The 65449-nt window shown below is 45.1% G+C and overlaps 2 protein-coding genes and 1 long non-coding RNA gene across 12 annotated transcripts; 1 reads left to right on the forward strand and 2 right to left on the reverse strand.

Annotated features, from left to right (window-relative positions):
- The first annotated feature begins 12559 nt into the window (after nucleotides 1-12559).
- On the forward strand, nucleotides 12560-30135 carry LOC127301266 (lysine-specific demethylase JMJ26). Of its 8 annotated transcripts, none has more exons than XR_011745346.1 (13): nucleotides 12560-13071; nucleotides 13162-13327; nucleotides 13627-13954; nucleotides 14048-14111; nucleotides 14212-14908; nucleotides 15570-15899; nucleotides 16210-16521; nucleotides 16601-16673; nucleotides 16777-16862; nucleotides 16998-17117; nucleotides 17594-17866; nucleotides 19402-19641; nucleotides 29799-30135. XR_011745346.1 is itself a non-coding variant. In XM_051331480.2 (11 exons), the coding sequence occupies exons 1-11, from the start codon at nucleotides 12560-12562 to the stop codon at nucleotides 29916-29918; spliced, it is 2808 nt and encodes a 935-aa protein (XP_051187440.2). In that variant the 3' UTR covers nucleotides 29919-30135. The 8 variants fall into 8 exon arrangements, 3 of the variants coding, with proteins under 3 accessions (XP_051187440.2, XP_051187438.2, XP_051187441.2); XR_011745345.1 differs by lacking the exons at nucleotides 17594-17866; nucleotides 19402-19641 and adding exons at nucleotides 27369-28965; nucleotides 29095-29432; XR_007851966.2 differs by lacking the exon at nucleotides 29799-30135 and adding an exon at nucleotides 19764-19987.
- LOC127301267 (uncharacterized) lies at nucleotides 29393-32631 on the reverse strand. The gene is made up of 2 exons (XR_007851969.2): nucleotides 31824-32631; nucleotides 29393-29735 (listed from the first exon to the last, which is right to left on the reverse strand). It is a non-coding gene; the product is annotated as an uncharacterized lncRNA (long non-coding RNA).
- A 5025-nt stretch (nucleotides 32632-37656) lies between these two features.
- On the reverse strand, nucleotides 37657-41499 carry LOC127301268 (uncharacterized). Of its 3 annotated transcripts, XR_007851970.2 has the most exons (13): nucleotides 40782-41498; nucleotides 40574-40718; nucleotides 40405-40495; nucleotides 40087-40145; nucleotides 39931-40008; nucleotides 39755-39838; nucleotides 39420-39598; nucleotides 38964-39086; nucleotides 38788-38860; nucleotides 38559-38644; nucleotides 38400-38484; nucleotides 38059-38250; nucleotides 37657-37899 (listed from the first exon to the last, which is right to left on the reverse strand). XR_007851970.2 is itself a non-coding variant. In XM_051331483.2 (12 exons), exons 1-12 carry the CDS (start codon nucleotides 41294-41296, stop codon nucleotides 38233-38235), a joined length of 1530 nt encoding a protein of 509 aa, XP_051187443.1. In that variant the 5' UTR covers nucleotides 41297-41499; the 3' UTR covers nucleotides 37918-38232. The 3 variants fall into 3 exon arrangements, 2 of the variants coding, with proteins under 2 accessions (XP_051187443.1, XP_051187442.1); XM_051331483.2 differs by lacking the exon at nucleotides 37657-37899 and having other exon boundaries at nucleotides 37918-38244; nucleotides 40782-41499; XM_051331482.1 differs by lacking the exon at nucleotides 37657-37899 and having other exon boundaries at nucleotides 37918-38250.
- Nucleotides 41500-65449: the final 23950 nt, after the last annotated feature.

Below are 65449 nucleotides of genomic sequence, written 5' to 3' on the forward strand. Positions count from 1 at the left end.
CTTGGGGATGCCCCGGTGGTTCACCCCTGCATATATCAAGAAGACTCAAGCGTCTAAGCTTGGGGATGCCCAAGGCATCCCCTTCTTCATCGACAACATTATCAGGTTCCTCCCCTGAAACTATATTTTTATTCCATCACATCTTATGTACTTTATTTGGAGCGTCTGTATGTTTCTTGTTTTTGTTTTTGTTTGAATAAATACTTGTGTGGGAGAGAGACACGCTCCGCTGGTTCGTATGAACACATGTGTTCTTAGCTTTTAATGTTCATGGCGAAGGTTGAAACTGCTTCGTTAATTGTTATATGGTTGAAAACGGAAAATGCTACATGTAGTAATTGGTATGATGTCTTGAATAACTTGATACTTGGCAATTGTTGTGCTCTTGCTTAAGCTCTTGCATCATATACTTTGCACCTATTAGTGAAGAAATACATAGAGCTTGTTAAAATTTGGATTGCATGAGTGGTTTCTCTAGAGTCTAGATATTTTCTAGTGAGGTGTTTGAACAACAAGGAAGACGATGTATAGTCTTATAATGCTTGTAATATGTCTTTTATGTAAGTTTTGATGTACTAGTTTATGCTTGTGTTTGCTTCAAACAACCTTGCTGGCCTAAGCCTTGTATCGAGAGGGATTACTTCTCATGCATCCGAAGCCCTTGAGCCAACCACTATGCCATTCGAGTCCACCATACCTACCTACTACATGGTATTTCTCCGCCATTCCAAAGTAAATTGCTTGAAGTGCTACCTTTAAATTTCTATCCTCTACCTTTGCAATATATAGCTCATGGGAAAAATAGCTTAAAAACTATTGTGGTATTGAATATGTACTTATGCACTTTATCTCTTATTAAGTTGCTTGTTGTGCGATAACCATATTCCTGGGGACGCCATCAACTCCTTTTTGTTGAATATCATGTGAGTTGCTATGCATGTTCGTCTTGTCTGAAGTAAGGGAGATCTACCACCTTATGGTTAGAGCGTGCATATTGTTAGAGAAGAACATTGGGCCGCTAACTAAAGCCATGATCCATGGTGGAAGTTTCAGTTTTGGACATATATCCTCAATCTCATATGAGAAAATTAATTGTTGCTACATGCTTATGCATAAAAGAGGAGTCCATTATCTGTTGTCTATGTTGTCCCGGTATGGATGTCTAAGTTGAGAATAATCAATAGCGAGAAATCCAATGCGAGCTTTCTCCTTAGACCTTTGTACAGGCGGCATAGAGGTACCCCTTTGTGACACTTGGTTAAAACATGTGCATTGCGATAATTCCAGTAGTCCAAGCTAATTAGGACAAGGTGCGAGCACTATTAGTATACTATGCATGAGGCTTGCAACTTGTAAGATATAATTTACATGATACATATGCTTTATTACTACCGTTGACAAAATTGTTTCTTGTTTTCAAAATAAAAGCTCTAGCACAAATATAGCAATCAATGCTTCCCTCTGCGAAGGGCCTTTCTTCTACTTTTATGTTGAGTCAGTTTACCCATTTCTCTCTATCTTAGAAGCAAACACTTGTATTAACTGTGCATTGATTCTTACATACTTGCTTATTGCACTTGTTATATCGCTTTGCATTGACAACTATCCATAAGATATACATGTTACAAGTTGAAAGCAACCGCTGAAACTTAATCTTCCATTGTGTTGCTTCAATGTCTTTACTAAGAATTTATTGCTTTATGAGTAACTCTTATGCAAGACTCATTGATGCTTGTCTTGAAAGTACTATTCATGAAAAGTCTTTGCTATATGATTAATTGTTTACTCATTGCATTAACATTGCTTCGAATCGCTGCATTCATCTCATATGATTTACAATAGTATGATCAAGATTATGTTGGTAGCATGTCACTTCAGAAATTATCTTTTTATCGTTTACCTACTCGAGGACGAGTAGGAACTAAGCTTGGGGATGCTGATACGTCTCCAACGTATCTATAATTTCTGATGTTCCATGCTTGTTTTATGACAATACCTACATGTTTTGCTTGCACTTTATATCATATTATGGCATTTATTGGACTAACCTATTAACAAGATGCCACAGTGCCAGTTTCTGTTTATTATGTCTGTTTATTGCAGAAAAGGCCCAAAAACCAAAGTGCTCGAAAAAATCTAGAAAAATTACAGAAATTCTATTTCGCTGGAAGACTCACGGAGCCAGAAGTGCAAGCCAGGGGGAGGTCCAGGGCCTCCTCACCATAGGCCGGCGCGGCCTGGAGGGTGGTCACCCCACCCTATGGTGTCGTCGCCTCGGGACTCTTCCGACTCTGACTCTTCGCCTATTTAAGCCGTCGTGACCTAAAACTTCGACACCAATTGACGAAACTCCAGAAAGACTCCAGGGGCGCCGCCACATCGCGAAACTCCAATTTGGGGGACAGAAGTCTCTGTTCCGGCACCCTGCCGGGATGGGGAATTGCCCCCGGAGCCATCTCCACCGCCGTCTCCACCGCCATCTTCACCGCCATCGCTGCCTCCATGATGAGGAGGGAGTAATTCACCCCCGGGGCTGAGGGCTCCGCTGTAGCTATGTGGTTCATCTCTCTCTCTCTTTGTGATCTAGTTGAATATCATCTATGTGCTACTCTAGTGATGTTATTAAAGTAGTCTATTCCTCCTCCATGATGTAATGTTGGCAGTGTGTGCATCATGAAGTACTTGGTTTATGCTATGATTGTGATCTCTTGTAGATTATGAAGTTAACTATTACTATGATGGTATTGATGTGATCTATTCCTCCTTTCATAGTGTGATGGTAGTAGTGTGCATGCTATGTTAGTACTTGGTTTAGTCGTGTTGATCCATCTTGCACTCTAAGGTTATTTAAATATGAACATTGAATATTGTGGAGCTTGTTAACTCCGGCATTGAGGGTTCGTGTAACCCTACACAATGGTGTTCATCATCCAACAAGAGGGTGTAGAGTAGTCCTATTATGTGATCATTGTTGAGAGTGTCCACTAGTGAAAGCAGGATCCTTGGGCCTTGCTTCCAAGCATCGAATCACCGTTTGTTTACTGTTTTGTTGAATGTTTACTCGCTGCCATATTTTACTCAGATTGCTATTATCACTCATACTCATCCATATTACTTGTACCTCACTATCTCTTCGCCGAACTAGTGCACCTATTGTATTAGGTGTGTTGGGGACACAAGAGACTTCTTGCTTTGTGGTTGCAGGGTTGCTTGAGAGGGATATCTTTGACCTCTTCCTCCCTGAGATCGATAAACCTTGGGTGATCCACTTAAGGGAAACTTGCTGCTGTTCTACAAACCTCTGCTCTTGGAGGCCCAACACTGTCTACAAGAATAGAAGCTCCCGTAGACATCAATAGCGGTCTATGTACTTTGTCGTAATGCCCAATTGAATCTCACAATACTCATCATAACATGTATGTGCATGGTCATGCCCTCTTTATTTGTCAATTGCCCAACTGTAATTTGTTCACCCAACATGATATTTATCTTATGGGAGAGACACCACTAGTGAACTGTGGACCCCGGTCCATTCTTTTACATCGAATACAATCTACTGCAATACTTGTTCTACTGTTTTCTGCAAACATCATCATCCACACTATACATCTAATCCTTTTTTACAGCAAGCCGGTGAGATTGACAACCTCACTGTCACGTTGGGGCAAAGTAATTTGGTTGTGTTGTGCAGGTTCCACGTTGGCGCCGGAATCCCTGGTGTTGCGCCGCACTACCCTTCGCCGCCATCAACCTTCAACGTGCTTCTTGGCTCCTACTGGTTCGATAAACCTTGGTTTCTTACTGAGGGAAACTCATTGATGTACGCATCACACCTTCCTCTTGGGGTTCCCAACGGACGCGTGTTGAACGGAAAGACATACGTCAACCACGCGCAACAGCGTCTCTGGAAGATTTTCCGTATCGTGGCTCTCGGTACTGGGATATTCGCGACAAAGGCTTTAAGTAGGCGAAAGGGTAGGTCAGGGGGCGACGCGAGGGCCCCACACACCAGGCCGGCACGGCCAGGGCCTGGGCCGCGCCGCCCTAGTGTGGCGTCGCCTCGTCGCCCCACTTCGTTTCCCTTTCGGACTTCTGGAAGCTTCGTGGAAAAATAAGATCCTGGGCGTTGATTTCGTCCAATTCCGAGAATATTTCCTTACTAGGATTTCTGAAACCAAAAACAGCAGAAAACAGCAACTGGCTCTTCGGCATCTCGTTAATAGGTTAGTGCCGGAAAATGCATAAATATGACATAAAGTATGTATAAAACATGCGAGTATCATCATAAAAGTAGCATGGAACATAAGAAATTATCGATACGTTGGAGACGTATCAATCGTTTTGATGCATTTTTCGGAACTAACCTATTAACAAGATGCCGAAGTGCCAGTTCCTGTTTTCTGCTGTTTTTGGTTTCAGAAATCCTACAAAGGAAATATTCTCAGAATTGGACGAAATCAACGCCCAGAACCTTACTTTTCCCGGAAGCTTCCAGAGCACCGAAGGAGGGCCAGAGGGGAGCCAGGGGGCCCACACGCTAGGGCGGCGCGGCCAAGGGGGTGGGCGCGCCCCCCTATGGTGTGGCCCCACCAGGGCCCCTCCGAGGCTGCCTTTCCGCCTACTTAAGGACTCCGTCGCGAAAACCCTAGACGAATAAGCCACGATACGAGAAAAGTTCCAGAGCCGCCGCCATCGCGAAGCCAAGATTCGGGGGACAGAAGTCTCTGTTCCGGCACGCCGCCGGGATGGGGAAGTGCCCCCGGAAGGCATCTCCATCGACACCACCGCCATCTTCATCGACGCTGCTGTCTCCTATGATGAGGAGGGAGTAGTTCTCCCCCGAGGCTGAGGGCTCTACCGTAGCTATGTGGTTCATCTCTCTCTTTGTGATCTAGTTGAATATCATCTATGTGCTACTCTAGTGATGTTATTAAAGTAGTCTATTCCTCCTCCATGATGTAACATTGACAGTGTGTGCATCATGTAGTACTTGGTATAAGCTATGATTGTGATCTCTTGTAGATTATGAAGTTAAGTATTATTATGATAGTATTGATGTGATCTATTTCCCCTTTCATAGCCTGATGTTGACAGTGTGCATGCTATGTTAGTACTCGGTCTAAATTGCAATGGTCTATCTTGCACTCTAAAGGTTACTTAAATATGAACTCCGGATGTTGTGGAGCTTGTTAACTCCGGCTTGAGGGTGCTCTTGTAGCCCTACACAATGAATGGTGTTTGTTATCCAACAAGAGAGTGTAGAGCAGTTTCAGTTATGTGATCAATGTTGAGAGTGTCCACTAGTGAAAGTATGATCCCTAGGCCTTGTTTCCGAATATCGAAACTCCGTTTGTTTACTGTTCTATTGCATGTTTACTTGCTGCCATATTTTATTCAGATTACTATTACCACTCATATCCATCCATATTACTTGTATTTCACTATCTCTTCGCCGAACTAGTGCGCCTATACATCTGACAAGTGTATTAGGTGTGTTGGGGACACAAGAGACTTCTTGTATCGTGATTACAGGGTTGCTTGAGAGGGATATCTTTGACCTCTACCTCCCTGAGTTCAATAAACCTTGGGTGATTCACTTAAGGGAAACTTGCTGCTGTTCTACAAACCTCTGCTCTTGGAGGCCCAACACTGTATACAGGAATAGAAGCGTGCATAGACATCAATCGTCGTGGCCGCTTCCGGAACCAATTCCGATGCTGCGCTACTCTGATCATTATGCTCAGGTTCATAAACCTTATCAAATTCTATTGTCCTCCCACTCAAATACTTCGCTAGAAACAATCTATTGGAAATAAATAAGAAACATCGACAAACACTTTTATCTTTGTATCCATAGTGGAAAGAATTCCCAATCAATACTTTTGGGATAACCAACAAAGACATTCATCCGATTTTGGTTGTAAACTCTTAGACCAAAATTTAAAGAAAGGACTATTAGGGTTTACACCCATGCCATAACTCGTATGGTGTCATTTCAACGGATTATGATGATGCTCTATTCAGTGTAAAAGCGGTAGTTACTAAAGCATAATCCATAAAAATATAATGGCATCAATATTTTATCTCATCATTGATCCAACAAGGTTTGGATACATCTCTCGGATACTCCATCATTACTATGATACTCCAAGAAATGTGAGTTGTAGACCAATTTCATAACTCTCTTAGATGCTCGCTAAAAACTCGTAATTCAAATATTTCCACCATGATCTCATCATAGATATTTGATTTTTCTATTACGATGATTTCCACTTCATGCTGAATTTTATTTCAATCTATTCAAATGTTTCAAACTTCTTCCTTATCGAATATATCCACATTTATATACTCAATTCATTGTTGGAAGTTTTTATGAAGTAGAAGAATCTCCCGCACACAACTATGCCCAGTGAACCACATACATCATTATGTATGTTTCCACTAAGTTAGTTGCCCGTTCAACTCTTGGCCTATGAACGGTATTTCAGTCATTCCTTTTAGAAAAGATTTTGCAAGCGCTAAACGATTCAAAAATCAAATGACTCCAAAAATCCATTTGCATGGAGTTCCTTCATGCGTTCCTTTCTAACATGACCTAAATGGCGGTTCCACAATTAAGTGGAATTCAAATCATTTGCCTTATGGCATTTTAGCGTCAGTGTTATGTATGTGTGTTTCACCATTAATATTTATAATTACTTATCCATTGTACATGGAGTAATGTCATAATTTGAACAACTCATTGTTTTCATTTGACCAGAGCAAAATAACAATTATTAAGTTATGTATTATAAATTCTAAGGGCTAGGTAGAATGCCAACGACAAACATAATAACACTTTATTATGTTCCAGACGTGCATTATTACCATATTCCTTATCAGTCACTTAGGCCATCATATTCTTGTATTGTGTTGTATTGTATGACATCTCATACCAACCAATCTGGTACAAATACCCAAGAATTTCATTATGTGATCAAACTAGGAATACATTCATAACATGTATATCATTTATATACACCTGAGCTAGACTTTTCTAGTCTTTTCTTTCTTTCTGCCAATAATCTTTTGTAGATTCTCTTTTAGCTTTCCTCATTATTCAGAAAAACACTTCAACATCAATAACTTCTAGGTTTGTTGGTCAAATACCAATAATCTTGAGGTTCTTACTTTGAAGTTGATCATCATATGACAAGTGTTCCAGATTTCACTATTAGTAACTTTGTAATATGGTGAACAATTTCACTCATAATTTTATCCATCGAATCATGACGACTTTCTGAGACCATGTCTGTACATGCTAGGCTCATAAAGTTTAACCACAGTATTCGCATGTGCAAATATGGCTTGCACCCGTTGTATGCACACGTAGAATCTATAACACCCGATCATCACGTGATGCTTCGAAACGACGAGTCTTTAGCAACGGTGCATACTAAGGATGATCACTTCATGGATATGCGAATATCTTTAGTGCCCAACTTAGTTGGAGGATTGGGACGCCTGACGTCTTCAACCTTCATACATTCCCATAAAACTTATGAGTTTATGTAGTCTCACTAGATTATATTCTATCATCTTGAAATAAGGTCTTAGATATCACATATATCTCATACCTTGCTTATTTCTGAAAACAAAATTTCTAGCTCCTTACTTTCAAACCGATTTGAACTTCACGGAGACAAGATGATTTTAGGTACTAATTGAAATCATTGCTCTTTGAATCAATAATGTGAGGTTTACTAAAAGTTTGCAATAGGACTTAATCATTTATTGATTCTTTAACAATACGGCACCAGTCCGTAAAGTTTCTTGTCAGATTTAACAGTATTTCTATCTCAATTACAAGACTAGCGCATGGTAGAAAACGGATGCCAATACTACAAAATAAATTCAAAATACCACTCAGACTATGTTCATGATAATTAGTTCATGTTTTAATCTAATTACTAATGAACTCCCACTTAATACAACATCCCTCATAGTTGTTAAGTGGTACACGATCCAAATCCACTGCACCAAAATCGATAATCACGTGAGATGATGTAGCTTCAATGGTGAACATCAACATGTTGATCATATCATCCATATGACTCGTGTTCAACCTTTCGGTTTCCGTTGTCCCGAGGCCATGTCTGTACATGCTAGGCTCGTCAAGCAAACCCAAGTATTCCGCGTGTGCAACATGGCTTACACCCGTTGTATGTGAACATACAGTCTATCACATCCGATCATCACGAGATGCTTCGAAACGACGAACTGTAGCAACGGTGCATACGAGGGAAGAACACTTTATTATCTTGATATTAATGTGAGGGATCATCTTATAATGCTACCGTCGCGATCTAAGCAAAATAAGATGCATAAAGGATTAACATCACATGCAATTCATAATGTGATATGATATGGCCCTTTAGTCTTTGCGCCTTTGATCTTCATCTCCAAAGCACGGACATGATCTCCATCATCAACAGGCATGATCTCCATCATCGTCGGCGTAGCGTCAAGGTCCATGGCGCCGTCTTCATGGTTGTTCACCGTGTGTAGCAACTATTACAACTACTTTGAAACAATACTACAACATGAAATATAAAGACAACCATAAGGCTCCTGCCGGTTGCCACAATACAATAATGATCATCTCATACATATTCATCATCACATTATGGCCATATCACATCACCAAACCCTGCAAAAACAAGTTAGACGCCTCTAATATGGTTTGCATATTTTACGTGGTTTAGGGTTTTCGAGTAAGATCCAATCTACCTACGAACATGAACCACAACGGTGATACTAGTGTTGTCAATAGAAAGAGTAAATTGAATCTTCACTATGGTGAGAGAGACAGACACCCGCAAAGCCACTTATGCAGTACTAGTTGCATGTCGAGCGTGGAGCAAGTCTCATGAACGCAGTCATGTAAAGTTAGCCCGGGCCGCTTCATCCCACCATGCCGCAAGATGCAAAGTACACGAACTAAAGACAACAAAGCATCAACGCCCACAAAACAATTGTGTTCTACTCGTGCAACCAATCTATGCATAGACACGGCTCTGATACCACTGAAGGGATTCGTAGCATAGAAAACAAAAAATTTCCTACCGCAAGAACGAAAGCACAAGCCAAGATCTAATCTAGAAGACGGTAGCAACGAGGGGATCACGAGACTAACCCTTGAAGATTTCCAAAGCCTACGAGATTAGATCTCGTTTGTTGCAGAAGATGATCACTTGCCGCTTTCAAAAGCACGTAGAAGATCTTGACGGTGCCACAATCGGGCAGCACCTCCGTACTCGGTCACACGTACGGTGTTGATGAAGACGACGTCCTCCTCCCCGTTCCAGCGGGCAGCGGAAGTAGTAGATCCTCCTCGGAATCCCGGCAGCACGACGGCGTGGTGGCGGTGGTGGTGGAGAACTCCGGCAGGGCTTCGCCTATGCGCTGCGGGAGTAGTATGTGTAGGAGGGGCGCTAGGGTTTGGGGAGAGGGAGGCTTGGGCGCCGACCACTAAGGGGGCGGCCAAGGTTGGAGGCTTGAGTGGCCGACCCCCTCCCCTTGCTCCTCATTATATAGGTGGAACCCCCAAGAGTTGTAGTCCAAGTCTTCGAGTAAGACCCTAACACACAAACTTGGCATAAGGTGGGAAACCTACCCAACGTGGGACTCCTACTCAAGGTGGGAGTCCCACCCCTTCCTTGAGGGGGGTGGCCGGCCATCATGGGTGGAGTCCACCTGGGACTCCTCCCCCTTAGGGCTGGCCGGCCATGCTAGTGGAGTCCCTCCGGGACTCCACCTTCCATAGTGATTTCTTCCGGACTTTTCTAGAACCTTCTAGAACATTCCATAAATGCACCGGATCATTTTCAAACTTATAAAATGACTTCCTATATATGAATCTTATTCTCCGGACCATTTCGGAACTCCTCATGATGTCCTGGATCCCATCCGAGACTCCGAACAAAACTTCGAACTCCATTCCATATTCCATATCTACTTAAACGACATCAAACCTTAAGTGTGTCACCCTACGGTTCGCGAACTATGCAGACATGGTTGAGACTTCTCTCCGACCAATAACCAGTAGCGGGATCTGAAGATCCATAATGGCTCCCACATATTCAACGATGACTTTAGTGATCGACTGAACCATTTACATGCTATACCGATTCCCTTTGTCACGCGATATTTTACTTGTCCGAGGTTTGATCATCGGTATCTCTATACCTCGTTCAACCTCGTCTCCTGACAAGTACTCTTTACTCGTACCGTGGTATGTGGTCTCTTATGAACCATTCATATGCTTGCATGCTAATCAGACGATATTCCACCGAGAGGCCCAGAGTATATCTATCCGTCATCGGGATGGACAAATCTCACTGTTGATCCATATGACTCAACTCATACTTTCTGAATACCTAATCCCATCTTTATAACCACCCATTTACGCAATGGTGTTTGATGTAATCAAAGTACCCTTCTGGCATAAGTGATTTACATGATCTCATGGTCGAAAGGACTAGGTAACTATGTATCGAAAGCTTATAGCAAATAGAACTTAATGATGTGATCATATGCTAAGCTTAATTGGGTGTGTCCATTACATCATTCATATAATGACATAACCTTGTTATTAATAACATCCAATGTTCATGATCACGAAACCATGATCATCTATTAATCAACAAGCTAGTTATACAAGAAGCTTACTAGGGACTCCTTGTTGTTTACATAACACACATGTATCAATGTTTCGGTTAATACAATTTTAGCATGGTATGCAAACATTATCATAAACACAAAGATATATTATAATAACCATTTTATTATTGCCTCTTGGGCATATCTCCAACAGTAGAAGGAAGGAAATGAGAGGAGGAGGGGAGGAGAGGAGAGGAGAGGAGAGGAGAGGAGACGAGGAGGAGAATAGAATGTGTGGATGAGGAGGGAGTAGGGAGTAGGAGGGGGTAAGTGGCCGGCCTCTAAATTTCAAATTTCGTGGGCGGGAAACTTTGGTGCGTCAATGCTATTTTTTTTCTTTTTTGAAATTTCTGCCAGAAATCTTAAACCTCAAAAAACTTATGTTTATGTTTTAAATTTGACGAATTCAATTTTTTTCTATACGATCGTAGGCCTATGGAGGCCATTTTCTTCCACAATCTCTCATCTTCCATTTCCCACCACCAGCAGCGTAGGCATCAACACAGGAATGCCCGACGACATAGGCTTGAGGGGAGGGTGCCTAAGACGGCCTCCAGGCCATGGTCGTGTGCGTGGCCGAGGCCGTAGCCGAGGCCGATGAGGAAGGAGCAGCGGGAGAGGCCAGAGTCAGCCACCAGTGTTGTCGTCGCCATCGCCACCATCGTCACCCGAGCGCGTCGCCATCGACCTCTCCGGCTTCTAGTTTGGCGTGACCATCCACCAAGGCATGAGCTGGGACAGGCTGCGCCTGCCCCAGAGGTTCGCCTCGATTGTTGAAGGGAAAGATCCCCACCATGTACTCATGCACGTGTCCGGCGGTGCGACCGCCTGTGGCCAGCAGAGGTGAATTTCGAAGGCGAAGGGCAAATGTTCCTCCATAACGGCCGGAGGCGCTTCACCCGCTCGCACGACATTGAGGATGAGCACTTTGTCGTCTTCAAGTACAATGGCCACGACGACTTCGGCGTCAAGGTTTTCGATAGGATCATATGCCGCCGCCACTACCGCTCCGACGAGGACGACTAGGAGACGCCAAGATGAAGACGATGTAGTCTTTTACTATGTTTTTTTTACTTAAGTTCTATTAATTTGCTTCAAGCAAATCTGCCAATATGTATGCAACATTTGACAAATGTGAGATGAAATGCAAAATGATTTGGCCAACACCAGACCGAATGGTTCGCGGTACGCGCCGCTACACGCGGTGTCCGGGCTGACCGGACCGCGAGACGCATTCTGTTCGCGAGCAGACCCAAACCGGCAGAAATGGACCGTTTGAGTCGCTGATTTGGGTTGACCTGCTGGAGATGGTCAGTTTTGGAGAGCTTCATGATAGAGATATTTTGTGATGAAACTTTGGCCAAAAGTTCAGATTTGTCGTTTTTCACCAGGTGCCCGATTTGACTTGACACGCACGAAGCTTCCATTACTTAAGTTTTACTGCAGGATGCAGGCACAGGACAGGGGTAGTAAATGAAATTCAGCGACCCCAGCGGCAGCGACCAACCGGAGACGGTGACCGAATCAAACGAAGCAGGACGCGCCTCGTGATCGCATCGTGCCCGTGCGCGCCTCCCACGTGCCTCCTCTGCTAGTATTTCCCTCTCCCCTCTTCCTCGCCCTTCGGTCCACCTGATCTGCGGCCGCCCTGCCGCCAGATTGAGATATGGAAACAGGTCGCTAGTCTAGACAATCAATCCGAGAGATTGCGTTTTTGGAAACCAGTATATCGTGAATCGAGAGCCCCCGAATCTGGATTCGCCCTGACCGCGCTCCCGATTCGCGGCTCCCCTCCCTCGCGCCGCGCCGCGCTGCGCTCTGCCCGTCGGCGGCGTCGGCGGCGGGCGCTATGGGGGCGATGGGCGTCCACCGGATCGACCCGGCCCTGCGCTGGCCGTACGGCTTCGAGGCGGAGGACGACGAGGAGGAGGGGCGGGACGCGGGGGCCCTGCACAGGCCCGGGGCGGACGAGGACTGGGGCGTCCACCAGGAGAAGAGGAGCGGCAGGAAGAGGAAGAGGCCGCCGCACCCCGCGCCGCCCTGCAAGCGCCCCCGCGCCGCCACGCCCTCGCCCTCGCCCGATTCCGCGTCGTCCCCGCCACGCCCGCTCGCCTCGTGGGACCCCGTGCCCAAGAGGCCGCGCAGCAGCGCGGCTAAACAGGCCGACGCGCCGCGACCCGGCGCCGTCGTCGTGCTGCCGGCGGAAACGGAAGCGGTGGCCGCGGAGAAGGAGGGGGCGGCGAGCAGCGGCGGCGCCGCCCCGAAGAAGGCGGGGCGGTCGTGCCACCTATGCCATAAGGCCAAGAGGACGGTGGTCAAGTGCGGGCGGTGCCGCCAGAAGATCTACTGCACCTTCTGCCTCAACAAGCTGTACTGCTGCCCCCTTCTCTCTCTCTCGCCCCGCCTATCATGCCCGCTCATTAGCATACCAAGTCATCACCAAGGATTGTCAATTTCCAGGTACCGAGAGCTATCGGAGGCCGAGGTTCGAGCCGAGTGCCCGTGCTGCCGCGGAATCTGCAGCTGTATACGCTGCATTGCCAAGGTCAAGCAAAAACATAAGGCCATAAGGCCCGGCTTTATATGTGAAGCCCCAACTGCCAAGGTCAAGCAGAGTGAGCCCAAGGTGATGATCCTTCTCTGGCTTGTTTTCTGCCTGTGCAAACACAGTGAGCAGCAGCACTTCAGCATGATGCCGAGACTTTAGATTACTGAGCTTCATCCAGAGGATGTCTTGTTTTCAAAGAATTGTTCTCTCTTTCTGAAAATACGGCCACTTCTAGTCTAGTATAAATTGGAAGAAATCTAGCCATCGGTTGTCTTGAGAGTTTGACATGCTGGCAGATTTGTGAAAGCACACCCATTGTAGTTCTTTTGGCACATAGGGAAGTCTAAAATATTTCCATGTATTTTTCCCCTTTGCAGAGCCCACCTTTGAGTAAATGTAAGATTGGTAGATCGGCTGCAAAGAAAAAGAAGGCCGATCCTGCTGGTGTAGAGTCCACCAGTGTTTGTAACGGGGTGGCTCCGACCGAAGCAAATGATCACTCCTCTCTAATAAGCTCTAATGGGATTAATAGCCCATCTGTCAAATCGGATAATGTAGATACATTGGGTGTGGCAGCTCAAGAGGAGGGTGGTGCTGAAAGTAAAGTAAAATATGCTAGATATCTATTGCACTACCTGATGCCTTGTTTGAAGGAGCTGAACAAGGATCAGATGGCTGAGATAGAGACAGAGGCTAAGATTCTAGGTAAACTTGAGTCTTCAGAGCATGTGGGCAACAAAGACAGTTGTTGTGACTTGCAACTAATTCTAAGTACTTACCCTGTTTTCTCGCAAGCAGGGCTGAAATTGTCTCAGATGAATGTAGAACAAGCTGACTGCCGGAATGATGAGAGGGTGTTCTGGTACTGAGTTGCTCCGTTCATTCAGAATTGTTGTATTTTTTCTGTTCTTTTTGTTGTTAATTCAAACTTTACAGTTATGATTCTTTTCTATTCGAACCAGTGACAATTGCAGAACTTCAATCTTTGATCTGCATAGAAGCTGTCCAAACTGCTCATACGAACTATGCATTTCATGCTGTAAGGAGCTTCGCGAAGAGGATCTACAGGGCGGCACTTGTCGGGAAGAGCTGGTGTCTTATCCTAATAGAGGATTCGACTATATGCATGGTGGTGATCCATTGCCCGAGTTAATAAACTGCGAAGGAACAGACTTGTCCAGTTGCCAGCCTAAGAGTAAAAAGTGGGCTGCTTCTCGTGGGATTATTCGTTGCCCTCCAACTGAACTGGGTGGTTGCGGTGAGCATGTTCTTAAGTTGAGGCAGATCTTTCCAAAAGATTGGTTAAATAAGCTCAATTTAAATGCTTCGTGGTTGAATAAGAAGTTAGAACCTTCTAATGTTGTAAGCAGAGAATGTCCCAAGTGTACTAAAAATGAAAATTCAAGATATGCTGCCACCAGAGAGAATTCAACAGATAACTGCATATACTGTCCAAAATCTGACAATGGCGAAGCGGATGATCTAAAGCACTTCCAGAGCCACTGGGTGAAAGGAGAGCCTGTTATTGTACAAGGGGTACTACAGAAAATGCCAGATTTGAGCTGGGAGCCACCACATATGTGGTCTGCAGTACATGGTTCTAGTACCAGCTCTGATATGAGAAATGTGAAGGCTATTGACTGTTTGTCTTGCTGTGAGGTTAGTGAAATACTTTCCATATCTAGACTTGAATGCTTTAGAGTGTTTTTTTTTTCTTGTGAACCAATAGAAGCAATTATGGTGCAGTTAATTACATATGTAAAAACACTTCGTGGTTTTTGAAACAAAATCTTTTTCTCCCAAGGGTATCTGGTAGCTCATCGTGTTGCCTACTTAACAAGTCTCTACACATTATAAGCATTCTATGTTTTCCAACTCGGTTTTAATACAATTAGAATCATGAACCTAGAATAAAAGGTCCTGGTGTCAGCTAACATGGAGGACTCCTTAACATAAAATAATGCCTGGATGTCCAATAGCATAGAGAACTCCTATGGTAAAAATAGGTATTCTTCATTAACTGAATAAGGTCCTGGTGTCTGTCTGTCAATTCATTCACCATGACACCGAAAAACTTGTTTAGTATCATGCGTTCATTTGCTGGAAAGTGTATACTGTCTTTGCCAATTGCAAGAATAACTCTTATTTTAGTTGTCTGAAATATGTAATTTAATGGTACGTCTGATGTTTCTGATGTTCCAAGAGAACATAAATTCAGACAATTAATTTATTTCATGCGGACTTGATCGGCAGAGTTATTATGTATCTTGTTTCTCATTACCTAGAAAGAAAATTCACACCTTGTGTTTACATTATCCAGGTTGAGATATGCACACAGGATTTCTTCAATGGATATTATGAAGGTCGGATGTATGAAAACCACTGGCCCGAAATGCTTAAATTGAAGGACTGGCCTACTTCAAATCATTTTGAGGAGCTTTTGCCTTCACATGGAGCGAAATACATCGATTCTCTACCCTTTCAACCATACACAAACTTGAAATCTGGTTCTCTAAGTGTTTCCGCATTACTTCCTGATGACATTCTAAAGATTGATATGGGCCCAAAGTCATACATAGCTTATGGCTGTACCCAGGAACTGGGCAGAGGAGATTCTGTTACGAAGCTTCATTGTGATATATCTGATGCAGTAAGTAAACAATCGACTTCTTTAGCAATTGTGAAGCACTCACATCAATATGATTACCTTATCTTTTGGTGCTTGGTTTGTCAAGACATTTTTTCAATTAGTTTGTCAAGAGTCCTTATCTGTTTTCTTCTGTTGAAGTCTTCACCTTGGAAGCAATATTCCTATATCTCCTGTATGTTTTCCTTGTAATGTGGAGCATTGGATTTCATCGGACCAACAGTAAAGCCCTGATGGGTGCTAGTTCTACAAAGTATTTCCATCTTGCCGGAACTTTATTCTCTATAAGTAATATTATTTTGGTTATTGTTAGGTTAACGTTTTGATGCATACTGCAAAAGTTGTCCCTTCTGAAGAACAACAAGATGCAATACAAAACTTGAAGGCAAGACATGAAGCACAGGATGAAAAGGATTGCTGTGGGAATTTTGCAATTAATAGAAATGATAAATGTCATAAAAGCTGTGTGGGTGAAAATCATGCATCCTCTCTTAACTACATCGATGATGAAGAGGGAGGTGCATTATGGGATATTTTCAGGAGGGAGGATGCTGAAAAACTGAAAATGTACCTCTGTAAACATTCAAAGGAATTTCGCCATATATATTGTTCTCCAGTTGAGAAGGTTGGTAATGGTGTAATATGCACAACCTTGTACTTGCTGCCATCATGGTTAACCCCTGTCATCTTATGTTCAAATGCAGATATTTAACCCTGTACATGATGAAACATTCTATCTAACCGAGGAGCATAAAAGGAAACTTAAAGAGGAGCATGGTGAGTTCTGTTTATCTGCTTTTGTAATATTTTGCCAGTTCTGTACAACAATGGTTGCAGTGACTGATTTGTATTTATTTGAACTTTTGTTATGCCCTTTAAGGAATCGAGCCTTGGACATTTGTACAAAAACTTGGAGAGGCGGTTTTTATACCTGCTGGTTGCCCTCATCAAGTACGGAATCTCAAGGTAAATTGTCTCATTTTACTATTGCAGTGTCACAATTCCTTACCTGTACTAGATAGGGGAGAGCTGGGAGAATAGTATTCAAGTCTGACTTCGACATGTTATGTAACTGACTACTTTTCATCGTCATCGTTGCAGTCTTGCACGAAGATTGCTATAGATTTTGTATCACCGGAGAATGTCAAGGAGTGTCTCAAGTTAACTCAGGAATTTCGCAAGCTTCCTAAGAACCACAGAGCAAAAGAAGATAAACTAGAGGTAAGTGAGACCTTTTGATTTATAAACATATGAAAGAGCTTTTCGATGAACCATGTTTTAATCATCCTGCATGAGATATGCATTTCCTGTGACATTGACCGTTGTAGTACTAGCTTGGTAAAGAAGATATTACAATGCATATGAGCTCCAGCATGCTCTATTCTCTTCCTTTTCCAAGACTAGCTACAACATGGTAGGTACCCAACTTTGGATCGTTACAGAAGGTGTGTTACTTCCTTTCAAGTAAGCATATAATTACAAAAACTCAGCCACGTTACATCTTAAAGCAACCTCCTTTTGCACAATGTTCTTTCCATCCTCACTGGCCACCATCTCCTTGATATCCATCCTCGCATCAACTTTTCCTCATGTGTTTGTTGTCTTGACATGCCGTCGCTCATGTGACCCCACGCTACTGATTAATACATTTGATGTGCCACTTCCGACACTGGTACTGGCTCTACGTGTCGTCACAGCCATGCGCACATTGTCCAGACCCTTGAGGTGCCAGCTCCCCGGACCCGTGCTAGTCCCTCTGCTGCAACTACTGTGAACAATTCAGTTGCATCTTAGCGAAGCGATTGTCGTTGTTCAGACATCGTGCCACCTTGGTCATTCCCACTGCTGACATGACTTTGCGCACTAAGCACGGCAGCCGAATTTGTGTTTGCATCTTGGAGAGGGGTAGGGCCGAGGGCGGGAGGAAGAACTGCAGTAGCCATAGGATGATCAGATCGGACTGTCTCCAGGTATGCATTTCAGAATGAGATTGTGTTGTAACTTTTCTCTTTCTTAATACATACACTTTTTGTTCCCTCACAATTCACTGACGGGACATGTAGTTAGGTTGTAATGAGAGCGAGCAAATGGATTTTGTAGTTTTTTTTCCCTTGGAACCCCTTCCCCCCTTCATTGGAACTGACTCTGAATCTTGAGTCCTCATTAACCACATCACCTTTTGAAAAATAGCCATTGGATCAAGTGGGAACACAATTAGAAAGATAGCATTGGAACTGACTCTGAATATTAAGTCCTCATTAACCACACCACCTTTTGAAAAATAGCCATTGGATCAAGTGGGAACACAATAAAAAACATAGGATTGCACACCTTGGTAGTAAGCAAATAGACACGATAAACTGGTTTTATATTCTTAGCTTTTTTGTAAATTGCCAACGCACCCACTTGTCAGATCTATCCTCTCTCATTTCTCTCTGCCAAGTAGAGCCCACCCCATGGGTACCAATCTGTTTTTTCTACCCCTTTTTTTTCTTTAGTTATTCAATGTGGACTCAATCCCCTTGCTCTGGTGAGAGCCCGCGCTGCCCTTTCCGGAGCTTGCCCGCTGCCCCTCCCGCCCTGGCATTGAGGTGCTGGGTGTGTGTGTCAATTTTTTTCTACTCCTTTTCTTTTCTTTTCTTTTCTTTTTCTTTAGTTATTCAGCGTGGACTCAATCCCCTTGCTCCGGTGAGAGCCTGCGCTGCCCTGTCCGGAGCTTGCCCACTGCTGCCGCTCCTGCCCTGGCATTGAGGTGCCTCACCGCCAAGCTGGTTGTGTGTGTGCCAAAGCTCACACCGGCGCCCCCACACCTGCAAGGGCGAGCTAGCCGCGGCTGCTCCGCACCTGCCATGGTCAGCGAGCCCATCCAGGCGAGGGCGGACACCAAGGAGGGGATTGGGAGGAAGAAGATAGGGTTTTGGCGTGTGGGTTCCATGGCGTTTTACAGAGAAGTCCAGAATATTGAACCAGTCTACTGTACGTCTCCTCCAACCATCACACCCTTGCCACGTCAGCCTCACAGGGGACCATCCCTGTCAGAAATCAGAAATAACGTTAAACAGCCCAAATTGTTGGATCAGTGATATCTCTGACAATTAGAGGGACGGGTTGTGGTTTTCGGAGAAAGTTTAGAATAGTGGCGCCTTTTTAAAGTCCTAGCTCGAATTGCAGTGTTTTTAGGGCATCTCTAAGGGGACAACGTATTTCGGACATGCAAAATTGTCGTATGTATCTGTTTGTGCGTCCGCATGAATTTGGATGTTTTAACAATAAAATAAACATGTTTAAAGTAGTCTTAGTTATAAATCTAAATTCTTAAAAGTGTACATGAAAATAAGATGATATTGATCTCTATGCTGGCTAGCCAATGCCACTGATTGAAAATAAGATGATATTGATCTCTATGCATTATCTTCATGGCTAGCCAATGCCACTGATGCTCAATCAAATTCGTCTATAGACGTTTGGACATGTTCTCGTCAGTGATTTCAACATTCATATGCAGATAATGCTGCCAGGGTGATGCCTGACGAGTTAGCGTAACCAACTCACCTTGGAAATCTTATTGGTGCTCATTGTGATCATCAGTACGCTCATTCTCAACGATCATGTTGTGCATGATCACGCAACAGGTCATCACCTCATACATGATCTTCAACGACCATGTTCTTGCCGGGTGACGGACAAGAACTTCCTTAACCCGCCAAACTTGAAGCACACCAAATCCCCGCGCCACATCTTTCCTGTAAGTTTGTTGCATCTTAGCAAACCTCCTTATCTTTTCCGAGTTTGGTTATGGCCCAGTTAAGGTAGATGCCATCAACAAGATAATATGGCTTGTTATACTCATTTTCATTGATCTCGTAGCTCACCTGGGGAGCTTTGCCTTGCATAAGCCTGTTGAAAATCGGTGATCGATGCAACACATTGATGTTATTGTTGGAACCGATCATGCCAAAGAATGAATGCCATATCACTACTTCAAGGCTTCAAGAATGATAGTGCATCCCTCTGCATGGCCGCTATATTGACTCTGCCATCCAAATGGATAGTTCTTCCATTCCCGGTGCATGCAATTATATTACCAATCATTTCTGGGAACCCTCTAGACTCGTTGATAGACAACAACTGCTTTGTATCCTCAAGTGTTGGTTGGCTCCTAGTTGGCTCGCGTCCTCAAGTGTTGGTTGGCTCCTAGTTGGCTCCCTACAGTAATATTCTCTGAACACGGTAATCACAGCTCGGTAAAACCGGTACATGGACTCAAGGTAGGTTCTCTCACCAATTCGAAGATACTCATCGAATATATCAACAGCCATTCCATAGGATAGCATGTGAATAGCTGCGGAACACTTTTGGTAGGAGGTGAAGCCTAGCGCACCTGTTGCATGGGGCCAAGAACATGTCCCTTGACATCCTGTACGGGTGTCGTAGCATTTCTTCCGGGAACACCAGATCGGTGCGGTCGAAGTAGTTCTTGTGGAGCCGGAGGTGCCCTTCCACTCTGTTGCGCGACAGATTTTTTGGGCAGCCCTTTCACAGGGCCCCGGTGCACCGACATCTGGCTGGCATTGTCCTCGTGAATGGAGGCTGCAATAGTAGCCATGGTCTATGTCGTGTGATCGGACTCTTCATCGGAGGAGTTCATGACCTTAGCGTGGAACTTATCCAGTATCTTTCACATGTCCATCTGCGTAGGTAGCAACCGTTGATCAATGGTCGCCACAATAGCGTTTAAAAGATGAGTAAGAAAACTACAGGTACAATTGACCGAATAAGTCGTGGGCGGCGAGGCCAAGCAGCGCAACCGGCAGATGTTTGGCCCCCAAACACGCGACAAATGCGCCCAGAACATACCTAACTCAGATCTTGTTCTCAGGCGCGGCGAGGCCCGAGCAGACGACGTGTCCTGCAGTGGGTTTGGGTTGGAGTGGTAGCACTGCACTAGAGCAACAAAGAAGGGGAAGAGGAAGTAAATCCGCGTGGTCGATTTCGTTGTCTGACGTGCGGGATCAGGTAAGAAAAGAAGGACGTTTGGCATGACCGCGAGCGTTCGTAGGGATGCAAACATGCCGTATATTTGGGCCGCGTTTGCATCTCCGTGGATGGTCCAATCATTATGCAACGCCTCGCTGAAACATGGTGTAGGTGCATTTTTTGATGGTGCGGTCGCAAACTGTTGTTCAACGTCGGTTGGCGTCGCCCGTTGGAGATGCCCTTATGCAATTTTCTCGATGGATGTGGACGTATGATTGGATGTGTGCTTCATGTTCTGTGTAAGAGCATCTCCACTCGTTTGGCCTCCCCACGCCGAAATCCGGGGTAAATTTCGTCCGGATCGGATGTAAAATTGGTGTGGGGAGGACCAGTTTCCCAGCCGCGATCTCAGGCGAAGACGCCGATCTAATTTCGAAAAACAAAAGCTTGACGAAATACGACTAAAAGCGTTTGAATTTAGACTGAATTTAATGATATTTACTATATAGAGGGTGAAGTTCATACATAGAGGCCGAATTCTAATATATTTCGAATTCGGCCGGGGAATACAACTTTAAATATTAAATCATGGCGCTCTACATGCCGAAATGGCGGTAGAACACCGTGTAGTCGCCGTCGCCGGCATCATCGTCGGAGCCGTCGTCGTCGAAGCGCGGCGGCGCCGCCGCCGCCTGGCAGCTGGTGCCCTGGCCGGGGTCTCCCCACCGGCCACCGTTGTGCGGCGGGGACGGCGATGACTTGTACCACTCGTCGTTGGACTCCTCGAGGTCGATGACGGGGATGGGGGCACCAGATGGAGGAGTTGCAGGCCGGCGGTAGCGAGCGGCCTGCTCGAGGAGCCGAGCCTGCCGCTCCGCCTCCTCCTTCTCCCACTGCTCCCTCGACTGTGCGCAGCCCGGTCGAGGGCATGGCGTTGTCGGCGGGGACGAGGTCCTGGAGGGACCTCGCCATGACGGCCTCGAGGATTGCGGCGTCCTCGGCGTCGTTGACCTCCTCCACCTTCACCTTCGCCTGCTTGCGCTTCCGCTCGTCGGAGGTGTCTGGTTGGCGCTTGGGGCGAACCAGGCGGAGGTGGCCGCGTGGCGTCGACGTCTCGCGGTTGACGATCCCGCCGCTGCGCGCGCTGGTGCTCGGCGGGGAAAGCCGCTCCGTTTTCACCGGCGCCCATGATGGTGCCGACCTGGAGATCGGCGCGGACCTCGACGTCGAGTCGGACGACGACGAGCTAGCAGCCATGCGCCGTGGCTGCCAACTGCTTCCCCGGCGGCGGCTGGCCGATACCCTCGACAGCGGGGGCATCGTCAGAACGGGATAGTTGCCGCCCTCGATGTGTCCTCGGCCTCGAGCGACCGACCCGGCGCGCTCCACCAACGCCGGCGCCCAGCGGCGTTGTTGTGCGGAGGCGGAGGCGGTGGGCTGTCGTAGGAGGCGAGCTCCCTCTCCCACCGCCGCAGGAAGAAGGAAATCCACGCCGTGTAGTTGTCGTGGTGGAACTGTGGCTGGGCGCGGTCCTGGTCCGACAAGGTCAGCCGGACCTCCTCGATGGCGACGTCGAGGGCGTGTCCCTGGGGCGGCGGCGGGATTGGCACGCCGCCCACACTTAGCCGCCACCCGCCGCCGGGAGGCCTCGTGTCCGGTGGGCAGGGTTACCCCGCCTGGTGGAGGAGGTGCCCCTCCCACGTGGGGAGCGACCGGCGGGGAAAGCCGTTGTTGGCCGCGCCGTCTGCCTCGTTGAACGCCATGGATCTCGTCGAGGGGGAGAGTGGTGCTACGCGTCACGGCGAGCGTGGTATTTAGGCGGGGCCGGAGCCGCGATTTAATGCCGCGTGGAATGCGACGCATCCGCGGCGAGCTGATCCGCGGCAGCCTTTACTACGCGCGGAAGACGATGCATGTGCCGTTGACTGGCCGGGTCCATCTTTGCGGCGAAGCCGAGGCGAAAGCGCGGGAGAAATTTCTCAACGTTTCGCGCGCTTTTGCTTCGTCCGGAGTCCCCGAGCGCGCCTCGGGGGATCGGAGATGGCGTGGGCTCGCCGGATGGATGAAGACCCAAATCCGGATGAAAACGAGGAATCAGGGGCGCGACTGAGCCGAATTTCGCCGTTTGGATGGAAAAAAACGTCGCTCGGGGGCCTCGTCGGGGAGACGAGTGGGAATGCTCTAATAAACGGACAGCCTGCAAGATGCGCTTCATAGTCTCCAGCTCCACGGATTGGTCACGGGCACGCATGTTGGAGGGTGTTGCAAACCTTCTTGGCAAACCGGTCATAGGATGAATTTGACCAGCGGCAACGCCAGCTTTAAATATGCTCGGACACCAAACTCTGAAGAAGGCTCCATAAGAGCGAAAACAATAGTCATAAGAGCGCAAACAATAGTATAGGCAATTGCGGGAAATACATCCATGTTCATGGGTGCAAGCACCACATACATCTAAAGAAAAAAAGTAAATCAAAAAAGAGTAAAAAACTCCAGCACGATGATGAAGAACTCGTGGAGCTTCCCTCTCGAAGGCTCCTTCTTGAGTACGAAGCCAGCGGGTGGTGTGAACTCGGGGCTGGCGAAGCAGCCGATAGACCGGCAGGAGCGAGCCCCGAGCTTTTCGGCGCTCCCCCTGGGATCCCGTCCCGCGACCGCGGGTTCGCCCCAACACTTGCGGGATAACGCCGTTTTGGTCTTGTTCTGGCTGCCCTTGGGGCGGCCGCGCCCCCTCTTCATCGATAGCGGGGAGGCGGCCACGCCTAGGCCGGGAGAACCTGCAGGGGCATCGTAAGCTAGCTCCTTCCCAGCCCCTCGCTTCGGCACCATAGGCAACTAGTTCTGATGAGTAACCGGAGTAGAGCAAAGAACTTGGACGGAAATGAAGAGGACGGTGATGGAATTGCTCTGCCACTCTGCGACTTTATGGTGTCGTGGTTCAGTCCCCGAAGCAACGGATGGGACTTAACGGTTCCACGATCAAGGAGGATCCGACGGTTCACCCCGGAGGTGGCAGTTTGGGATTCATGGCTGGGATAAAAGCAACGTGGGCGCCCAGACGCGGGCAAGCGCGTTTGACGCGTGCCACCGCGTGGACCCGCAGCTTGATGGGTTAGAATGATGTCGTCAACATGCACACCTGCTGCTGGGCCCTTACGGTGGCCCACTAACATAAGACAAGCAATCCCTCTCCAGAGGCAGGAGGTCTCTGCGAGAAGGGGGACACCTCGCCAAGGATCCCTCCGAGAGGTCTAGAACTTTACCGTTTTGAGGCTACCAGAAGGCCTCGCAGAGCTTCCATCCACAAGAGGAATCACAAATGATGCAGTCAAGATGCCACCGCAGGTCAGTAGGAGTGAAACTAAGGGCATGAGCAATGGTGGCTTGCACAACAAGTTGTTCCATGTAAAAAAGTTGTCAGAAGTAATATGGTTAATTTTATCTCTTCAATGGAAGCTACAACTTTAGTTAGAAAAAAGAGAGAAGAGACCTCACAAATATGACATTATGTATCTCTTTCTCTCTCCAAAAAACATACTTTTAAGGCTTAAGATCCTACTTCCTAAAGAGGAGGCTGCCTCCTCATCTGAATCTACTTTGGACCATCCGAACCTAGCTAAGGTGTGAGGCAGAGCATTAGGCATGCCCTAAGGGAAGATGATGCTAGCCATGACGCACCTAGAAGATGAGAAAAGGTCTACGTTTACCGGCATAAAGCGAGCTGACTGTTGCCTCCTTTTCCTAAAGGAATGGGGTGGACAGCTCCAGACAACAAGGGTGTCAGCATCTCCACCATGTGGGCCTAGCCTATTTGGAATGGATGTGGGTTTGCTTAGGGATAGCTGTCCGCTTTCTTGGAGAGTCAGGGAGTGGTGTTTTGGAACATGGGAGCATATGCTCCTTATATTTTTAAATGCATCTTACATATATTAAAAAATTCGCATGTACATCTTCACGTGCTACGCGCTCACAAAGTTGTTCCATAAAAAATGAACTTATCATGTGACGTGTGTAAAAAGACAAAATTCAGTGCTGAAAACGATGCTTTTCACAGGATAAGTTTTCTTTTTTTTACATAGGCCACAAAAAATATTATTTTTTCGTGAAACTTGTCGCATACACATATATTATGGAGATGTACATGTAGAATTTTTTGTCAAAATTTTTCCACACTTTGAAGTATGTTTTGTTGGTAGAGGGAGCGTACACACCTGGGAGCCATCCCATTCTAGTTCCATCCCGCTAGATTCTTTTTAGATGCTCTCTAAATGCCATCTTCTTCAACCTAGAGTGCGTCTAGATCTGAAGGAGAAGAACACCATCATCTTGTACACCATATTTCTCTCGAAGTAAAGATCAAACTCAGACGAAATTTAAGAACAAGCTCATCAAGATTTTACATAAATGACAACTTGGATTTATGTTCATTTTTGTCCGGCGCGGTCTAATACGGTGTCCAGCGGCCCGAGCCCGTCCCCGCTACACAGGGATGCACCGGACATGCCTGACACAACGAAATGCGAGGCGAGGCGTGGCAGGATCGACAAATGCGAGGCGAGGCGTGGCAGGATCGACGCGTCAGCGGCACACGAACGGATGCTCAACCGCTGCCTACCTAGGGACGGTGCAGTTGCCGGGAAGGAAAGCCATCGCATTGATAACCGCGTCGATCCACGTGCGAACCGCTGGAATAGGGCGCGAACTCTGCGGAAGAGCAATCGCCGGTCTCTTCGAATCTGCGCTGCCGTTCATCCGTGCTCAATAAGATCCCTACCTGTGCACTTTCTTCGATCTACAACCGGCCGCCATACATCAAAAGCTCTCCTCTCTCACAATGAGCGACCTCTCTTAGCTGCCATCAGACACCGATTGCGAGGATAAGCCGCCGAGATGGCGCCACTGGTGGGACAAAGCTGCGACTCCTAGCAGCGATGATTCCTCGTCGCTGGACATCGGCGAGGAATGGGAGGCCGAGGAGGAGGAGGAAGAGGACGAGGAAGAGGCTGAGGAGGCGGCGGTCCTGGCGAAGGCGGAGGCGAAAGCGAAGGCGAAGGCGAAGGCGCAGCTAGCGAGCACCGTAGACGACGAGGACACAAGTTTCTCCGACGTGTCGGACACCGCCTCTTCGGAGGAGGTGGCGAGCAGGAAGCGCCACCGTAAGGGCGACGAGGCGGGACCATCAAAAAAGAAGTAGTTTTATTGTTTATATGTAATTTGATTATATTTTTCGAAGTTTTTATTTATAATTTATTTATGTTGCACCGCTTTAAATATTAGCAGCAATATTAGTACAACGTTATTATCTACACATTTCTTCTATCTGCGTTTGGGTGACGTAGCTGAGAGCGATGTCCCCTAAACACGACATTTGAGCAAAATACGTCCCTTGAATAATAAATCTAGCGCCGTTTGGAGACATTTTGGAAATGCGGCTGGAGTTGCGGAGTACCCACCATTCAGATTACGACAGCCTTTTCCAATTAAATGGACAGACCAAGACAAGCCACTTTGAAAATATCAAAGTGGTATCATGCACGCTACTTTCGTGAAAATTTGATGTGGCACACTGGTTGATAATTAATGAAGTGATAGGTGAGAGTGGTATTATAATATTATACCGTATCATAGCATGTAAAAATAGAAAATCTAATAGAAAATACATCGTGTACATATATTTGCAGTGAGATTATACAAATATTAAATATGATCAAACTATGATACTCCGTCCTGGCCTGGACGGCGAGGAAGAACTTGGCCAATGTGGCATGTAGGGTGCGCGGCATGGCGATGGAGGTGTAGAGGCCGTCGGAGAAGGAAAAGGGGGAGAGGACGGCGGAGAAGCTGTGTGAAGGTTTGTGAGGCCGGCGCCGTCTTTTTATAGCCGGCGGCCTTTGCGGGAAACTTGGTGCGCGAGCGACCGGCCATGGCCTTTTCGTCGTGGGAACCCTGGTGCACGCCGGAACTTTCCCGCGCATTCTCCCGCCCGCTATTGCTGTCCCGTCGAGGCCTGCCATGACGCAGCGCCACACGTTGAAGACGAACCACGTGACGGCTTTTTGGGTCGCCGCATTGAACGCAGCGTGCGGCCCAAACGGACACGCGGACGCGAAACGCTATCTGGGTGTCCACCCAAACAACCCAAAACGAATGGTCTAGCGCATCCGTTTGGGTCGCCGGATTGGAGATGCCCTAAATGCAAAATGGACTGGTCAAGTTCAAAACCATATTCTACATCTACCTTGGATGCTAACAAGCCTATTTACGCACCGTGGGAGAAAAACATGCATGAAGTTTGATTGCCAGCACATAGCATGAGACTTTGAGTGAGTGGTGTTTTAGCAACGCAAACAGTTTATCTTAATTTACTCTAATCTACATAACTATAGTTCGATTTAAGATAAGGTGTACATATACAAAAGATACGCCAAGAAATATTTTATAGACAGAGGTGGTATAATATTTAAACGCTTATAACCTCCTAACGTCATCACTTAGGCGGGACGTAACGTCATCACTCAGGCGGGACGATTGCGACCTCTTTTGCAGCCAGCAAACAACTCGTTGGCGAGCATCGAAGAAGTCTTTGAAGCCCATGTGCCTCCCTTGGAGAATCTCTAGTGGAGCCCGAAAAAACGTAAACTGAAAAGCGCGAGTTCAGTTCACCGAAGACGCAAGTTCTATCGAATTTCGCAATGCCGCAGAATAGAATCCGTAAAATGAAACTGAAAACTGGAATTCGAATCGGCGCGGGTAAGTTTAAGGCGATGATCATAGTTCATACATGAAATAGATGCGTCAATTGCGCATCGATACATACATACTGCGGGGAATTGACATTATACTAGTACACCGGCAACCTAACCTAGCTAAAATGAGCAAAATGCGGCCTACTAGCTATGGCGCGCGCGGCGGTGCCGGTGCTGACGGAGATCGTCGGCGGCGTGATGTCTTCACGCCTCGTCCCTGTCAAGCTCGACTATTTCGAGCTTGACCTTGCGGACGCGGGCCTCCCGGCGGGCCGCCTCGTACTCCCGTACCTGGCGGACGCCGTCGGCTTCTTCACGACGGAAGCGGGCCCTCGCCTCCGCCTCGCTGATGGCGAACGTCTGCGCCATCACCGCCTCCTCCTCGTCGCTACCGTGGACGTAGTCCCCGGCCGAGAAGGTTGGAGAGCGCGCGGGGATGAGTTCGTCCTCCTCGACGCTCAGCGCCACGGGCAGCCGCGGAGCGTGGCTGGACTGCCCGGAAGAGGAGCTCTCCGCCTGGTTGCCGTAGCGGGCGAGCTTCCCTGGGGGCGTGAGCCCCAGTTGGTCCACCGGCGAGCGCTACGCTTGCGCGCGTCCTCGCTGCGGTTCCACTTCCGCCGCTCCGCCTCGCTGCGGAAGAAGGGCGGACGCGGCGGCGAATCGCCGCCGCCCAAACCTGCGGCTCGGCTGGCAGCACCTCCACGGGAGGCCATCGCGCGGCGGTGGGTGGGTGATTGGTGGCTGTTCCGGCGTGGATTGCTTGTCGGAGCGGGGGTCTGGCGGCGGCGGAGTAGGGTTTGCGAACCGAACTCCCCTCCGCGATCCCTTTTAATAGGGGCCGTCCGGGGAGTTATTCGTGTCCCCGAACTTCCAATTCGGGCCGGTCCATTTTTTCGGGCGCTGATCTGCGCCAGTTTCGCCCCGAACCCGTAAATCCGCCGGAAAAGTTCGGTTCCGGCGGGATTTACGGGCTCTGTTAGAGTTGCTCTTAGCCGTGAGATGCCAAATGGCCAGAAGATTCCACGTCGGTGTGCAAACCGGCTGCCCGCCATAGCCGATAGGAGCCAATGTATCTATGAACTCAGCCCTGTTTGGTGCTCGATCTGCCGGACAAATCGGCAAACTAAGAACATCTCCAATGATGTCTCTGAAAAAGTCCGCTAAAGGCTTTTGTGGCATGTTGAACTGGTAACTGCTCAAACCACGCTGTCTAATAGAGTGTCCGGCTAACCGAGCCCGTCCCTGCTACAATGGGCGACCACGACAGTGGGCTCCCTGTGGGCACGCCGGATTTAGTGGGAAGGTGGCTTGAGAGTGCGGGTCATCATGTCAGTGACAACACCACGGTTGGTTCATATTTCTCACAACTTTTATCTCTATTTTATTCTTTTGCCACGATTTTCATTTTAACCCGCTTATCGCTACTCTTTCCAACACAAACCTCGTCGCCACTACTGCGCACTTGGCCCTCGCAGCCATTGCGCTGAAAGATCCCAAGGCGATGATGAAGGTGGCCGGCAAGGTGGCCGACAAGAAGGACGCGAAGGCGCCCTTCCACAAGCCAGACAAGGCGCCGCTGCCGCTGAAGACGGAGCTGGAATCATGGTTGCAAGAAGCTTTAGAGGTAGACGTGGTGCGTCGCAAGTACTAGACATCGGTGCAGAAAGGTTGGCGTGTGGCTGCCGGCATGAAGGCATCGGTGGTCGCCAATGGAGGAGCGCCATGTACAATGCCGGGGAGCGCACCCCTGTCCACACCGAGCTTTTTCAACGACAACGACACCACGACCGCGACGGCATCAGCGTCGGCTTCGGTAAGTACACCTGCGATGTCATCGGCATCGCTGGCGACAACAAATTTGACGCCGACAGAGCAGGCCGGTGTTGTGGTTTTGGACGAGCGGAGCAGCCAACGATGACTGAAGAGTCATCATATCTAGTGGATTTCTAAAAATGCATATCATATCCTCAAAAATAAATGTGGATATAGATTCGAGTGAAAAATATCTGTACCTAAGTTCTTGTGAATTTGTTGTTGCCTTTCAAACAAAGGGTTGAAGGGAGTGGTTGTTCTATTTTGGGCAGTCGACACACTGCCCTTGTTCTTAGTCGCCTACCTGCAAACAATTTGCATCGACCTGTGATCTGTTACTAACGTTATTACCTCTTGTTGGGTGCAGGTGAAGAAGATGATAATATATGCCGTTGACCATGCCGTGAAGATTCTGAAAGAGCATTGCTCTCGTACCCGGTTAATTGACATTGTCTACAGCCGTTCCCGCGGGAGAAGAAGGAAATAAGTTGATGAGTGTTTGGTAGAGTGTATAGTGCAGTAGTGTTGCCAAAGTACAATATACCGAGGAAAGCGTAGGTTATGCAAATGATCGATGCGCTATGTAGAAACAGTTGCGATCGACAAAGAAATAAACATTTTTTTATTGTGCATTATATATCTGTTGCGGTATTATATCGCCGTAAAATATGACTACCAATATGATGCAACGTATTATCCTTTTATGGGTTGGCTCTTAACATGTTATCCTATGTGGTAGTAGATTTTAAGAGAAACCGCCAGAATGCAACCTGCAAGAGGTTCCATTTGATCGATAAAGGTAAACTAGGTAGTATCATGCAAAAAGCTAATGTATCAGCATAATTAACAATCAAACAGGTCATAGTGATATTATAGGTGGATATGGTATCATACCAGCGTAGAATTAGAAAAAATAATGTCAAATAGATCTTGACATAATTTTGTATTGAAATTCGACATATCAACAAATATAATGAGACCATGATGATACTATAATATGATATCATGCACTATGGAGTACACTACTCCTTCTGTTCCTTTCTATAGTACCTATAGATTTTTGGCATTTGTTTGAGAATATAAGGCTGTAGCTTGTTTTTTTTCAATTACACCCTTCCCCGTTCAGCTCTCACACAATATGCGTGAGAAAAATTCATACAAAATTGGAAACAATTAATTGAGATTCCTAATGCATGGCCCAACGATTTCTTAAAATTAGGCAGCAATGTTTTACTTTCCTTAATTGAACTTGGTTGCACATATATGAAGAATCAACAAAAGAGATTTGTGGGATTTGTTATGATAAGTTAGGAAGATATGGATTTCCCAAATTTTACGTTTATCTCAAATCATTCAGCTAGGAGTCTCGTGTAAAAAATATTATTGCGCTAATTTCCGTGGCAAAAAAAAAAACTATAGGCACTATAAAATGAAACAGAGGGAGTAATATCATATACATGATACATTAATACTTATTAGATGCTACTCACTATGACCGGTCTAACATAGATAATAATATGTTACAGATATGACATGTAACCAAACAAAGAAAGAGTCTTGTGGTACTAACTAGGACGTATAGTGTGCTAAGAGCCAACGCATCATGAAATGCCTAATATGCTGGCTAAGATACAACGCCATTTTTTCAACATTAATTATAGTGCCACCTCAAAAGCGCAAACGAGATAAACTACCACCTCCATCCTTATTTGCCTGGTACTCTTGTATTTCATGAATTAACTTCAATCATGAGTTTACGCCACTACATCTAATATATGTGTCTAAAACCAGAACTTTTCGCATTAAACATCTACTACCTTCATTCCAAAGCTTAATACTTATATTTTTTTGAAAAGTCAAACCAAATAAAGTTTGACCAAACATTTAGAAGAATATATCAATCAACAAATATAATATGTTTTAGATACCACACGAATATATAAACATGTTAATGATTTTTAGTTAAAACTTAGTCAAACTAGACATAATTTGACTTTCTAAAAATAATATAAGCCTTAAGCTTTGGGATGAAGGTAGTATAATGTATTCTGTTGGTCAAACTCATGGCCATACTTGAACCTAAAATGTATGGACCCTACACAAAATAGGATAGATGGAGTATCATGGCTTAATTTCTTAAAGCATTTGATGGATATGAGCTTTTTTGTGTTTATGCAAAAGGTATCACTAAGTTTATATACTCCCTTCATCCCGTGAAACATGTCACAACCTTTTCTAAATTTGGGTGTATCTGTTCACTGTATAGATACATCCAATTTTGGATTACATAGGTCGGAGAAAGTATTTATCGCTTTTTCTAGCATTTATTTTTGAATGGCAATAATTGCATGATTGTGAAAAAAGTTATTCAAACAAGACTAGATTTACTAACCTTGCAACCTACATGTAGATTTGTGCCCTCTCTTCGCAATGAATTGTTGTTCATCACCAATCGTAGCTGAGTTGAAACTTCTAAACCCAAATTAGGGTTCGAGATGACCATTGACGGACCCAGAAACTTCTTGAAGCATCGCCAACCAAGTTTAAAATGCTAAAGTACAGTAGCACAGTCTTGCGTTGCCGACACACCCGGATGAGGGAGGCGGTGGATCTAACACTAGATATGACCAAACGATTCTCAAAAGTGAAATCTGAAATTTGGTAGTGCGGCGAGATAATGATGCAGAAAAGAGACTCGAGCAAGAAGGATGTCATTGAAAGAGCAATGAGGCCATGCTTCATAGACAAATTTAAACCACATGGTAGCAGATCTACAAATGTGTAAATAAAGACGAGAATAAATTACTCTCTCCGATTTAAATTACTTGTCATGGATTTAGACAGAATGTTGCCTAAAATCTGTCCAGGTTCATTGAACATGACAAATAATATGGATTGAAGAGAGTATTTGAGAAACCAACACAGTTTACAGATCCAATCCAAAAAGAAGCAAGAGAGAGAAATTTGCAGAATTAGCCGATGAGGAAAAGCAGGACAAATACTAAAAACAGACCAAGTTGTCGTCAATTAAACTACAAAATCAACCTAAAGAAGAAAGAAGCAACGCACGAAAGAGGAGGCAACGCCGTAGCAGATTAAGCCGAAGTCCAGATCCAGATCCCTAAATCGAAGAGGAACGGACGAGAGCTGAGTTATATACAGGCCAGACTCCCGGGATCCCGTCCTGTTAGGAAAGACAAGTAACGAATCTTACCTTCGGTTGGAAATACCCGGACTACCCCTAGTCAGTTAGATCACGCGACGTTTGAGTTCTCCTGTGCAATCACGGCACGTACCTGTAACGTGGATAATTGGTGTCACTGGCCCGGCCCAGAAAAAGAAGGCTGTTGGCACTGTTGGGCTGGCCTTGTACGAAAATTAGGTCAGCGGGCCAGGCACTGACAGATCCACTGGGTCAGCAAAGTCGACTCACCTCTCTGACTTGGACTAGCTCTAATTTCTTCTTCTGAACATACACTAGCTCTAATTTCTTTTTCTGAACATACAGTAGTTCTAATTGAGTATCGCTAACTTCGGCGAGTAGTAGGGGGAAAGAAAGTTTTAATTAATTGTTATGGTTACATCAGTAGTTTCCGCGAGTTGCAACTGATCGAACAAGTCTATACGTTCACGCAGTGTACCATCAGCTGGTTTAGAATAAGAATCAGCCACCGGCTAGCTAGTTCATTACACGTACTGGAATCACTTAGAGCGACCTGTCGTTGTACATCGGATGTGAAAAAAGCTGAAAATGGACTTGTGGTTCCCCTGTAAATTTATTTTTCATATATTACTATCATGCTCCATACGCTCCCAAAATATAAGGTACACCTTTTGTATGATTTTTGATGCGCAACTTTATTCATTAATATATACTTTCTTGTTTGAAATAAGTGTCGACTTTTTATTTAGATTCGCATGTATCACACTAAAATGTGTCTAGATATATGTGAATCTAAACAGATATGCGACACTTACTTCCGTATACGAGTACCACTTATATGGATTCACACTCTTTAAATAACATCGTTGCATTTGTCTTGCATTTTCTTCATTTTATAATATATATTTTAGAGAATGTTCTAAGTGTAACCACCACCACCTGTCGGGCCAGCGAGGCCGCTAACTTCACTTAAAACAGGTTGGTCCATGTCGAAGGCCAGGTCCGGGTCCACCCATTCCCATCATGATCTCTTGAAATATTTTTTTTCTCCTATTGAATAAGATCCACGTAGGCCATGGAAATTTAATTTGGCTCCCGGATGCATATGCTACCTCCATCCAAAAGATATATTACTAATTGTCAAAAAAATCAAATAAATTTTTTCGCATGTACATCTCGACAATGTGCATTTGTACAATTTCGCAAAAAAGATATTTTTTATGGTCGATGTAAGAAAGACAAAATATGTCTCAGAAAAAAAAACTTATTTTTCCAAAATTTGTCGTTTTTACACAAGGTCGATTTTCCATGGAAAGACTTTGTGCATGCTCATGTTTCGACAAAACTGTTTTTCAGACTTTTTGGTTACACGGTAACACATAAGTTCTAGGCCTATTATTTTAACAGGTTACGTCTGGCAACTTTAACATTCTTTTCAGAAATACAATACACACGTACGCTCAACATAATACTCGCACGCAGCATCTACGAGAGACAGAACCGCCAGATCTTGAGGTAGTCATCATATACATCTCGTTGTTACGGAGCAGCAAAGCGTTTTGAGGCGGCTCTAAAACCCATCTAGGTTCCATCCCTCTCGCCGGCGACGCTGCTGGTCCGCTCCACCTCCGGTGCCCTTTGGGTTTTGGAGGTGTGGCGGACCGCGGCCTCTCGCCGGCGGGAAGGTTTCAGTTTTCAGTTTTTCGTTTAGTTTGTTTTTGGTGTCTTCTTCGGGATGGTGAGGCGGCGGCTACTTCCTGAAGTGAAGTCAGAATAAGGTCCTCCCTGTCCTATCCTCGCTCCGGTGGTGCATCTAGCGCCGGCGGAGGACGTGTGGAGTTGTGTGTCCGGCGAATCCCCCGTGATCCGATCGTCTTTCGTGTTCGATTGTGTGGTTTCTGGTCAGTCTCTTCCAATCTACGGTTGTCATCGTTGGCGATGGTTACTGCTCTGGTGCGCTGGTCCTTTGGAGCCTTAGCACGACGACTTCCCGCTATCTACTACAACAAGCTCTACTACGACAAGCTTTGCCTGGCTCCGGTGATGGAGGGGCGAGGACGGCGGCGCGCCTTCGGGTTGTGCTAGTGTCTGTAGTCGTCGCTAGGTGGTCCAACGACCTATTTGTAATGTTTATTACTTTTAGACATTTTTGTACTAGTGTTGATGATTATTAATGGATAGGAGGAATTTTCGCAAAAAAAATATACACTTCGTTGCTGCTTTAAATTGTATGTTCAATTCATGTTGAATTTGATATGTCATGACATTGGAATCATAATTTTTTCTTATTCTTGCATTTATAGAATCATATGAACCAAATAGGAGGAATGGGACTCTGCAAAGGTTGCAAAAAAAAAAAAATGCATTGTATAATAGATTTATGAGTTTTCAAAAGAACTCAAAGTATTCATAGATGCACAGCACGTTCTATATTAATTTCTATACTTGTATTTTGTCTTTCTTTTTTTGCCACACATTTATTTTGGCTAAAACTTTGGCAAGTGTTTATGTTGTATCGTAGTACATCCAAGATGAAAAAAAATAGTTTTGCAACTTTTTTTTTAATAGGGGATGCACAAATACTTGTGGAAAATCCGCTCCACCGAAACAAACCCTGCAAAAGTAAAAAAAAAGAATAACCGTGGAACCTGTACAAAAAAAAAACGAAACGATGGAAAATTTTGTGCTAACACAAGAAAAGAATGTGTAAGGGTACATTGCCCCTATGTGTGGTTTTGGTAATTAATGACAACCCCTATGGACTAATGTTTTCATTGAGTTTATATGAAGGAATATTCCATAGGTACTACTTGTTCTCCATGTGTTGGATTCAAGTATGGATGCCATGAAGATAAAGATCATCGGTTTGAAGATACATATGTGATATGATCAAGAAGAAGAAATGAAGATGGAGTTCTTATGTGGAACTCAATATTAGCCATGCTCTATCTTATGAGAGTATGAGAAGGTACAAGGTTAAGTCGGGCAAGTTCAAGATGAGCATCTCAAGTGGATCACATGCTTGAAGCTTGCCGTCCATTTGGTGATAATGGACATGTGAAGATGTGCATCAATAGAGCTTTCCCATCATGGTGTATGGGGGAGCATTTGTGAGTCTTCACGAAGCGACGATGATCAAGTGAGGCATTCCGGCTTGAGTGGAGCTTGAAGAGCTATCATCAAGATCAAGCGGGATGCGCAAGGCAAAGGTATGGCCTTGCTAGGTTTTCCTTTTACCGGTCTCAAGGTGGTTGTTGGGAGACCGGATTATAGGATAAATAGCCGCACTATCAAGAGGGGCTTTCGGTTAGGTAACTTGATCGCATCGTCTTAGAGAGCTCAATCCTTTGCATACTTTGCATATCCCTATTGCTTCTTGGTGTTTCTCTGTGTGAGGTTCTTGAGCTTGTTGCTAGCTTTACAACAAGCCCAAGTTCATCGAAAACGGAATCCGCATGCATCTTCTATTGCGTTTTCGAGTTTGGACGTCTTTACCGTTTCTTGACGGTGGGAGACTCCCTCTCTAAAATCATCTAAAATGTTCTGTGAGGAGTCTCCATATTTCCAGTTTTTGTTGGGGTTCTATTCGTCATTATATTTCCAACAAAATTGGTTTCATGTCAATCGGGGTCCGGACACAAAAGTTATCACAGTTTTTGTATAACATGATTTCCTGCTGGCCCGGTTTCTAGCCCGGCGTGACCGGCCGTCTGACCGGATGGCCCGGTTCAAACCGGCCCCTGGACCTGTGCCATCCGGGCTCTATCCAGTAAGCTTTTAATCTTGGTCTGGTTTCTAGCCCGGCGTGACCGGCCGTCTGACCGGATGGCCCGGTTCAAACCGGCCCCTGGACCGGTGCCATCCGGGCACTATCCAGTAAGCTTTTCAGCTTGGTCCGGTCACTAGCCCGGTCGACCGGTCTGTGGACCGGATGGCTCTGGCTCAGGTCCGGTCTGACCGGGTCCTAAACCGGACGGCCCGGTCCCAGGCCCGGTTGACCGGCCTCCTCGACGGCTGACTCAGCCCAACTTTTTCCCAACGGTTATATTTGCTCTTGGGCTATAAATAGCCCTTCTTCCACCTTGGGCTGAGTACTTCTTCCCTTTCTCTCACCTCCATTGTTGCATTTGAAGAAGTTGCTCTCTCTCTTGTCCCCCCCCCCCATGATTCTTGCTCATATTTGAGGATTTGAGAGAGGAGATCTAGATCTACACTTCCACCAAACCATTTCTTCTCTAAGTGAGGGAATCTCTTGGGATCTAGATCTTGGAGTCTTTGGTTGACTTTCCCCCTTGTTCTTCCTCTCCAATCTCATCCTAGCATTCGTTGCTTTGGTGGGATTTGAGTGTGAAGGACTTGAACACCTCCGGTGTTCTTGCTTTGCATCATTGCATAGTGTTGAGCTCTCCACCACGATTTGTTCGAGTGAGAGATCGTGAACTTGTTACTCTTGGAGGGTGACCTCCTAGTTGGCTTGGTGGGTGTCCCGGTGATCTCTTCGTGGAAGATTGTGAAGGGGCCCGGGCTTCTCCTTCGTGGAGCTTGTGAAGTGGTTGTGGAGCTTGCCATCTCCGGAGCGGAGGAAAAGCTAACCATAAGGAAAGGGCCATAATCCTTCGTGGGTGTGGTTCGGAGAATAGGGTGAGCCTTCGTAGCGCGGGGAATCCTTCGTGGACCTCCACTCCTCCAAACGTGACGTACCTTGTTGCAAAGCAAGGGAACACGGGAATACATCCTCGTCTCCGCGTGCCTCGGTTATTTCTATACCCGAGCTCTCTTTCCTTGTGATAGCCATCGTGCTTGAAGTACATATATCTTGCTATCACTTGTGCTACATATATCTTGTGCATATCTTGCTTAGCTCTAGTTGCTATTGTTACACCTAGTTGAGCTTAGCATATTTAGGGTTTGTGCTTGTAAACTAAACGATAGTTTAATTCCGCATTCTTACAAGACAAATCCGTAAGAGTTTGTAATTGCCTATTCACCCCCCCCCCCCCCTCTAGGCGACATCTCGATCTTTCAGAATGAGGTGAGCCGCACTCTCTCCGATTTTCCCCACTAATAGAAGATGTGATCTTATAATGTAGTGTGCATACATACATAATGGTGTGCATGTTTCCAGTTTATATGACATGCGTTCGTGTTTTGCTCAAGGGTTTCTTCAGCCAGGATTGTAATTTTCTTTTCTGGCCGAAGGTCCCTTTTGCAAAAGCTAGGGTTCTCATATCCTTTCAGTTTTGTCATGTCGATGTTGACGTGGCTTGTAACTTGATATTTATTCTATAAATGAGACACGTATTACCTGCAAAAAAATAAGATATGTATCAAAAAGTTTATAAATTAGTAATGCCAATATATCGTATGTTCTTGCATGTTCATGTGCAAGGTATATATGCTGTATTTTCTGTTACAATTGCCAAACAAAAGGGATGAAGAGCTAGTCAGAGTCATCTGTTCGTACCCCTTTGTGGCTTTCAGAAAGTATTCAGAACAGCCACTGCCAAATTAAACATGTCCCAGGAACGTCCACAATAAACCGGAAAATAGGTGTCGTATTATATCATTGCAAAGTATCTTCGTCGACTGCATCACACATATAGGCCACGTGTCAATGGGAAGCAACTGCATCTCTGTCTCATGTATTTGGCTGTTCCTGTGTTACAGAATATTTCAGTGAGGGCACTGAGGATACATAGGTAGAATAAAAACAGATGAAGGTTATAACATTGAAGTACAGAAGAAGAAAACGTCATATCATAACATGAGATGTGAAATCTCATACCAACCAAGAGTATAACATACCTCAACATATTTGGAGAGGCTAGGTGAAGCATGGATATGCCCTGTACCCGAATAAGACAGTGCATACTCTTCTATATTCTCTAACCTGAACATATCGATAGTATCCATGAAAGCCATCGAAAAGTTATGTGGATTGAATTCTTTCAATAAAAAACATACCTGTACAGATAATTGACCATGATACCTCCACTTTGTTCAATGCCCTTCTCTGATTGGTCAGCCATCCAGTTTATTCTCTCAATCATCTGCCATGGAAGTGGTGTTAAGTTGTTAGGTAAGGCTGCTGAATTGTTCAAAATACCTTCAATGCAATTCAGCCAAAATTTCATACAGTGAAATAGCAACAGTGAAACATTAGAAAGACGTGGGATGATATTGGCTAGCTTACTGCTCCATTTTGTAAGTGAAAGTTTGCAACAGCATCTAGAGCTTTTCCTCGCTTTTTCTCTCTGGCAAGATACCTATACATTAAATGAGAAGACTATCAATTCACATATAATGAATAATGCTAAATTTATGTTGGTAGAATTCCAAATTTCAATGTGTCCTTGTCCTTTTACACACCTTGCACACAAACGCATAAGAGGAGATTTTAGCGCAGCAGATAATTTGTCAGACTTTACCCACAGGCTTGATGTCAGTATATCTTGCAAAAGTTCAATTCCTTGTTTACTATTAACTTGTTCACTGCAACAAGAGTACAACTGTATGAGCACAGATGACAACAAATCGACGAGTAACCGTTCACCCTGTTTCTTTGTTGAATCCAATGAGTAGTCAAAATATTAACATAAGCAATCTAAGTTAAAATACCTTTTTCTTAAATAAAAAATCAAATATTATGAAAGATAGTAAAAAAGTTCATGAATTCATGGGTATTTCCTGGAACATGTGGATTGATGGCAAGGAAATCCCAAAACATAACAAAAAAAAAATGATAAGATAAGCTAAACATAAATAGAAGGTTTAACTTGGTCAGGTGAAATTTGCAAGATTTCTATATGGAAGTATGGAACATACACAGCGTTCTGTAGCAGCTTCTCTTCCTCTGGGAGAAGGATGGATTCTCTGAAAGCAGAACCGGCAATTTCTAATGAATTACCCTCTTGCAACTCTCTCTCTGCTAATTTTATTTGTGAGGCCAGCTTAGCGAGAAGCCATTGCATGAAACCAGGTATTGGGCTAAGTGTAGCAAAGATCTGCATATAAAGCCAAGGAATAATACATGATATTAAATGTATCTGTAACTGTAGCTAAATTAAACTTCGTTACTAGGACGAATTTGTGTTTACAGTTAGTGCTACATCAAATATTTCATTTGTAGACAACAAAAAACGATATATTAGAAGCAATACCTGCACTGAAGGCATATCCTTTCTCAACATGTCAATGACGCGCTTGAGAAGGAACTTTCCCAAATTAATACCTGATAATCCTGGCTGGCAACAGCAATAGACAATCAGCAAGTTTTCGCTCATGCTAGCACATACTGCTTTGCTTCATATTAACAATCCATAAGAACTTTGTTTACCTGGGTTGACGATATTGAGTAAAACAGTGCACATTTAGCTTCAGATTCAGCAATTGGAGGGACATCCAGTAAAACTTCCTGGTATGACAAGAGAACATAAGGTGCAAAGGAGTAGGGTAGATCACACATTTAAAAACCATGCCAAAGTTTAATAACCTGTATAGATGTGGCCATGTCTTTGAGGAGAGCAACTTCGATGAAAATCAGGGGCTCCCCTAGCGTTAATTAAGACAGTAACATCACTAAGATAAAGTTGCTTAGACTCAAAACATAATCTGAAAACTGTGAATCAACCTCTGTTTAACAAAGAAGTGTGACACATGCATATTTTATCCTTAAGAAAAAAAATCAATCATGTGTACGAAAATACTTCAGATGTTCTGCAGCTAAATATCAACTCTCGGTGACACATTTGGTTATGCTTGTGTAGTTAAAACTTTTGTGCTTCAGTAAAATTTTAATGTTCAAACTTACCTGGTATCGCTGGATGGAAGTAACCGAAACAACGTCGGCCAACGCCCAGCCTCCTCTTCAAGTCTATCAGATTCCTGATTGGATGCACAGCCTGAGAAACAAGAACACATTCATCAACTAAACCACAAGATTGCACATCGAACAATTTAATCGTGAGTTGGAGACAAACTTCATAAGCCACAATCTTCTCCAGCAAGGTGGCAGGATCATCCCAGGTTATCTGGTGGAGCGCCAGGGCCGCCGGGCTGAGCCATGTCACCAGCTTCTCCTTCAAGTACCCATCCAGCGCACGCAGCACTGGAGCATTCTCCTCCCTGCATTGCACAGCTGTAAGTGCCAATTACACCGGAGAGAACCAGCAAGGGTGTCAATCTCACCCCAGCAAGGCGAGGAGGTCGGCGCGGATGACGGCGAGGAACTTGAGCCCGCCGGGCTGCGCGTTCATGGCCTCAAGGAACCCGGCGTACTTGGGGCGTAGCGCGTCCCGGAGGCCACGCTCCATACGGTACAGCGCCGACGCGGCGCCGCCGTCCTCCTTCTCGGCCCCCGGGTGCTCATCCCCGGTGGCGGAGACGCTCACGTACTGGCGCATGAGGTCGCGGACCCGCGCGCGGGGCACGTCGTAGTCGGTCGCGAGGGACCGGAGGATCTCGTGGCGGCCGGGGCGGTCGAGGGAGCGGTACCCGTCTGAGAAGCAGTCGAGGGCGGCGGGGGACGGGGAGGCCGCGGATACGGAGGCGTGGAGCCATTGGCGGACCGAGGAGGAGGCGGCGGCGGGCGGGGCGCTGGAGTCGGGGGGTGACGGAGCGTGCGGGGGTGAGGGGATAGGGTCCGGGTGCATCCTGGCGCGGAGCAGGACGGCGAGGGATTTCGGGGTTTGGCTCCTGGTCATGCGACGCGATCGGGTGTCGCCGCCGCCGGCCGCCGGCGAGGGGAGGAAGAGGAAGTCAGAAAGAGCTGCGTCGCCGGCGCGCGTGGGCGGCGGTTGCGAGTTTGGCGGCTCGGTGAGGACAGAGGACGAACGGTGGCCGTGCGACTCGTGCCAGCATTGCTGTTGGGTTCAGCCGTCAGGTGTCTCCACTCCAAGCAGTCCCTGGTACTGCCCATAGTCAATACTCCAACTGAATAATTATTATCGCTTTATAATTTGCTTTCGTTTGAAGAAAGAGAACGATACCATATAGCACATGTGGCAATTGCAGCCATGGCCCATGGCCGAAGCAATTGCAATGTGTGCAGGCTTAGAGTTGGCAAACTCGAGGTGGTGGAGCTGCTATGTTCAGGGCAAGAGAGACTATGAATGAAGGTGAACCCACGGCGGTGTATGCAGATTGTATAGCTACAACACCTTTACCTTCAAAATCTTGTGTAATTGGGTTGATGAACATCTTTTTGTATTTGAAAACTCTTGTGGGGGACGGAAATTCAATTCGGCTCCCGGGTGCGTATGCACCCTCTACCAAAAAATCATATTTTGAAATGCCGAAATTTTTTAACAAAAAAATTTACATGTACGTCTTCATAATATATGTTCGTTCGTCAAGTTTCACGAAAAACCAATATTTTTTATGGTCTATATAAAAAAGAGAAAACTTATCTTGTGAAAAGCATTATTTTTAGCACTAAGTTTTGTCCTTTTTACACACATGACATGATAAGTCGATTTTTTATGAAACAACTTTGTAAGCATGTAGCACGAGAAGATTTACATGTGAATTTTTGGTTTTAATTTTTTTGAAATTCAAAATATATGTAAGATGCATTTCAAAATAGAGGGAGCATATGCTCCCAGTGGTGTTTTGGAACATGGGTGCATATGCTCCCTATATTTTGAAATGCATTTTACGTACATTTTAAATTTAGGAAAAATTGAAACAAAAAATTTGTACGTACATCTTCACGTGCTACGCGCTCACAAAGTCGTTTCATAAAAAATCGCCTTATCATGTGACGTGTGTAAAAAAGATAAAATCTAGTGCTAAAAATAATGCTTTTCACAAGATAAACTTTCTCCTTTTTGCATAGACCACAAAAAATATTAGTTTTTCATGAAATTTGGCGAATGCACATACATTATGGAGATGTACATGTAGATTTTTTTATCCAAATTTTTTAACATTTCGAAATATGTATTTTTGGTAGAAGGAGCATACGCACCCGGGAGCCGAATTGAATTTCCGTGTGGGGGATATATTGTTTGATACTGAAGAAGCTAGCTATGATGGTTGTTCCTTGAAAAACTAAGACAATCCGAAAACATACAAATAATAGTAACACTATGCTTTCCAGCCCAAGAGAACAAGAATAATTAAAGAAAAATACACCCCGTATTTATGAAGAGAACAAAGTTGGATCAAAGATTAAGATAGTGAAGTTCACTCACACTATCCATGGTGTGATCACAAGAAAGTACAAGACTTGATACAAATGGATCTTACCAATCTTGTAATTGTGCTCGTGAGATGAGAATATATCTAAGGTTTATGTCTATGGAAACCACAAAACCAGGTCTTGGACTCCCGCACAGAATGCGGTGGTCATAGGCCGTAACTTATAGGATGCCTTTGGTGGAATGGTCTTCATATATCTATAAGCGTCGATGGCAAAAGTATCTATGTTGTACCTTAGGTCTTCAAATGTATTGCATGCGAAGTTGATCTTGTAACCTTCCTTCAATGTACATCTCGTTCAGGAAAGTGTTTGTGAAATTCTTGGTGTGGCATGATACGTTAGGTCAACAAAGCTTCTAAATGTGGGTCTTCATGTCTAGAGGTCTTGGACTTTGTGGGTTGGATGTGTTGAGAGGCCGTATGTCGTAGATCTACGGCGATCTTCGACAATAATTGGGTCTAATTTTTTTTTGCTTCTCTATTATGGAGGCTAAGCCAGACTAGTGACTAACTTGGAAATATAGAAATAACTCTAAGAGATATAGACTATTAAGGGTAACTAGGGAAACATATCCCCCCTTGGTATCTTTGATGGACCTCTCCTCGATGAACTGCATAGGTCTAGATCCATATAACGATGGCTACAAGTGGATCCTTGGTGATATAATTAACAGGTGTATCATTTATGTCTAGAACTTCAATTGTTTATCAAACGTTTCAGGTACGTCGCAAGACTCTCCTTCCAAATCATAAAATGGTCCACTCCTGAGACTTTGATAAGAGGAAATATTATATTCTAATAATCCACTCTACTTCTTTATTGATTTTCACTGAGTCAAGTTTCAAATCTCTGAGTATGGATGGATCGAATGAAGCTTGATCCATAGGTACATGCCAATTAATAACTTCTATATTGTCCCTTTTACATTTTAATTTGTTTACATGGATGTACGAAAAGTTCATTTATATCCTGAGCTACATGAGCTTGATTTGAATAAAAAGATCAAAAACCTTCTTTCTAAAACTCAAAAAGTTTTGAAAAATATTAAAATACATATGCATGTCTAGTATGTGCATGTAAATTTTCGTTAATATATCCTCTCAGATTTGATCTACACACAAAAGAAAAATGTGGGATTAAAATCGAATACGTTTGCCTTCTTAGAACCACCATGTCATTTTTCGGTAGGTCAAACTATAATGTTTGTTTAATAAACATTTATAGATTTGTATATCACTCCGGAAATGGAAATGTGGTGGACTTTGAATGGCGTAACTCTACAAGCCCAATCATCAACGCACAAGTTTGGCCCTTCAAAATTATTTGGGCTCAATTTCCTTCTGTTGGCGTCCGAAACCCACCGGCGAGCAACGGCTGGCAACACGAAGAGCCGGAAACAACCTAGGACTGCGGCTGGCCCTGGTCCCTCCGAGCGATGGCCCGCAAAGCTCCTGGTACGCACGTCCCGATGCTGGTGCAAGGGCGTGCCACCTGATCTATACCTGATCAGGAAGGTGATGGATTTGCTTCGCTTAGTTTCCTGCATGGTATACACGTAAACATTAAATACGAGCCTCGATCGGCTCTCAGGTTGCCCCGTGAATCGGCTCAAGGAGCCGATCCACCCATGACTCGTATGGGGTTTACGATTGCATGGTGGTCCTGCTTGATCAAAACAAAGCTAAAACGACCTACGACGATCTAGGGTTTTCACCGCATAATCGGAACATCCTACTCGTGATTGAGCCTGACAGCCACGCACGGTGATAATAAACCGACCCTAGACAAGGCCTAAAAACCAACATTAAGTTGATCCCCGGAACATCTTGTCTAAGGTTAGCAAACTACACCCTACGTGCTACTGGATCCTTCAACCCGTTTGTAAGGCCTAACTATGCAGATATTAAACTAATCCTTGAAGGATCAAGGAGCAATCATAACGGATCGGACCTATGATACGTCTCCAACGTATCTATAATTTCTGATGTTCCATGCTTGTTTTATGACAATACCGACATGTTTTGTTCACACTTTATGTCATATTTATGCATTTTCTGGAACTAACCTATTGACGAGATGCCGAAAGGCCAGTTGCTGTTTTCTGCTGTTTTTGGTTCCAGAAAGGCTGTTCGGGCAATATTCTCGGAATTGGACGAAATCAACGCCAAACCTCCTATTTTTCCCGGAATGCTCCAGAACACCGAAGAAGAGTCGGAGAGGGGGCACAGGCCCACCAAACCCTAGGCCGGCGCGGCCAAGGGGGGGCCCGCGCCCCCCTATAGTGTGGCCACCCTGTCAGCCCTCCTGCGCCGCCTCTTCGCCTATAAAACTCCTTTAGACCTAAAAACGCAGCACCAATTGACGAAACTCCAGAAAGACTCCAGGGGCGCCGCCACCGTCGCGAAACTCCAATTCGGGGGACAGAACTCTCTGTTCCGGCACCCTGCCGGGACGGGGAATTGCCCCCGGAGCCATCTTCACCGCCGTCTTCACCGCCATCTTCACCGCCATCGCTGCCTCCATGATGAGGAGGGAGTAATCCACCCCCGAGGCTGAGGGCTCCGCTGTAGCTATGTGGTTCATCTCTCTCCCATGTACCTCAATACAATAATCTCATGAGCTGCTTTACATGATTGAGATTCATATGAGTTTTGTATCACTATTCATCTATGTGCTACTCTAGTGATGTTATTAAAGTAGTTTTATTCCTCCTGCACGGTGTAATGGTGACAGTGTGTGCATCCGTGTTAGTACTTGGCGTATGCTATGATTATGATCTCTTGTAGATTATGAAGTTAACTATTGCTATGATGGTATTGATGTGATCTATTCCTCCTACATAGTGTGAAGGTGATAGTGTGCATGCTATGTTGGTACTTGGTTTAGTCGTGTTGATCTTTCATGCACTCTAAGGTTATTTAAATATGAACATTGAATTGTGGAGCTTGTTAACTCCGGCATTGAGGGTTCGTGTAATCCTACGCAATGGTGTTCATCATCCAACAAGAGTGTAGAGTATGCATTTATCTATTCTGTTATGTGATCAATGTTGAGAGTGTCCACTAGTGAAAGTATGATCCCTAGGCCTTGTTCCTAAATATCGCTATCATTTGCTTGTTTATCGTTTCTTTGCGTTACTACTGCTGCGTTACTACTGCTTGTTTACTGTCCTGGGCAAAGCACTTTTCTGGTGCTGTTGCTACTGCTCATATATATTCATACCACCTGTATTTCACTATCTCTTCGCCGAACTAGTGCACCTATTAGGTGTGTTGGGGACACAAGAGACTTCTTGCTTTGTGGTTGCAGGGTTGCATGAGAGGGATATCTTTGACCTCTTCCTCCCTGAGTTCGATAAACCTTGGGTGATCCACTTAAGGGAAACTTGCTGCTGTTCTACAAACCTCTGCTCTTGGAGGCCCAACACTGTCTACAGGAAAAGGAGGGGGCGTAGACATCAAGCTATTTTCTGGCGCCGTTGCCGGGGAGGTAAGGTAAAAGGTATTCACATCCTCCGACTACTAAGCTATTTCCTAGCACTGTTGCCGGTGTGTGAGTGCTCGAAGCTATCTCCTTTAGATTCTGCAATTGCATCTTTTTGTTTCTTGTTTTTATTTTCACTAGTTAGGCATAATGGAAAACAACAACAAAATTGGTGAGCTTTTTAATCTTTTTCCTGATCTAGAATTGTTTGATGCGAAAATTAAAAAACCCATGGAACATATTAGTATGAACGCAATCACAGCTAATACTATGGATAAGTCTAAGCTTGGGGAAGCTAGTTTATATAAAAATAATCTTTTTTGCTCCTCAGCTTTGGAAGAAATATTTTGCTCTGATAATGCTTTATCTCCCATATGCGATAACTCTAATGATGCTTCTGATATTTTAAATCCACCTGCTGAAAGTATTCCGTATAAAATACCTATGAAAATTATTGAACGTGTTATGGACAACCACTATAAAGGGGATGGAACTGTCCATCCTAGAGATCATTTACTGTTTTTGCACGAATTATGCGGGTTATTCAAGTGTGCAGGTATCTCTATGGATGAAGTGAGGAAGAAGCTATTCTCTGTTTCGCTGTCTGGTAAAGCGGCGCATTGGTATAAATTGTTGAAGAATAGACATTCTCTTGGTTGGGAGGAAATTGCATCTCTCTTTTATTCTAAATTTTATCCTCCTCATGAAGTGCATATTGATAGGAATTATATTTATAACTTTTATCCTCGTGATGGAGAGAGTATTTCTCAAGCGTGGGGGAGACTGAAGTCACTAATGCTCAAATGTCCCATTCATGAGCTCCCCCGTAATGTTATTGTTAACAATTTTTATGCGAGGCTTTCAGGACAACACAAGGACTATCTGGACGCGTGTTCGGAGGGATCTTTCACAAGCAAGGAGGTTGAAGCTAGGTGGGATCTTCTCGATCGGATTGAGGAGAACGCTGAAGGATGGGAGAACGACAAAGGTAAAGAGTCAGGTATAAATTATGATTATGAATGCATTGAAGCTTTTATGGATACCGATAAATTTCGAAATATGAGTGCTACTTATGGTCTTGACTCTCAAGTTGCTGCAAATCTTTATAAAGCCTTTGCTTCTCATTTTGAATTGCCTAAAAAGAATTTTGATAAGTATCATGAACCTTTTAAAGAGGCTTGTATGAAGAATGAAATTGTTGTTAATTATTGCAATAAGCATGCTCAAACTCCTAAGAATGCTATTTCCTATAAGCATGTTAATTTTTGTGGAATACATAGACCTTGTGGAATTAATCAAATCAAAGATGAATATTGTATCCATCATGCTAATGAAAAAACTAGAAAGTGGTTTAGGGCTCTAGATGATCTTGGTAAAAAAGTTTGTGCCCTCTATCCTTTTATTTGTGAAGTTTGCCGTGAAGTGGGTCATTTTAATTTTCAATGCTCCTCCAATGATAATTTGAACCCAATGAGTGCTGCAAATTTGTATTGTGATGATGAAATTACTCCTAATCAGCATGATGCACTTACTTTATTTTTGGGGTGTAAAGAACTGTCGCGAAAAATCTCTTTGTTACATATGAGTGATCTTGATATTGATGATGTCCTGCATGGGTGTTTTTCTTATTGCATTGATAATAGCCATACAAATACTTACATACAAAATATTTTAGAAGATGACACCTTGCCAAAATATGATAGGACCGCTGTGTGTTTTCAACTAATTAATGAAAAGGAGGGATCCTCCCAAGTTTCTTCTATTGTTTCTGAAAGTAAATCAGGTTATGCGGACAAGCCACCCTTCAAGCCTCTTCCTCCTAAAGAAGGGAACGAGGAGAAGGAAGAGAAGAAGAAGAAGAAGAAGAAGAAGGGAACGAAGAAGAAGAAGAAGAAGAAGAAGAAGAAGAAGAAGAAGGAGAATAAAAAGAAAGAGGTAACGGCGTATCCTCGCGTGAATGAGATAACGCTAGGTAACCGTAAGTATGTTGCTCCTAATAATTATTGTGATAATGAATCTGAATATGATGATCTTCCTATGCCCTTTACATACATTAGCGATCATGATTCGAATGAGCACACTACTTTTGATATTGCAAATCTCTGGGAAACTAATTCTAAAAATAATGATAATAATTGCCATAGTGTCAGTGCTATCCATGCTTCCTCCCATAATGATATAGAAAGCTCTAAGCTTGGGGAAGAGGTGTTTGAAAATCCTTTTGCTACTGATCATTATGTGTTTGATACATCTCCTTCTAATAACAATGATGGTATGGACACAGATAAACCAACTGTGAAAGATAACTATTCTATTTCTTATGATGACACTGTGCCTCCGATCTTTGATGATTATTATAAAGAATGCTATGATATAGGTTATAACTATCCTTATGAAACTTGTCATAGCCATGATTGGATTACCAAAAATAATTCCCTTAATATGCAACTTGTTTACCATGTTCAAATTCTTGATAATAATCTTGCTCCAATTACTATTAATGAGAAGAACTCTTCTTATGCCAAAATTAATGATACTTCTATGCATATGAACCATGATAAGAATGTTTTAAGTGATGGGTATATTGTGGATTTCATCAATGATGCTACTGAAAGTTATTATGAGAGAGGGAAATATGGTTATATGCATCTAAATAATATTAAGTTTCCCCTCTTTATGTTGAGAATCTTGAAGTTACTCGTGTTTTATCCTCTTATGCTTGTCACTTTGTTCTTCATGAATTCATTTGTGTACAAGATTCCTCTTCATAGGAAGCATGTTAGACTTAAATTTGTTTTGAATTTGCCTCTTGAAGCTCTCTTTTGCTTCGAATACTATTTTCTGCGAGTGGATCATTAAAACTGCTGAGCCCATCTTAATGGCTATAAAGAAAGAACTTCTTGGGAGATAACCCATGTGTTATTTTGCTACAGTACTTTGTTTTATATTTGTGTCTTGGAAGTTGTTTACTACTGTAGCAACCTCTCCTTATCTTAGTTTCGTGTTTTGTTGTGCCAAGTAAAGTCTTTGGTAGCAAGGTTCATACTAGATTTGGATTACTGCGCAGAAACAGATTTCTTTGCTGTCACGAATCTGGGCAAAATTCTCTGTAGGTAACTCAGAAAATTATGCCAATTTACGTGAGTGATCCTCAGATATGTACGCAACTTTAATTCAATTTGAGCATTTTCATTTGAGCAAGTATGGTGCCTCAATAAAATTCGTCTTTACGGACTGTTCTGTTTTGACAGATTCTGCCTTTTATTTCGCATTGCTTCTTTTGCTATGTGGGATGGATTTCTTTGTTCCATTGACTTCCAGTAGCTTTGGGCAATGTCCAGAAGTGTTAAGAATGATTGTGTCACCTCTGAACATGTGAGTTTTTGATTATGCACTAACCCTCTAATGAGTTTGTTTCGAGTTTGGTGTGGAGGAAGTTTTCAAGGGTCAAGAGAGGAGGATGATATACTATGATCAAGAAGAGTGAAAAGTCTAAGCTTGGGGATGCCCCGGTGGTTCATCCCTGCATATTTCAAGAAGACTCAAGCATCTAAGCTTGGGGATGCCCAAGGCATCCCCTTCTTCATCGACAAATTATCAGGTTCCTTCTCTTGAAACTATATTTTTATTCGGCCACATCTTATGTACTTTGCTTGGAGCATCTGTGTGCTGTTGTTTTTGTTTTTGTTTGAATAAATGCTTGTGTGGGAGAGAGACACGCTCCGCTGGTTCGTATGAACACATGTGTTCTTAGCTTTTAATGTTCATGGCGAAGGTTGAAACTGCTTCGTTAAATTGTTATATGGTTGGAAACGGAAAATGCTACATGTAGTAATTGGTATGATGTCTTGAATAACTTGATACTTGGCAATTGTTGTGCTCTTGTTTAAGCTCTTGCATCATATACTTTGCACCTATTAGTGAAGAAATACATAGAGCTTGTTAAAATTTGGATTGCATGAGTGGTTTCTCTAGAGTCTAGATATTTTCTAGTGAGGTGTTTGAACAACAAGGAAGACGATGTATAGTCTTATAATGCTTGTAATATGTCTTTTATGTAAGTTTTGATGTACTAGCTTATGCTTGTGTTTGCTTCAAACAACCTTGCTAGCCTAAGCCTTGTATCGAGAGGGAATACTTCTCATGCATCCAAAACCCTTGAGCCAACCACTATGCCATTTGTGTCCACCATACCTACCTACTACATGGTATTTCTCCGCCATTCCAAAGTAAATTGCTTGAAGTGCTACCTTTAAAATTCTATCCTCTACCTTTGCAATATATAGCTCATGGGACAAATAGCTTAAAAACTATTGTGGTATTGAATATGTACTTATGCACTTTATCTCTTATTAAGTTGCTCGTTGTGCGATAACCATGTTCCTGGGGACGCCATCAACTACCTTTTGTTGAATTTCATGTGAGTTGCTATGCATGTTCGTCTTGTCTGAAGTAAGAGCGATCTACCACCTTATGGTTAGAGCGTGCATATTGTTAGAGAAGAACATTGGGCCGCTAACTAAAGCCATGATCCATGGTGGAAGTTTCAGTTTTGGACATATATCCTCAATCTCATATGAGAAAATTAATTGTTGCTACATGCTTATGCATAAAAGAGGAGTCCATTATCTGTTGTCTATGTTGTCCCGGTATGGATGTCTAAGTTGAGAATAATCAATAGCGAGAAATCCAATGCGAGCTTTCTCCTTAGACCTTTGTACAGGCGGCATAGAGGTACCCCTTTGTGACACTTGGTTAAAACATGTGCATTGCGATAATCCCGATAGTCCAAGCTAATTAGGACAAGGTGCGGGCACTATTAGTATACTATGCATGAGACTTGCAACTTGTAGGATATAATTTACATGATACATATGCTTTATTACTACCGTTGACAAAATTGTTTCTTGCTTTCAAAACCAAAGCTCTAGCACAAATATAGCAATCAATGCTTCCCTCTGCGAAGGGCCCTTTCTTTTACTTTTATGTTGAGTCAGTTTACCCATTTCTCTCTATCTTAGAAGCAAACACTTGTGTTAACTGTGCATTGATTCTTACATACTTGCTTATTGCACTTGTTATATTGCTTTGCATTGACAACTATCCATAAGATATACATGTTACAAGTTGAAAGCAACCGCTGAAACTTAATCTTCCATTGTGTTGCTTCAATACCTTTTACTAAGAATTTATTGCTTTATGAGTAACTCTTATGCAAGACTTATTGATGCTTGTCTTGAAAGTACTATTCATGAAAAGTCTTTGCTATATGATTCAATTGTTTACTCATTGCATTTACATTGTTTCGAATCGCTGCATTCATCTTATATGCTTTACAATAGTATGATTAAGATTATGTTGGTAGCATGTCACCTCAGAAATTATCTTTTATCGTTTACCTACTCGAGGACGAGTAGGAACTAAGCTTGGGGATGCTGATACGTCTCCAACGTATCTATAATTTCTGATGTTCCATGCTTGTTTTATGACAATACCGACATGTTTTGTTCACACTTTATGTCATATTTATGCATTTTCTGGAACTAACCTATTGACGAGATGCCGAAAGGCCGATTCTTTGTTTTATGCTTTTTTTGGTTCCAGAAAGGCTGTTCGGGCAATATTCTCGGAATTGGACGAAATCAACGCCAAACCTCCTATTTTTCCCGGAAGGCTCCAGAACACCGAAGAAGAGTCGGAGAGGGGGCACAGGCCCACCAAACCCTAGGCCGGCGCGGCCAAGGGGGGGCCCGCGCCCCCCTATAGTGTGGCCACCCTGTCAGCCCTCCTGCGCCGCCTCTTTGCCTATAAAACTCCTTTCGACCTAAAAACGCAGCACCAATTGACGAAACTCCAGAAAGACTCCAGGGGCGCCGCCACCGTCGCGAAACTCCAATTCGGGGGACAGAACTCTCTGTTCCGGCACCCTGCCGGGACGGGGAATTGCCCCCGGAGCCATCTCCACCGCCGTCTTCACTGCCATCGCTGCCTCCATGATGAGGAGGGAGTAATCCACCCCCGAGGCTGAGGGCTCCGCTGTAGCTATGTGGTTCATCTCTCTCCCATGTACCTCAATACAATAATCTCATGAGCTGCTTTACATGATTGAGATTCATATGAGTTTTGTATCACTATTCATCTATGTGCTACTCTAGTGATGTTATTAAAGTAGTTTTATTCCTCCTGCACGGTGTAATGGTGACAGTGTGTGCATCCGTGTTAGTACTTGGCATATGCTATGATTATGATCTCTTGTAGATTATGAAGTTAACTATTGCTATGATGGTATTGATGTGATCTATTCCTCCTACATAGTGTGAAGGTGACAGTGTGCATGCTATGTTAGTACTTGGTTTAGTCGTGTTGATCTTTCATGCACTCTAAGGTTATTTAAATATGAACATTGAATTGTGGAGCTTGTTAACTCCGGCATTGAGGGTTCGTGTAATCCTACGCAATGGTGTTCATCATCCAACAAGAGTGTAGAGTATGCATTTATCTATTCTATTATGTGATCAATGTTGAGAGTGTCCACTAGTGAAAGTATGATCCCTAGGCCTTGTTCCTAAATACTGCTATCGCTGCTTGTTTACTGTTTTACTGCGTTACTACTGCTGCGTTACTACTGCTTGTTTACTGTCCTGGGCAAAGCACTTTTCTGGTGCTGTTGCTACTGCTCATATATATTCATACCACCTGTATTTCACTATCTCTTCGCCGAACTAGTGCACCTATTAGGTGTGTTGGGGACACAAGAGACTTCTTGCTTTGTGGTTGCAGGGTTGCATGAGAGGGATATCTTTGACCTCTTCCTCCCTGAGTTCGATAAACCTTGGGTGATCCACTTAAGGGAAACTTGCTGCTGTTCTACAAACTTCTGCTCTTGGAGGCCCAACACTGTCTACAGGAAAAGGAGGGGGCGTAGACATCAATCTACTAAACAATGATCAAGCGAGGTGCCGCCCTTACACCTAAGAAAGGTGTAAGGACGGCTAGACGTCTAAGGGTTGCATGGACGAAAACATGTAGCACGGTAAAGCAATGCTAACCCTAACACATCTATGATAACTACGTTGCTCGCCATCAAAAAGGCTTCAGCACGAGCAACGCATGAACATTGAATAAACGTATACTGCCTAGATCGCAAGATGCGATCTAGGCAGCATGATGCTTACCCGGAAGAAACCCTCGAAACAAGGGGTTGGCGATGCGCCTAGATTGGTTTGTGATGAACGTGATTGTTGTTTTTCTTGATAACCCTAGATACATATTTATAGTCCGTAGAATTTCTAATGTGGGAATAATCCCAGCCGTGCACGAACCAAACTCTAACTAACCGACACGTATTTACAGATACAAGTGCAAACTAGCCCAAACTTCGTGTACAAGGCCGGTCCACGTATTTCTTCATGTATATTTCTTCAAGCCCAATCTTCATCGCGGCCCACCTCTGATCCGGTCAAATTCTGGTGATAACACATGCCCCCCTGGTTTTGGAATTGATAATTCCAAAATCACTCTGCTCTTCCTTCGTCAGGTCATGTCGTGGCAGAGCAAAACCGTCGCAGTATCCTTCGTCATGATGCCTTGCCTTCTCAACTTCTCCGCGTGATTTGACCGTTGTTTTTTTTTCTTTGGGTACCACCTCCTCGGAAACTGCTGTGGCATTGAATCTCCACTATATCCCCTTTATTTAACCGCTCCGAACAGTTCGCCACTCCATCCCCTTGCTCTGTTCTGGCCATCGGCACCCAAAAAACCCCAATCCAGAGCAATGTCTTCCTCCTCTTCCTCCTCCGCCTCATCGGATCTCTCCTCCCAGTCCTACTCCTCCTCTTCCTCCTCCTCCCGCGAGCCGACGCCAGAATGGGACCCGGTGGCGGCTCAGATGGCGGCGCACGACGAGCGCGCCCTAGAAGAGTGGGACCAGGAGGACCACGCCTCCTCCGTCTGGTCCGAGGATGACAAGTCCTTGACCAGCGGAGACGAAGAGCTCCAGTTCCTCGCCGATGGGGAACTGGAATCGGAGAGCGAGGATGACTCGTTCTCCTGGGACGGCTACACCTTCTCCGAGGAAGAAGAGGAGGAAGACGACGACGACGACTCCCTCGAGGATTACCCGCCGGCGAAGCGGTTCCGCGCCGGGTCGGATGATGACGACGACGACGACAACGTCGATGATGAAGATGATGAGGCCCCCCCTGGGGGCCGCTGGAGCAGTGACGAGGAGCCCGCCGGCAGCAGCGCCGACGAGAGCTCTGATGACGACGAGGGCAGCAACGGCCCGTAGACTAGGACCTAGTAGCATAGGCCTAGCAGTAGTAGTAGATCGGCCAATAGGCCTTTCTTTTGTTTTTCCTTCCTTGAGCAATCGGCTCTTTCTTTGTAAGAAATCCTTTATTAATGAAGAAATATTCCCCAATTAATTTTGTTTCTTTGTCGATTTTGCCGATTGTCAAACGAAGTCGATGCATAAAGAACCGATGGCAAGGCATCGGCTTATGCCATAAACATGCTTTAAGGCTATAAAAGTTGCCTATTCACACGGTCAACAGATCCAATACGTGTCCACGCCATCTCCCGGTCTCAAACACACAGATTCAGCAAAATCCACGGGAAAATTACCTCAGATGCCATGAACTCTGGCATGAAACCGATCTGTTAATCCGCTCCATTGAGTTTTGTTCCTCTAGAGTCGATGGTTACACATCGGCTTTTTCGTTATTCTAAAGTCGATGTCCATGCATCGGCTGTACTGATATCCATATTTCTCAAGTCGATGTCTGCGCATCGGCTATGATTTGTATAAATTTTTTTTTTACTGGCCGATTTCATGAATCGGCCCCCATATTTCATTTACTGGTCATCCCACATGCTTGGGAAATATTTCTTGAGATGTTGACCATTGATACCATCGGGAACTTAGCACCGTCCAAAGCTCTAGCATGTATGCATTACCCTTCAATGCCTGGACGACTTTATATGGACCGTGCCAATTAGGAGACCATTTACCATACGCTTTATCCTTGGTTCCTAATGGCAACACAGCTTCCCATACTAGATCACCAACTTGAAACTCCTTTGGTCTCACCTTCTTATTGTATGCACGAGCTACCCTAGCTTTATTCTCTTTAATCTTCTCCAACGACCAAAGTCTAAGTTTCGTTGCATCCTCAATAGTGTCACTCATCAAAGCTGCATATTCTTCAGCTGTTAGATCATTCTGAAACGTGACACGTCTTGATCCAGCCGTAATTTCCCAAGGCAATACGGCTTCCTGCCCATAGATGAGCTGGTAAGGCGAAGTCTTTATGGCTCCATGACATGACATGCGGTAGGCCCACAAAGCTTCTGACAGTGTTTCATGCCAAACCCTAGGGTTCTCGTCAATCTTCCTCTTGATCAGCTTGATCAGGCTCTGATTAGACGCTTCAGCTTGCTCGTTGGCTTGAGCATAGTATGGAGATGATCGGATCAGCTTAATCCCCATGTCATCGCAGAATTTTCTGAATTCTTTAGAAATAAAGACCGAACCTCCATCGGTCGTGATTGTTTGGGGAATCCCGAACCTATGAATGACGTGTTCTTTGACAAATTTGATAACATCTTCTGATTTTACCTTCTTCATAGGAACGGCCTCCACCCACTTGGTGAAGTAATCTGTAATGGCTAGAATCCACTCGTGGCCTTTGCTTGATGCAGGATGGATTTTGCCGATCATATCCATGCCCCAACCTCGAAATGGCCAAGGCTTGATGATAGGGTTCATCGCTGACGCGGGTACCATCTGAATCTTCCCGAACATCTGACACGCTTGGCATCCCTTGTAGTACTTGAAGCAATCCTCAAGCATAGTGGGCCAATAAAACCCTGATCGCCTAATCAGCCATTTCATCTTATGAGCCGATTGGTGAGTTCCACAGGTGCCTTCATGCACCTCATGTAAGAGCCGATTAGACTCAGTTGGTCCCAGGCATTTGAGCAGTAACCCTTCCAACGTCCTGTAGAACATGTCATCTCCTATAAGGACATATTTCATAGCCTTGTATCTTATCCGTTTAGGTGCCCCCCGAGCCGAACCCTTCAAGTAATTGAAGATATCGGCTCTCCAGTCATCCTGTTCCAGGAACTGCACCTGAATTTTTGACCCGTCTGGTATGTCCTTGTACCCTGACGCCATTTGCGCGAGATCATTGGCGTCGGTATTCTGAGATCTTGGGACCCAATTGAAATTGATGTACCGAAAATGTGTCATCAGCTCACGACATTCCATCCAATATGGGAAGAGCGACTCACTCTCGCACTTGTATTCGTCCGTGAGCTGGTAAATTACCAACTTCGAGTCTCCAAAAAGCTCCACCGCTTCTGCCCCGGCTTCCAGCAGCAACTCCAGTCCCTTGCGTACTGCCTCATACTCAGCGACATTGTTTGTGCAAGGAGTAGATAGTCTGATGGAGAAGGAGTATGTTGCCCCCCGAGGCGACACGAGCAGAATGCCGATGCCACAACCATCGTCACAAGCCGATCCATCGAAGAACATAACCCATGCACGTATAGATAGTGCTGCTATATTAGTATTGATCCGTTCAGCTATGAGATCGGCCAACGCTTGTCCCTTGACTGCTTTTGCAGGCTGATACTGGAGATCAAACTCCGACAACGCAAACATCCACTTACCAAGTCGGCCTTTCAAAAAGGAGCCGACAGCATGTGCTTGACAACGTCTGACTTGCATATGACGATGATTTCTGCTATCAAAAGGATGTGATGGAGCTTGGTGCAGGTGAAGAACAGGCAGAGGCATAACTTCTCGACCTCCGGATATCTTGTCTCTGCATCTAACATCCTCCTGCTGAGGTAGAATACGACCTTTTCAACACCCTCGTAGAGTTGCACCACCACTGAAGCAATGGACGTGTCAGCTACTGATAGGTAGATATAGAACGGCCTGTCCTGCTGAGGCGGAACCAGTATAGGCGGTGTTGTTAGATACCGCTTAATCTCATCAAACGCTCGCCGTTCTCCGCCCTGGTGAAACTCGTCATCAGATTTAATCTTGACCAACGCCATGAACGGCTCAATTCGTCCTGAGAGATTAGAGATGAATCGCCGGACGAAATTAATCTTGCCGATCAGACGTTGGAGCTCCTTCTTCATGGTAGGCGGCTGCATGGTACGTACTGCCTCCTGACTTTTCAGGCCGATCTCAATTTCTCGTTCATGAACAAGAAAACCAAGGAACTGACCGGCCGTCACACCAAAGGCACACTTCTTTGGATTCATTCTGAGTCCGAACTTCCGAGTTCGGTCTAGGATGCGTCGCAAATCATCCAAGTGTCCTTCCATGGAGACAGACTTGACCACCACGTCATCGATGTAGATTTCCACCAACTTGCCGATCAGATCATGAAAAATATAATTCATGGCTCGTTGGTACGTTGCACCGGCATTCTTCAAACCAAAGGTCATGACCACATATTCGAACAAGCCCACTGATCCTGGTACTCGGAATGCAGTCTTGTGTATATCTTCTGGGGCCATGAAAATCTGGCTGTAGCCGGCATTGCTATCCATGAAACTCAACACCTTGTGGCCAGCAGCTGCGTTGATCAATGTTTCTGCCACAGGCATTGGATATTCATCCTTTGGAGTGGCTCTGTTAAGATCTCGAAAATCTATGGCCACACGCCATCGGCCGTCCTTTTTCTCCACAGGTACAATACTGGAAATCCATTCAGCATACCTGCATGGCCTGATGAACCCGGCGGCCAACATTTTCTCGATCTCTTTCTTGACTTCTTCGAGAATTTTGGCCTTCATCTGACGTGCTCGTTGTTGGTATGGCCGAAATCCTTTCTTTAGAGGGAGCCGATGCTCAATGATGCTCCTGTCTAGCCCAGGCATCTGTGTGTAATCTCATGCAAAGCAATCTGGGTATTCTTTTAATAGAGCTATCATCTGGCTCCTGAGATGTGGATCTAACTTCTTGCTGATGAAGGTTGGTCGTGGCTTATCCCCAGGACCAATGTCGACTTCTTCTAGCTCATCAGCCGATGTAAACCCATATCCTAGCTTTCCGTCACCTGTTAGATCGACGTTGAACACAGGGAAAACGTAGGGCAAGGATAATATGGGCCGATTGCTGGAATCGGCCCCCATCTTGATTGCATTGCTCAAAAGAGGTTTACATGTTGTTCGTGCTTCACTATGACTACGTGACATACTTGAGACAAGATCATTACTTTTGATTTTTTGGGGCCGATCACAAGGATCGGCCTTCCCATGTACGTTCATAGACTTCGCTCTTGTTACACGGTCAGGCCAGTGGATAAGACCAGCCTCACCCCGTTTTTTGACACGTCGATGTACTCGCAGTCGTCCAAAGTGATGCCTGAGAGTGGCTCTTGGCCTTCCGTCTCCCAAACGTTCATGCCAGCCGTTGAAATCTCGGCTGTATCGTCTGCATGGACGACTTCTACTTCATCTCCATCCCACTGTATTAGGCATTGGTGCATCGTAGATGGAATGCAACAGTTGGCGTGGATCCAATCTCTCCCTAGCAGGACAGCGTAAGTGCTCTTGCTATCGGCAATGAAGAATGTCGTAGGTATGGTTTTCCTCCCTACGGTCAGATCCACGTTCAGAACACCTTGTGCATCAGATGCTTGGCCGTTGAAATCGCTCAGTGTAACGTTGGTCTTGATCAGATCCGAGCTAAAGCGTCCCAACCGACGTAGCATGGAGTATGGCATGATGTTGACTGCCGCTCCGGTGTCCACCAGCATCCTATTGACAGGCTGCCCATTGATATAACCTCGTAAGTACAGGGCCTTCAGGTGTCTGTAGCTTCTTTCACGTGGCTTCTCAAAGATAACTGGCCGTGGGCCACAGTCGAGTTGTGCCACAGGTGCTTCGTCTAATCCAGGAGCACAAAACTCCGCTGGAAGGATGAACACCATGTTTGTACTAGCCGATGTCTCATCATCGGCTTTCCTTTGCTTGGGGCACCACTCCATCTTTTGTGGTCGACCCTCTTCGTCCAGGGTTCGTTGAATTTTCGCGGCCAGATCAGGCCGCGCCTTCCTTAGCGTGTGCAGGTATAACCTTTCGGCTTCCTCCAAGCCACGCAGTCGCTGAACCCTACGCTTTTGGGAACGGCTGAGTCCATCAGGGCACCACCTTGGCCGGTGGTACTTGTCCTCTTCTTCTTCGTAGTCATCTTCTAACTCCTCGAGGTCTTCTTCCCGAGAGGACTCAGTTTGCTTGTTCCTAGGTGGGAGAGGCCCTAGACGTTTGAACACTGACACGTCTGTTGCACCCTTCTTCTTCTGTCTACATTCTGGGCAGTTGCCGATTGTGGGCAATCGGCTCATTCCTGAATCCCAGCAGTGTTTGAAGAAAGGACAGTCCCAGTGCTTGTCCACGTCGTCTTGTTCTCTTGACCTTTCCTTGGCACGGCGCTCGTATCTCTCCTCATCGCGATCATGCCGACGATGTCTCCTGGCGTCCCTGCTAGCTAGACGATCCCTTTCATCGTCGCTGTTGTACCGCTGGCGCTGGTCGTACTGACTTACATATTTATTGAGGAGATGATCGAGAGAGGTCGTTGATATCGCACATTCTTCACTTCTCCCTCGTGATGTAGCGTTTGCCATCGTGCCGGAGCCGATCGCGTGAGCGGCTTCCTCTTTGTCCTTGCTACGAGAGCGGCTGCCCTCGCCTTTGTTCTTACCAGAGTGGTGCCTGTGCTCAACCATGTTAATGCTTAATGAGAAACCTGGTTGGCACCCCTCGGGTAAGCGTATTCCACCGTGTTAACGGCGGGAAGGGGTGTGTGTCGACTTTCATGGCGTCGGTTGAAAATTAGACGTCCTTGTTCTATCGCCATTTGGATCTGCCGACGCCACACCCTGCGGTCGTTGGTGGTATGGGAGAACGTGTTATGCCATTTGCGGTATGGCTTTCCGTTCAGCTCCCGTACCGTGGGGATTTTGAGGCCTTCGGGTAACTTCACCGCTTCTCCTTAAGTAAGAGGTCGAAAATTTGCTCAGCTTTAGTTACGTCAAAATCAAACCCTCTGGGCGGACCTTGTGGCTTAACCCACTTGCAGGACACGGGGGTTGCCCCCCGAGTCCATTCAGCCACTGCTACCTCTTGATCTCCCGCAGACCCTTCATCTTCCTCTGTCTCAACCAGGACTACTGCACGCTTGAATTTGTCCTGATACAGCTCTAGGTGGCGCTGTTCATATAATGACAGTTTCTGAACCATATGCGCCAGTGATGGGTAGTCTGCTTGGGAAGCCATATCCTTGATCGGTGATGCGAGACCCACCACCGCCAACTCGACTGCTTCTTTTTCAGTCAAACGAGCCGAATAGCATCGGTTCCTAACGGCCCTGAAGCGCTGGATGTATTCTGACACTGTTTCTCCGCGCTTCTGACGTACTTGTGCTAGATCGGCAATGCCAGCCTCGGAAGCTTCTGAGTGATACTGCATGTGGAATTGTTCCTCCAACTGCTTCCAAGTCCGGATCGAATCTGGTGGCAGTGATGTGTACACCCCAAAAGCCGATCCTGTGAGGGACTGTGCGAAGAACCTCACACGTAGTGCATCTGCAGCTGAGATCGTGCCCAGCTGCGCCAAATATCGGCTTACATGCTCGATAGAGCTGGAGCCATCTGATCCACTAAACTTGGAGAACTCAGGGAGCCGATATTTGGGTGGTAGTGGGATCAAATCGTAGTCGTTGGGGTACGGCTTGGAATAGCCGATTGCCCTCCTTTTCGGCACCATGCCGAATTGGTCTCTCAAGATCGTGCTGATCTGATCCGCGGTGCTAGCTGCAGGAGTGGAGCTCTGAAGATTCGCTAGCGTGGCATACTTAGCTAGCCACGCTTGCTTCTCAAGATCTGAGCTAGCTACAGGAGTTGAGCTCTGGAGGTTCGTCGGAGTGGCATACTTAGCTAGCCACGTCTGCTTCTCAAGATCTGATCCAGAAGCTCCTCCTGCTGTTCCGGAAGTCCCTGCTGTTGCAGCCTGATTCGTGAGTGCCCAGTTACCGCTGTCTGGCACGTACGTGCACGTGTATCCATGAGGGATTTCCTTAGGCGCCTCATACAAGAACTGGTAATCGCTAGGATCGCCACCGATCTTGTAGACAACAAATGCCGGTGTACTCGGCACCTCTGGTGCTGCCAGCGCGAACGGCAGCGGTGGTCGGCTCTGGAGCGGTAGCTCTCCTTGGTGAGTCCCTAGAGCAGGTCCTGACGGAGAGTATTGATGCCTCAAGATTTCATGGAGCACCCGAAGGGCGACACTCTCCAAAGTGTTCACCAAGCTCTCAGAGTGGCGGTGTAGCGAATGAGCTACCATGAAATTGATCTCCTGACGCAAGGACCTGGTGCGTTCTTCTGAAGGGGTGGACAGGTCCACTCCATCGAGCGCGCCTTCAGGTGTGAACCCTCTCCACCTGATGTCGTGTGAGCGGGTCCTGTGGAAAGAGCCGATGAGGTCGGCTTCGAGGATAGCTTTGACGTCGTCATACTTCTTCTTGAGCTCCTCGGGCAGATCCTCGTACGTGACTGGAGTACCTTCCGCCATCTCAGATGTAGATGGCGATGTAGTTGATGTCGAAGACTGTCCCACCGGGCGTGCCAGAATGTGTTGGCGTCCGAAACCCACCGGCGAGCAACGGCTGGCAACACGAAGAGCCGGGAACAACCTAGGGCTGCGGCTGGCCCTGGTCCCTCCGAGCGACGGCCCGCAAAGCTCCTGGTACGCACGTCCCGATGCTGGTGCAAGGGCGTGCCACCTGATCTATACCTGATCAGGAAGGTGATGGATTTGCTTCGCTTAGTTTCCTGCATGGCATACATGTAAACATTAAATACGAGCCTCGATCGGCTCTCAGGTTGCCCCGTGAATCGGCTCAAGGAGCCGATCCACCCATGACTCGTATGGGGTTTACGATTGCATGGTGGTCCTGCTTGATCAAAACAAAGCTAAAACGACCTACGACGATCTAGGGTTTTCACCGCATAATCGGAACATCCTACTCGTGATTGAGCCTGGCAGCCACGCACGGTGATAATAAACCGACCCTAGACAAGGCCTAAAAACCAACATTAAGTTGATCCCCGGAACATCTTGTCTAAGGTTAGCAAACTACACCCTACGTGCTACTGGATCCTTCAACCCGTTTGTAAGGCCTAACTATGCAGATATTAAACTAATCCTTGAAGGATCAAGGAGCGATCATAACGGATCGGATCTACTAAACAATGATCAAGCGAGGTGCCGCCCTTACACCTAAGAAAGGTGTAAGGACGGCTAGACGTCTAAGGGTTGCATGGACGAAAACATGTAGCACGGTAAAGCAATGCTAACCCTAACACATCTATGATAACTACGTTGCTCGCCATCAAAAAGGCTTCAGCACGAGCAACGCATGAACAACGAATAAACGTATACTGCCTAGATCGCAAGATGCGATCTAGGCAGCATGATGCTTACCCGGAAGAAACCCTCGAAACAAGGGGTTGGCGATGCGCCTAGATTGGTTTGTGATGAACGTGATTGTTGTTTTTCTTGATAACCCTAGATACATATTTATAGTCCGTAGACTTTCTAACGTGGAAATAATCCCAGCCGTGCACGAGCCAAACTCTAACTAACCGACACGTATTTACAGATACAAGGGTAAACTAGTCCAAACTTCGTGTACAAGGCCGGTTCACGTATTTCTTCATGTATATTTCTTCAAGCCCAATCTTCATCGCGGCCCACCTCTGATCCGGTCAAATTCTGGTGATAACACCTTCTTAGCCCATCTAAGATATGATCTAATAAGTTGTATTTCTGGTGGGTGTTTTTATGATTAGAATATCCAAATGCATTTTCTTAGTTGTTAGTTCCTCTCTCCCGTAAAAGAAGGCATATAAAAGTCAAACCAAGTAAAATCTGGCTCATTTTTAAAAAAACTATCAGCGTCTACAATGTCATATCATATACTATTATATTTACAACTATTATAGTTGTTTATATTTTTTATAAATTTGATCAATTTTCCAATGTTTGATTTTGGAAAGAATTATACTCCTTTTGGAATGCAAGTAGTATGTTAGAAACTTGGACCCAGTTATGTAGTATTTTCTTACTTTTTTAATGCACCCTACAGAGGGTTCATGGTGCACAAACTAGTGCATGTTTTCCACGAAAAATGGCTTTGGCAACCCTCGGTTTATAAAAATGAAAATTTAATTTCTAAGTTCCGAAAAATCGAAAAGAAAATAAATCTAGATGTAGTCAACTATGTACGCTACGAGTGTGGAAATTTTAGTGTGAAATACCATGCATTTCAGGCCTAGAAAAATGACAAATTAGACAAAATTTAGAAGATTGAAAAGCTGCAGTAAGGCTCCTAGATCTGAATTTTTGTCACTTTTGCAAAGGATCGAATATAAGGTATTTCGTGTTGAAAATTTATGCACGGGTAGAATAAATCATTGGATACATTGTGGTGTATTTTTGTTAAAAAAATATGAAGCTTTAAATTCGAATTTTACAAAGTTTTCAAAAACAAGCTCCATGGAGCTCGGGTGCCTAAATGACGCACCGCTCCTTCCAACCAGCTGCATCGCCAGTGAAAAACCATGACTCAACTGCTGGATCGCCGATCCTGACATACTCCCTTCGCCTCAGTTTACATGGTCTACAAGTATTCCAAGATCATCAATTTGACCAATATAATATAAGTTTTACACTATTAAAATTATATCATTCGAAAATATAACATCTAAACTTTCTACTGATATATATTTTGTAGTATATATCTTGTATTACGTTGGTCAAATTATCGACCCAGCGATACGCGTAGGATCTATAAATCGGGACGGAGGTAGCAACCTCACATGCAACTGTTTTATGTATGGCGAATCATATGGCATGCACATCACCACCGATGACTGAAGCCAGAGAGGGTTAGGGTTGCTCCGGTGCTCCCTCCTAAATGTAAGTTGAAGAGTCATAGTTAGTTTTTTTCGTGTGTTAGGTCCGCTGAAACCCATATCCAACCCTGTGTGTGTATTGATACAATATGTGTACGTCGTGTAAGAAGGAAAAAAAGAGGTCACATGACCAGTTAACGATCTCGTCTGCCTAAGTACCACTCCACATCGTGCATGCTTTGTTTGAAATCGTAGATACATACAAAAAAGAGGTACGACACGACGCGGGCCATACAGGACGGTGGACCTACACTAAAATTATGATCTTACGCCCGCTTACAAACAAGTATGGAAAGATCTCCACCATTATTGTGTTTTACGCTCCCATATTTTTTCCAGGGGAGGAGCACCGGAGCAGAAGCCAGGTAGAACTCGTTGCACATGCATATGGACACACGGTGGCTGAACCAGCTGATATGCAGTCGTTATCATCGGTTATGTCAAAGGATATGCCGTCGACATCTGGTCAAAGCTGTCTAGTTCTTCAACTCACAGCTATCCAATCTGTATATACAGTTATAGACCATAAAAAAACTCAACTCGTTGCAAGAAAAAAAAGAAAAAAAATCATGGAGCAAGTGAGCATACAAAGATCAAAGATGGAAAACAGTGACCGGTAGTACTTAATAACCATAATTTGTTTGTTTTACCCACAAAAAAATAGAGTTTGTTTCTCAATTTGGAATTTTCATGTCGCAAGTTGATTCACTGGACAAGGCGGAGATTAATCACTTTGTTTTTTTCTCAAGCAAACCGCACCTATCTTTTTGTTGGTTTGAGTCGATTGTCCATAACTGGTGTCGGTGTTTTGCTCTTCGCCTCTTCTTGATGGAGAGCGACCGACCTCCTATCCTAACCTAACGCATGGATGAGCATGATCCTATGCTCCGAAAGAGAACGACGTGCGACCTAACTGCGAGCTTATGCTACAACACACGTCGCGTCACCTTTATCTAGCATGCCTGCGATCGAATTTGTCATCACGCCGAGACAGGGTGCTTAATTTCACCCTTTATCAAGCTAGCTACAAACCGGGAATCAGGGACGATTTTTCAGTATATAGAAAGCCTGGTGGTGATCACTGATCAAGCTAGCGCACGGCGAGAGCGGCTTGGCGCGATTAGGATTTTTTTGGTGTATATGTGGTTTGAGTCCAGCACGAT

Source organism: Lolium perenne, chromosome 5 (assembly GCF_019359855.2).
Source record: "Lolium perenne isolate Kyuss_39 chromosome 5, Kyuss_2.0, whole genome shotgun sequence".
Taxonomy (NCBI): Eukaryota; Viridiplantae; Streptophyta; class Magnoliopsida; order Poales; family Poaceae; genus Lolium; species Lolium perenne.

What these genes read in the sequence shown, in the direction of transcription:
- LOC127301266 (XM_051331478.2), top strand. Translation starts at nt 12,560, where the DNA reads ATGGGCGTCCACCGGATCGACCCGGCCCTGCGCTGGCCGTACGGCTTC. An exon ending in TCAAGCAGAGTGAGCCCAAG is followed by an intron (nt 13,328 to 13,626) that starts GTGATGATCCTT and finishes TCCCCTTTGCAG; the next exon opens with AGCCCACCTTTGAGTAAATG. An exon ending in ATTGTTCTCCAGTTGAGAAG is followed by an intron (nt 16,522 to 16,600) that starts GTTGGTAATGGT and finishes GTTCAAATGCAG; the next exon opens with ATATTTAACCCTGTACATGA.
- LOC127301268 (XM_051331482.1), bottom strand. Translation starts at nt 41,296, where the DNA reads ATGACCAGGAGCCAAACCCCGAAATCCCTCGCCGTCCTGCTCCGCGCC. An exon ending in ACATGGCCACATCTATACAG is followed by an intron (nt 40,009 to 40,086) that starts GTTATTAAACTT and finishes TTGTCATACCAG; the next exon opens with GAAGTTTTACTGGATGTCCC. An exon ending in TTCACTTACAAAATGGAGCA is followed by an intron (nt 38,645 to 38,787) that starts GTAAGCTAGCCA and finishes CTTCCATGGCAG; the next exon opens with ATGATTGAGAGAATAAACTG.